Source organism: Cornus florida, unplaced genomic scaffold (assembly GCF_030987335.1).
Source record: "Cornus florida cultivar Cherokee Brave unplaced genomic scaffold, ASM3098733v1 CherokeeBrave_3.0.0_Hap2_Chr11, whole genome shotgun sequence".
Classification (NCBI taxonomy): Eukaryota; Viridiplantae; Streptophyta; class Magnoliopsida; order Cornales; family Cornaceae; genus Cornus; species Cornus florida.
Window position 1 is genome coordinate 54,604,201 of NW_026775581.1, and position 72,089 is coordinate 54,676,289.

At 36.2% G+C, this 72,089-nt stretch overlaps 4 protein-coding genes across 7 annotated transcripts; 2 read left to right on the forward strand and 2 right to left on the reverse strand.

Moving 5' to 3' along the window:
• Nucleotides 1–8,702: 8,702 nt before the first annotated feature.
• LOC132281094 (uncharacterized) lies at nucleotides 8,703–12,227 on the reverse strand. Its single transcript, XM_059782832.1, has 6 exons — nucleotides 11,804–12,227; nucleotides 11,305–11,575; nucleotides 10,418–11,199; nucleotides 9,990–10,297; nucleotides 9,650–9,754; nucleotides 8,703–9,509 (listed from the first exon to the last, which is right to left on the reverse strand). Exons 1-6 carry the CDS (start codon nucleotides 12,225–12,227, stop codon nucleotides 8,703–8,705), a joined length of 2,697 nt encoding a protein of 898 aa, XP_059638815.1.
• Nucleotides 12,228–15,135: 2,908 nt separating this feature from the next.
• LOC132285288 (uncharacterized) lies at nucleotides 15,136–20,372 on the reverse strand. Of its 4 annotated transcripts, none has more exons than XM_059787455.1 (6): nucleotides 20,209–20,372; nucleotides 20,066–20,124; nucleotides 17,832–18,658; nucleotides 17,214–17,372; nucleotides 15,532–15,766; nucleotides 15,136–15,402 (listed from the first exon to the last, which is right to left on the reverse strand). In XM_059787455.1, the coding sequence occupies exons 3-5, from the start codon at nucleotides 18,651–18,653 to the stop codon at nucleotides 15,533–15,535; spliced, it is 1,215 nt and encodes a 404-aa protein (XP_059643438.1). In that variant the 5' UTR covers nucleotides 18,654–18,658; nucleotides 20,066–20,124; nucleotides 20,209–20,372; the 3' UTR covers nucleotides 15,136–15,402; nucleotide 15,532. The 4 variants fall into 4 exon arrangements, with proteins under 4 accessions (XP_059643438.1, XP_059643439.1, XP_059643441.1 ...); XM_059787456.1 differs by lacking the exon at nucleotides 15,136–15,402 and adding an exon at nucleotides 16,222–16,480 and having other exon boundaries at nucleotides 15,627–15,766; nucleotides 20,209–20,371; XM_059787458.1 differs by lacking the exon at nucleotides 15,136–15,402 and adding an exon at nucleotides 16,240–16,480 and having other exon boundaries at nucleotides 15,643–15,766.
• Nucleotides 20,373–25,025: 4,653 nt separating this feature from the next.
• On the forward strand, nucleotides 25,026–27,500 carry LOC132281095 (uncharacterized). The gene is made up of 4 exons (XM_059782833.1): nucleotides 25,026–25,436; nucleotides 25,485–25,863; nucleotides 25,969–26,540; nucleotides 26,655–27,500. Exons 1-4 carry the CDS (start codon nucleotides 25,026–25,028, stop codon nucleotides 27,498–27,500), a joined length of 2,208 nt encoding a protein of 735 aa, XP_059638816.1.
• Nucleotides 27,501–27,695: 195 nt separating this feature from the next.
• LOC132281096 (glycine-rich protein 23-like) lies at nucleotides 27,696–28,058 on the forward strand. The gene has a single exon (XM_059782834.1). It carries the CDS (start codon nucleotides 27,696–27,698, stop codon nucleotides 28,056–28,058), a length of 363 nt encoding a protein of 120 aa, XP_059638817.1.
• Nucleotides 28,059–72,089: the final 44,031 nt, after the last annotated feature.

Here is a 72,089-nt window from a genome sequence, read left to right on the forward strand (position 1 = left end):
GTAGAATTAGGATTCTCCGTCGGCATTACTGTGGAAGATGTAGGGTTCCCAGACGGTGGTGGTGAGAAAGTTGCACGATTCCCAGTTGGCGATGCTATAGAAGATGTAGGATGCCCAGATTATAGCAGCTCTAGTCATCATAGCAGTGACCACATCTGAGTATGATAGGCCTTGAGAGTTAACGGTTCTTGAAGTGATTGAATGCTCCGAAGTCTGACGTGGTGACTCAGGGGGTGAACCAACACTAGAGCAAGCATCATGGATTGAATAAGGTGAATCTGGTAGCGGAATCTCCTCTGGAACAACGTCAGGGTTCTTGACATGTTGGGTTTTCATGTTTGTTGGCTTTATAGGAGTGGTTTTCACAAGTTTTGCTGATGTTTGGATGACACGATTGCCTGGGACTTGCTACGTGTCATAGGGCCCGCTAAGGTACTTCCATCACTTGCTTTGGCCTTCATGCCACTTTTCATGGTGGCTTTGGCGTCGACCTTTGCAGCAGCGATGTTCTTTAGGGCTTTTTTGTCTGTCTGAGCCTTAGGGGGAGCCATAGAATCTAACAAAGAAGAAATTTGATGGTAGGAGAAAGAGATGAGAGGTAAAGGAAGTCCCACTGGGCGTGCTAGAAATTTATACACACAAATTTTGTTCTCTGCAAAAAAAGACAAACTATGGGCAAAATAATAATTTATTAATTTAGAAGTATTTGGAGTACAATCCTTTGTAATATCTTTTACAAAAAAAGAATAGTCCTCTGATTCGATCTCCTTTTTTGTTGTTGGTTTGATCCGAGGGCTGCACAAGCTTGTTCTTGAATCACCGTGGAATTTGATGAAGAATGGCATGTTGTTGGATGTGCTTGTTGTTGATCACCATGGGATTTGATAAAGAACGGCACGTCATTGGATGTGCTTGATGTTCTTTGCTTTTGGGTTTGGATTTTGAATTTGTGTTTTTGATTTCTAAGTCTTTGGATTTCTGAGTCTCTAGACTTCTAGACTTCTGAATTCTGAATCTGTATCCTTTGTTTCTAGACTTCTGAATTCTGAATTTGTGTCTGAATTTCTGAACTTCTGAATTTGTGTCCTTTGTTGAATTTGAGGAAGAATAGCACGTCTTTGGATGTGCTTGTTATTCTTCGTCTTTAGAGAGGAGATAATTTGTTGAATTTGGTGAAGAACGGCATGCCTTTGGATGTGCTTGGTATTCTTCGCCTTTAGGTTTGCCCTCAGGATTTCTGGCCCTTTGGATTTTTGATTCTCTCAATTTCTGGACAAAACAAATTCAGAGTCCAGAAATCCAGAGACTCAGAAATTCAGAAGGTCCAGAAATTGAGAGAATAAAAAATCTAGAGGGCCAGAAATCCCGAGGGCAAACCTGAAGGCGAAGAATACCAAGCACATCCAAAGTCGTGCCGTTCTTCACCAAATTCAACAAATTCTCTCCTCTCTGAAGACGAAGAACAACAAGCACATCCAAAGACGTGCCGTTCTTCCTCAAATTCAACAAAGGACACAAATTCAGAAGTTTAGAAATTCAGACATAAATTCAGAATTCAAAAGTCCAGAAACAAAGGACACAGATTCAGAATTCAGAAGTCCAGAAGTCTAGAGACTTATAAATCCAAAGACTCAGAAGTCAGAGACACAAATTCAAAATCCAAACCCAAAAGCGAAGAACATCAAGCACATCGTTCTTTATCAAATCCCACGGTGATCAACAACAAGCATATCCAACAACGTGCCATTCTTCATCAAATTCCATGGTGATTTAAAAAAAACAAGCACGTGCAGCCCTCGGATCAATTCATTAACAAAAGAGGAGATCGAATCAGAGGACTATTCTTTTTTTGTAAAAGATATTACAAATGATTGTATTCCAAATACTTCTAAATTAATAAATTATTATTTTGCCCATATTTTGTCTTTATTTGCAAAGAACAAAATTTGTGTGTACAAATTTCTGGCCCTTTGGATTTTTGATTCTCTCAATTTCTGAAGATGAAGAACAACAAGTACATCCAAAGACGTGCCGTTCTTCCTCAAATTCAACAAAGTACACAAATTCAGAGTCCAGAAGTCCAGAGATTTAGAATTCAGAAGTCCAGAGACACAGAAGTCAGAGACACAAATTCAGAATCCAAACCCAAAAGTGAAGAACATCAAGCACATCCAACAATGTACCATTCTTCATCAAATCCCATGGTGATCAACAACAACCACATCCAACGACGTGCCGTTTTTCATCAAATTCCACGGTGATTCAAGAACAAGCTCGTACAGCCCTTGGATCCAACCAACAACAAAAAGGAGATCGAATCAGAGGACCATTCCTTTTGTAAAAGATATCACAAAGGATTGTATTCCAAATATTTCTGATTTAATATATTATTATTTTGCCCATATTTTGTCTTTATTTGCAGAGTACAAAATTTGTGTGTACAAATTTTTGGTATGCCCGGTGGGACCATAGAATCTGATAGAAAAGAAACTTGATGGTAGGAGAAAGAGATGAGTGGCAAAGGAGGTCCTACCGGGCGTGCCAGAAATTTGTACACACAAATTTTGTTCTCTACAAATAAAGAAAAAATATGGGCAAAATAATAATTTATTAAATTAGAAATATTTAGAGTACAATCCTTTGTAATATCTTTTACAAAAAGAATGGTCCTCTGATTCGATCTCCTTTTTGTTGTTGGTTGGATCCAAGGGCTGCACGAGCTTGTTCTTGAATCACTGTAGAATTTGATGAAGAACGGCACGTCGTTGGATGTGCTTGTTGTTGATCACCGTGGGATTTGATGAAGAACGACACGTTGTTGGATGTGCTTGACGTTCTTCGCTTTTGGGTTTGGATTCTGAATTTGTGTCTCTGACTTCTGAGTCTCTGGATTTCTGAGTCTTTGGACTTCTGAATTCTGAATCTCTAGACTTTTGGACTCTGAATTTGTGTACCTTTCCTCCTTCCTTCAGGCCTCTATTAATAGGCTTCTTGGATTAATAGGATGATGACACGTGTTATCTCTTGATAAGGATAAAATCATAACTGGGCCAGGCCGGTTATATTGTGATAATTATCCTTTGTTTTTTTCCTAAATGGAGGAAAATTTTTCATAGATATGAATAATAATGTACATAAAACTCATAGGGGCATACCTATATCCAAAACAACCCAAAGCAACAGCTAAACAATTCTGACTTCACCTATGCTAGGAAAACATCAAAATTGTATCATGTAAACTTAAGCCTAAAATATCTTGAACCTCCCAAATAATACTTTTAGCAGTCTCATTTGCATTGGAAAACTTATCAGAATGAAATCTTTCATTCCTCTCATTCCAAATGAAGTAAAGGGTAGATGTGAACAACTTGCAAAACTTAATCCTAACATTCTTCACACTAAATTTCTGAGTGAAATCTGTAGCCATCCCTTGAATTGTATTATATTTCTGGAACTGCCCTTAACATACAGCAGCAATCTCGATCCATACCTGTAAGGTGAAGTCACAACAACAAGAAAGATGATCCACATCTTCAATATGTCTATAACACAACCAGCATCTCGAAGCCATACCACCTTCCTCCTTTGGAGCAGATAATTTAGACCAATTTAGCCCATGCATCTTAATTCTATTTCCCTCATGGCCCTAAACAAAATTTCTCATCCTTTGCTCAATAAGATTGATAACAGCTGCAGGTAAAGTATATACTGAAGTCCAATACTGTATCATGGGAGCAACAACTGCCCTGCACAGCTCCACTCTATTTGCTAACAAAATGTTCAAGCCATTCCATTTAGTAGTAGAGGCATTAATCTTATCTAACAATCTGGTGCAATCTTTCCTTCTTAATAATTTGTCAGAGATAGGAAGCCCAAGATAAGTAAAAGGAAGAGAACCTGATTTACAACCAAGCAATCTAGAAATAGAGACCTTTCTTCTCACAAATCTGGTTAAGTAGATTTCAAATTTATCTTTGTTAACAACAAGACCTGACAAGTTTGAGAATTTCTCCATAATATTCTTGAGAGTTATCACAGTTCCCATATTGGCTCTAACCACAAAAAGCAAATCATTAGCAAAGAACTGATGAGTTACATCAACACCTGCCCTCTTTGCACTTTCACACTTCACAATCTTCCCTTCCCTTACACTGGCATCCACCATACCAGAAAAATAATTAGTGATGAGAGTAAACAGGAGAGGAGACAACGGACAACCTTGTCTCAAACCTTTTTCAGGCTTGAAATGACCATAAGGACTGCCATTAATCAAGATAGAAAACCAAACAGTGGTAATACACTCTTTTACCCAAGTAATCCATTTGGCCCCAAAACCATATAATTGTAACAATTCGAAAATAAAATTCCACTGAACAGAGTCATAAGCTTTCTGTAAATCCACTTTCCATGCCAAAATAGGCTTTGTATTTTTAGTACAAAAACCTCTCATCAATTCATGAGTAGTGATAATATTATCTTGGATCTTCTTACCTTTCAAAAACGCATTTTGTTCTTTCCCAACAACTTTCCCCAACACTCCAGCTAATCTATTTGCAATAATCTTAGAGATAATCTTGTAAAAAACATTGCATAAAGAAATAGGTCTGAAGTCTTCAACTCGTACTGCCTCCTCCTCCAGCTAATCTATTCACACCCTTTCCCAATGAAGGATTATCAAAGAAAAATAACACTGTATCAGTGAATTCAATACCTACAACAGACCAATACTGTTGAAAAAATCTCACAGTAAATCCATCAGGCCCTGGGGCCTTGTCTGGACTCATAGAAAAAATAGTAAACTTAACCTCCTCTCTAGTAATCATCCTTTCAAGATAAAAAACATCCTCCTATGAGATTCGCTTTCTGATGAATTCCATACTTGGAGTTAACTGGGCTAGTCTGTTATTTGTAAACCTTCTTTGAAAATGCTGAATAAACTGGTCTTGGATATGGACAGGATCTTGAATGAAATCTCCTGCAACATTTTGAATAACTGTGATATTATTTCCCACTCTATGTTCCTTAATTTTCTGATGAAAAAATTTGGAGCTTCGATCCTGACCCTTTAACCATCTGATTCTAGATTTTCGATGTAAAAGGGTAGATTCATTGGAAATAGCAACCTCAAGGTTTTGCCTACAACTTTTCTCTTGATTAATCAACTCTTCATTCATTTGATTGTCAACCAGCTGCACCTGAGCATCCTCCAGTCTCCTTCTACAATCAATGACCTTCTCATACACAGAACCTAACTTATCTTTATTCCAAACTTTGACTGCCGCTTTGACAAGCTTAAGTTTAAACATCAACCCCTGAATAGGATTGCCTCTGATATGTGCCTTCCATGTGTCAGTAATAAGCTTTGTGATAGTTGTTTGTTTATTTCATAAATACAGAAACCTAAAAGGTTTAGGACCCTCTGCTAATTGAACTGGAAATTTGATAAACAAACCCCAATGATCTGATATCAAATGAGGTGTGAGAAACACTTGAGAACTAGGAAAAGTATCAGTCCAATCTTCAGTCATAAGCCCTCTATCCAATCTCGCATAAATCCTTCTATGCTGAAACATGTTGTTACACCATGTATAAACCCCATTAACGGTAGGCCTATCCACTAATCCTAGCTGATCAATGATATAATTGAAATCATGCAGTATCCTAGGACTAAGATACCTTCCTCCTTTCTTCTCTGAATTATACCTGACAACATTCCAGTCCCCAATCAACAACCAAGGACCATTGAATAACTGAGCACATTCCATGAGATCAATCCACAACTGTTTTCTTTCATTGTTAGTATTCTCTGCATAAGTGAAAGTCACAAAAAACTTCATTGCAGTCCCTCTAATCTCTAACTAGAGAAGCATCATTTGATGTCTGGATTCAAGAACATGAACATCCAACCTCAAAGAATCCCAGCTGCACTAAATCCTCCCACCATCCACAGCATTATAGTTACCTGCCCATGTCTAATTAGATCTAATTCGAGTAGCAATCGTACTAAAATTGTGACTACCTGTTCTAGTTTCAACCAACCCACAAAGACTAATAGAAAACTTACTCAACCAGGCCCTAACTTCCACCTGCATACTTGGCTTGTTGAGTCCTCTCATATTCCATATCCCAATCATTGGATTACGGGAGGTGGGATACTCCCACCTGCTACCATACCTCTGGTAAACTCTTATCAAATTAAGATCAACTTCAACTTCTTTCTTCTTTGCTTTTTTCCTCTGTTTCTTAGAAGATCCCCTAGGAGAATTTTCGTCTAAAGAAATGACTTCAGATGATTGAATCGACTCCCCTGTATCATTGTTTGCCTCTTCTCTTACCGTATCTTTAACACTATTTATAATTTCTGTAAATTCCGGTTCTAGATCCCTTGTTTCCTCTCTCACAGTGACTTTTTCAAGCAGTTGGAATGCATTATTCGACACCACCTGAGTTTGTTCAACCAACACCTGGTTATCTTTAGCCTTTAATCTTGAAGTAGAAGTGACTTGTATAAACCCTTCCTCATCCTTTGAAGAACTTCCTTTCTCTTTTTGTGTTGAGATCACCTCCACTGAATCATGAACCTTTTCTTACCATCCCTTTGATCGACATTCTCCACGCTAGTGCTCTTTTTGATCACCCATTGTTCGACGATCTTCTTCGATTTATTGTTCTTTGGGCAAAGTTTATCACTGTGATCAATACTCTTACACATCTTACAAAATATTGGCTTCCAATCATACTCAACCTGAATCTTACATTTGCAATCATTTAGCTTAGTGTTTATAACATCTGGAAATCCTTCAGAAACCTCCATCTTTGCCAGTACTCTAACATACAAACCCCTTTCTCGACATAATTTAATATCATCCATATAAATCGGCTTGGCTATGTTTGAAACAACCTTTGAAATCGATGTACCACTTCTTGCATGCACGGGTAAATCATACAGATTCATCCATATTGGTACCGTTGCCAATATATCTCTCTCCAATAATATACTTTTATGCCACTTCTTGACAATCACAGCCCTTCTTTGAAATGTATGAAATCTGGACATAACCTGCATCACATCTTCTTCACTGGGCAATCGAATCTAAAAAAATCCATCTTTCAGTGAGACAACTATTGCATTCTCATTCCATCGCTTTTGAACGTAATTCTTGAAGTATGGAAAATAAGGCTTTTATCCAAGTACATAACAAACAATGGAATTCTCCCAAAATCGCATTTCATCTTCTATATCGGTATCATCAATAACCATACAATTAGTATTACGTATCTCACTATAATAGGTCAGCGGTGTGAAACCAGTTTTTGAGGAGCCCTAAAAAAGTGAAGTCCATGAAGACAATTGGGGGGTGGGGCGAGGGGAAGAAGGAGGGGTTGTTACTCTATCCCTAGGAGATGAGGAGGGTTGACCCTCCTCTATTGGAGACGTCTTCCCTGAAGAAAACCCTAGTCAAAATATCGCTCAGAATATCGCCCAAAAAATCGCCCAGAAATAAGTTAAAATCCTGTTGACTTTTCTCTTTTCAATTTTTCTGTCTACCCTGCAATAAACGAAAAATAATTATCCTTAAAAATAATTATTCCAAATATATTTTATTAAGAATTATTACTTTTATATTTAACCATCTGAGTTGACTAATTAAATAATTTAAGTGGACCAAACTTGGGCTAATAACTTAATTAGATATTAGGCCCATATTTAATCGGTCCATTTGTCAAAACCAAATCCCACTAAAATTTTAGTGTCTACACCCACACAAAATAAAATATCCCTTTTTATCACGCACACATATATATACACACACTAAACATATTACAACCACTCACTCAAACATGTATCCACATAAACATGCAATAATTAATAATGTATGAAATGGAACAGTTCTAAAAAATAATCCCTGTGCACCACAAAACCAATTGTGTGTCCCGGCCTGAAAAACTAAAAAATGCCAACGATGCATTTCTAAAAGTCCCGAACTCAAAAAAATGCCCCAATCAACTCTCGGAACTCAACCAGCACACTTCACGGTGTCTGGCACGCAAAACGAGGCAAAACTTTTTTCCTAAATGAAGAAAAATTTTATAAGATAAAACAATATAGTACAAGAATAAAGTGAAGACATTTCTTCACTAAGACACACAAGCACATCTAGGGAAGAGCAGACAAAACCTGCAACAACCTTAAACTCCTATGAACTTAAAAAATCTTGAAGACTAATTCTAGCAATATCAAGAGCATCCTAGACAATGCATTTGACTAGGAATGAGGGAGATCGAATAACATCAGTATGAAGTCTACCATTCTGTTCATTCCATAAATAATACATAGAAGCTGTAAACAACATCTTATGCACTTTGTTCCTGCAAGATTTAATGTAAAATTGAGCTTGCAGGTCAGCAGCGAAAGAGATAACAGAGTTCAGCTTTTGAACACTCCAATGAAATATACCAGCCAAGCCACACCAGACCTCCCAAGCATACACACATTTCACAAACATGTGATCAACATGTTCTTCATTGCAGCCACACAAGCCACATCTGGAAGCTAAAGAGATTCCTCTACGCTGCAAATTAGCACTTGTTAGGACAACATTTTGAATAATCAAAGCACTATACACAGACCATCGAGGTCTACCCCCATTCCAAACCAAACCAAACTAAGAAACTTTAGGTTTTGAATCCCTGCAAGAGTCTCAAGCAGCTTTGAATGTAAAAGATTTATTGTTCCACAATAACTGGTCCTCACCACCATGAATCCTGAATTGTTGGAAAAATTGTTGAACAACAAATGGAACATCATCGAACTGCCACTGATTTTGAACAATGAAACTGCTCAAATCAATCTGCTTATTAGAGGATACTTGTCTCAAGGTTCTATAACTGAAAACCTCTGATAAAAATTGACCCTCACACCATGGATCCATAAAATTTTTAATCTTATCACCATTGCCAATACGATAAGAACATTGTACCTTAAGAGTATCTCTAACTGATACAATGCTCTTCCAAATGGATGAATGATTAACCTTTGGAATAACAGACCAGTAGGAAGCATTAGTTAAATAGCGTTTGTTGAACCATGCTACCCACAACCTATCCTTCGAAAGAAGGAAGTCCCAAGCTAAAGAACACTTTGCAGCTTTATCAATGTCACTAATTTGCCTCAAACCAAAACCTCCTTCTGTTTTTGGAGAATTGACTCTTTTCCAACACATGCTATGCAACTTGAAGTTGATCTCATTATACCCCCAAGCAAAATTTCTCATCCTTCTTTCAATTAAGTTAATGACAGTAGCAAGAATACTGTAAACTGAAGACCAGTATAAAACCATAGGAGTAGCCACAGCCCTTAATAACTCAATGCGACCTGCCATTGAAAGGTTCATACCAGCCCATCTAGTAGTTGCAGCAACAACCTTATCCATCAAAGGTTTACAATCCAACCTCCTAATTCCTCTGTCAGAAATAGGAAGGCCTAAATAAGTAAAAAGGAGAGACCCCTGTCTGCATCCCAAAATTCTCAGCACAGTATTCTTCCTCTTAACAGACCTTGTAAAATATACTTCTGATTTTTTTTTTTATTAACTGCCAGGCCAAAGACTTCTTCAAAATGTTTCATCATCCTTCGCAAAGTGAATACTGAAGTTATATTAGCTCTCACAACCGCAAGTAAGTCATCAGCAAAAAATTGGTGAGTGGCCAAACAATTTGCCTTGACAGCAGCAGGAGAAGCAACTAAGTTCCCCTTTAGACACTCAAATTCAAACATGGAAGATAAATATTCAGTGACCAAAGTGAAGAGCAAAGGGGAAAGTGGACAACCTTGTCTAAGGCCTCTTGAAGGTTAAAAGAAACCATGTGGACTTCCATTCACCATGATAGAAAATCGAACAGTTGTCACTGCTACTTTAACCCAACCAAATCCATTTATTTTCAAAGCCATAGAGCTGTAGAAGACTAAACAGAAACTCCCATTGAACTGAGTCATAAGCCTTTCGAAGATCCACCTTCCAAGCTAAAGTAGGAGAAGTATGCTTAGCTCCAAAGCCTCTCAATAATTTAGAGGCAATGATGAGATTATCCTGAATTTTCCTACCATTGACAAAAGCATTTTGTTCCTTACCCACAATTTGATCAAGAACAACACTCAATCTATTAGCCAACAATTTGGTAATGATCTTATAGATGACATTGCAAAGAGCAATAGGCCTAAAGTCCCCAATCTTGTTTGCTACCTTTATCTTAGGAATAAGAGTAATGAAGGTGCTGTTAAGCCCTTTATCTATGACTGAGCATTGAAGAAAATGCAACACAGCAGAATTAATATCTTCACCAACAATGCCCTAGTACTCCCTGAAAAACCTCACAGTAAAACCATCAGGCCAAGGGGTTATATCCAATCCCATACTTTGAATTGACGCTTTAATTTTATCTCTAGAAATATTGACTTCCAAGTTGTCAACAACTTCCCCAAGAAGAGTTCTTCTAATGAAGGCAGCATCAGGAGAATTAACGTGCTCTCTAGAAGAGAACAGAGAAGTGTAATGTTGTAATAACAGATCTTTAATACCATTATCATCCTGCACTAAGGTTCCATCAGCTTGTGTAAGACCTGTAATATTATTGTTACCTCTGTGAGCCTTGATTTTCTGATAAAAAAATTTTGAGCTTCTATCAAGGTCCTTTTTCCATTTGATTCGAGCCTTTTGAGAAACCAAGATCTCTTCATTAGACAAAGCATGTTCATAATTCCTCCTAGCCTCTTCTTCACTATGGATTCTCTCTGCGCACATTGGTTCATTAGATAATGCAACTTGACATTCCTCCAGATTAGTCCTAGCTGAGATAAGATGCTCATTTACTGAACCAAATTTGGTTGTATTCCAAACTCTGACAGCTTTTTTAACTGCCCTTAGCTTTTGGACAACCTTAACAATAGGATCACCATTAACCCTTGTTGACCAAGCCTCTGCAATCACCTGTTTCAACACAGGTTGCGAATGCCACACCCTTAAAAACCTAAAAGGTTTAGGACCAGCAGCTACATTGATAGGAATCCTGACACATAAACCCCAATGATCCAAAAGAAGAGAAGATGTGAGATCAATTCTTGATGCAGGGATAGAATTAGACCAAGCTTCATTCATCAAGCCTCTATCCAGTTTAGAATAAATTCGTTTGGCAATTCGCCTATTATTACACCAAGTGTAAATGCCATTAGAGAAAGGAATATCAGTAAGAGTTAAAGAATCAATGACATCATTGAATTCTCTAAGAACTCTCTAAGGAACAGACTTCCCCCCAAGCTTTTCCCTATTACTCTGAATAACATTCCAATCACCAATGAGCAGCCAAGGACCAGAAACTATATTTGCCATATCAGTTAAACAATTCCACAGATCCCTCCTTTCGTCCACTGTATTTTCCCCATAGACACAACTTAACCAAAACTGAACACCACTACTTCTAATCCGTAGTTTGAGAAGGATAACTTGAGCTTTAACTTCCAAAATTTGCACATCAAACATGAGTGGATTCCACCCACACCAAATCCTACCTCCATACACTGCATCATAGTTATGACACCAAAGCCAATCAGCCCTTAAACGACTACTGATTCTAACAAATTTATGATTCTGTACTCTGGTCTCCACAAGGCAGACCAAAGACAGAGTTTTTACTGACCTAAGAGAGAATTTCTTGTTGCATTCCTCTCCTGTTGAGCCCCCTCACGTTCCACAAACCAATCGTCAAAGATTCAAGGATGGTGGAACCACACCACCAGCAACCATACCTCTAGTAATTATAGAACTAGCTTCAATTTCAGCAGCCTTTTTCCTTTGCCTTTTCCTTTGACTTTTAGTTAAGGTAGGAGTAAGAGATCTTTCAACTGGAACAATTTTATCTCCAGTAGAGGCCACAGGAGAATCAGATATGAAACCAAGCATTCCCAAAGGAATAGGAGACACGGGTAGAGTGACTAAAGGGGTAGCCACTACTGCAACATCACCAACAGAATTCTCAACATCATCACTTTTATTACCTGGACCATTCTCAACTTGATAAGGGATCAAAGCCCTCTTAGTATTTGCAATAGACTCTACAGGAGTCCCTTCAGTTAAAGGAGCATTCACTCTTGCCAGAATAGAATCCACATCCTTGCCAGTATTTCCCTCTGAATTCGCCGATGTCTCCTCCTCCAAGGGAATATGCACCATAGATGTTGATTTCACCTTGTGAATAATAGAAGTGTTCGTTTCAGCCTCAGAAATAGGCCCCCTAGTTATATCTTCTTCCAACTGAACCAATTTTCCCTTTTGCTTGACAATCCATTCAGTGACAGGTTTCTTCTTAGAGATTTACGTAGTGCAATTGGACTCCGAATGGTTGAAACCATTACACTTCCTACATAACTTAGGTTTCCATCATACTCGATGAATACCTCGCATTCAGTATCATGTATATCAATATGAACAACCTCCGGAAGATCGTCATGCACATCAACCTCTACCATAACCTTAACAAAACCTCCACGTTCACAGGCTAAAGTAGCCTCATCAGGATACAATGGTTTGGAAAATTGAGAGCAAACCCTAGCAATGGACATTTTACCTCTACAGTGCATAGGGAGATTAAACAAACGTACCCATATAGGAACCGAGCCAAGAACTTCTTTCTCAAGATTAACATTTTTATCCCATCGTTTCAGAATCATAAGACGACCCTGATAAGTATGAATACGCTGAAGAATAGAGTGCGCAACATTCTCATTACTAAACCGCACCATAAAGAACCCTTTTGGAAGGGAAATCAATTTAAAACTGCCTGCAGTTTTCCAAATCCTCTTAAGGAAATCATTAAAGTGTGGAAAGAAAGGGCGCTTCCCAACCAAATAACCTACCAGCAAGTTTTTCCAGTATTCAACTTCCTCTATCACATCTTCTTCCATGATCTTGATCACCTTCGCACCTCTGCACTCAGGTAAATATGGAAGCATCTCCATCTTCTTTTGTGATTCAGTATCAAAGAAACTTCGCCATTGGCATGGGGTAAAGTAGCCCCCATTGGCAATATAGAGGAGGAAGAGCCCTCCCCCATGGCTTCAACCCACCAGTGCTCGCCGCTGGCGGCCTTGTCGAAAGTGACAAGCAGACCTCAAGAACCCCAAAACCCTAAATCGTCAAAGTTAGAGAGAAAAAGGCCAAACATGTAAATAAATAATCCAGAAAAATCGAAAAAATACTCGAAAATGGAAAATAGGAAAAATAAAAAATATTACAAGATCACGGTGTAATCTTATGGGGAGATCATACGGTGATCCCAGGTAAATCCTGGTGAGATCCTTTAAAGATCCCAGAGATATATTCTGATCAAGAGAGGCTAGAGTCAAAATAAGTTATATTAGTTTTTTGTGTGGAGAAATCTTTTTGTGTGTACAATCTTCAAGAGAGATAATTGAAGTTTGTCTTTGGGTGAGTTTTCTTTTTTTATATAAAACCGTATAATTATTGGGGTATAGTGAGCGTTTGGTGAGCTTTTCTTGAGAGCATTTGGTGAGCTTTTCTTCGTTTGGTTGGTGACGTTTTGTTGTGAGGAGATATTATTGTCTGGAAAAACCAAAACGTTCTTCAAGTTGTAATTTTCTTCTAAATAGTGATACGCATCATCATCGTCTGTGGACGTAACCCTATTTGTGACAGTGAACCACGTATAAATATTATCTTGTGGTGTGTTTCTTTTCATCTTTATTCATATCTTTCTGTTATTATGATTTGTCTTCATTGTGAGTATATTTGTTTGGCTCACTTTTTACCTAACAAATTGGTATCAGAACTTTCGCTGTGCCCAACAATATGAACATACGTGGAGAGCTTATATGCTCTCAGGGTTGAGCTTGCGCTCGTGGCAGAGGGCCACAACTATGGGTGACTCAACAACTCCGACAGTGCCGCTGAGTGGAGAAGACGTGAACCTAGCAATAGTGGAATCATTGGCTATGACATGCCCACTATGGTGAGCATGGTAATGAAGTCTCGGATACCCAGCATTGGTCACCCTCACGAGCAAGTTCGATGGCAGCTTGACTCCAAGATGTGAATAAGCATCTTTAATCTATCATTGCTGCTTCGTAAGAAAATTTTTGTCCATACTGAAACAAAGAGAACATGCATCAATTATTTGACACAAAATCTTGTTTCCTAATTTTTGTTTTTGTTCTTTCTTTAGTGGTCATTGTTTTTTGTTTGATTCAATTCAGGCCTCCTTTCAATCGTCTGATCCATTCCATCTTCCATCTGGAATTTAGTTTGGATATTCACTTGGAACTTCCAAAGTTCATAGCATATCCATAGTTCCATAGGATCTAAGATTTTGTGGCCAGACAAAATCATATCTGATTTCTATATTCTTTTATTTTTTTGATTAGAATATCTCAACAATGTTTTAGGCTTGCCATAAATAAGATGACAGTTAATATAGAATAGAAACCTCGGTATGGAGTGGATTTTGATTTGGTTGAGGATGCTTATAAATTTTATAGTGAGTATGGACGTAGAATTAGATTTAGTATAAGAAAGTAGCATTGTAATATATATTTAACAACAGATGCCTCGATAGTCCAGTGAGTTAGCGTCTTCGGTAGACTTTGGAGTGTCAGAATTCGACTCTCTACATCTACAAATCTAACTTCTAACACTTCTTGCCTTGTAAAAAAATAAAAAATAAAAAATAAAAACACAACCGCCGGAGATGTATCAATTGTTTGTTCTTAACGATGATTTTGAGCTAAAGACAATTGGAATGGTATGAGAAAGAACCCTAGGGTTGAGATGAGGACCAATAATGGTGCCTTAATGCTTGATCAAATAGAGTTTGTGAAAATACACAATAATTCATTTGTTATGGCAGAATGTACATATGACGCCTTCACAAGGAGAAATTCTTCGGTTCAAGCTACTGAATTGGAATTGGTTAACAATTCTGGGATATCCCTAAGATCTGCGTATGAATTGTTAAGAAGACGAGGAGAAGGAAGGTAATCAATTGGCTTCACAAAGTAAGATATATATATATATATCTATATAAAAAAAAATAAAATAAAATAAAAAAAAAAGAAGAAAAAAAGAGTTAGGTATTAATCATGACAAGTTGATTTTATTATTTTGGAAGTCCACAAGAAAGTCAAGCAGCCTGATACATTAGAACTTGGATCAAGATCGACAAATCCCCACAACCCTTAGTCCCTATTAAGACTACCTGATTTAGATCCATTTCCAACTTGAACTGAAGAACCATGCAGCCACATAATGCAAATCAACTCAACCCACGCTTGTACCGTTCGAAGTAATCGATCGGTTTGATTCAATTATATGGTAATGTCATCTTTTCATGCTCCTGCAAGAACCAAGCAAAATAAGAGGCTAGGGTAATTTCATCTTTTCATGTTCAAATTTCATTGGATGGGATAAATTGAAACCAACTAAAATAATACAATTATAAATGAAGGCCAAATTAAAATCTTACATCAACCAAAATGTGGTAATGAGTCTGCAACCAAAATGTAGAAGAGCCCCATAACTCCTGTATGCCTTTTAGCACTGCTATAATTTGCTACCAGAACTAGAGTCTCCCCATGAGATATCTTGACAGAGCCGGGTTGAGGATAACAAGTGGACATTCCAACAATATAACCAGCCTCGTTTCCTGCTTTCTTTCCTTTTCCATAAGTCGGTGTTGAATGGCATATTATCCGTCCATCCTAATTCAATATTAGTCGATTGTCGATAATCACATCAAGGTAAAGATATCACAGAAGGACAATTAGTTGCATGCTTTAGCAAAGAAATTTACTAAAGGAATTTGTAATCTGTATCTCAGAAAGAAATGCAGTTCCATGAGGGGATAGCCACTTTTTCATTCTTACAATAATACTCTTTTGTGGTAAATTTTTATGGATAAATGATCGCCAAAGAAATGCAGTTCCATGAGGGGATAGCCACTTTTTCATTCTTACAATAATACTCTTTTGTGGTAAATTTTTATGGATAAATGATCGCCATTTTGTCATGATTTTATCCAAGATAATTAAGCATTCATGTTGTTGCTCACCATGTAAAGATAGAAAAGAAAAAGAAAAAAAGAAGAAGAAGCTAACAGCATGTTCCATCTTCTACAATTTATATTGAGAAATTAAAGAAATCATCAAATCCTCACGTGGGAATGGAAGATTACTCTAGCATCAACCAAAATGTGGTAATGAGTCTGCAACCAAAATGTAGAAGAGCCCCATTACTCCTGTATGCCTTTTAGCACTGCTATAATTTGATTCCAGAACTAGAGTCTCCCCATGAGATATCTTGACAGAGCCGGGTTGAGGATAACAAGTGGACATTCCTACAATATAACCAGCCTCATTTCCTGCTTTCTTTCCTTTTCCATAAGTCGGTGTTGAATGGCATATTACCCGTCCATCCTAATTCAATATTAGTCAATGTTCAATAATCACATCAAGGTAACGATATCAAACTCTTGGATCGGGGTGAAAGGCTGGAGGACAATTAGTTACATGCTATGGCAAAGAAATTTACTAAAGGAATTTGTAATCTGTGGTATAAAAAAAAAAACAAACTAGTATTCACAAACAAATTAGCTCATCTAAATCAAAGGTGTAAAGGAGCATCTTTCAAAGGAGAGAGAGAGAAACAAAAATCTCACAAAAAAATGCAGTTCCATGAGGGGATAGCCACTTTTTCATTCTTACAATAATACTCTTTTGTAGTAAATTTTTATGGATAAATGATCGCCATTTTGTCATGATTTTATCCAAGGTAATTAATCATTCATGTTGTTGCTCACCATGTAAAGATAGAAAATAAATAAATAACAGCATGTTCCATCTTCTACAATTTATATTGAGAAATTAATGAAGTCATCAAATCCTCATGTGGGAATGGAATATTACTCTTGCATCAAGCCTCAGAAGTTTCATCGTTACAGGAAAAAAAAAAATTCTAATTAGCGGTGAGACCTATCATTTGATGATACATCTCAGTAGAAAAAAACGACTAATATCATCGAAGAGGGCAGTTAAGGATGCTAAGTCTGATAACATACTATGAAAAAACAATATCAGATTGACCAATCTAGTTGATGAGAGTAAAAGAAGACATGGGACACAAACTGGAAATAAGGAGTTAGAAAATCACCTCTCCATAAAGAGTCGAACCAATTCCCCCTTTATGCTGGTGTGCAACACCGTAGATGACATTACCACCAGTTGGCATAGGGATGCTTACCCTTTTGGTGTCAATGCAAGCATCATGAGCCCCATCAGTGGCAGTGCAAGCAGCAACTTCATACTCCACCTAATATAAAAAGACAAAGAAACAAACAAGTTAAACATTAATTTCCCCTTTTTTTTTTTTTTTTTTTTTTTTTTTTTTTTTTTTTTTTTTTTTTTTTCTGCAAATGATGATAAATGGAGTTATCTCCCAAATCACTCTCTTACAAACTAATTTAACAAGTATCGTCACAGCTCTACAATCAACATAATCTCTATGTATGCAATCAAGACCTTAATTTGTAAAATCTACCTTTATACACTTATGTGGAGCATCTGCTCTGATAAGGATGCTAATTGTACTTGCACTTAAGGAAAAAGGGAATTCAGGGCTTGTAAATAGCTCTGATACGGGGACGATCTTTTAGTGTCAGAATTTCAAAAACTGATGTCAGCATAATTTTAGAAGCCTTTCTATTGATATATAGATGCATAATTTAGACCAAAGTTATGACTTCAAGCCGTAGAAGAAAAGTTCACTCACCCGGCAATGATGTTCTGTAACTCCATCATCTAACTTCTTCCACATGTCGGTTACATCAAATATATATATTTTAACAGGCAAAATGAACTTATTCCAATCAACCCACTTCACTGTATATCTCATGTATAGACCTCTCTTGGCACTTTCAAAGCCTCGTCTCACCCTGCATTGTGTCTGATCATAGCAACAACTCAAGCCTCCCATATAACCAGGCGTCAAAGGTTTACCATTTTCATCCTTTGTAACATTATAAAGATCACACCTGCATTCGGTGCATCCCAACCTATCTTCCACACCCCGCGTATCAATTGCATGGACATTAATCAACCATTTCTCCTCATATCCATTAGGAATTTTTGCTGGATTACCAACTTCTATTCCGTAGGGATCTGGCACATGTGTGGCTGTTCTTCGTGTTTCAGATCCAAGGCCAAAATACTGCCCAAGAGCACTACCACATACACCAGTGTTCATCACGAAAATAAAATCAGATTCGTTGTTTGGAACTTCTACACTTTTAGGCTGATAGTATCTCACAAGAAGCCAGTGATGGAGATAAGTTTCGTAAAGGGGAATGGGATTTCCTGCCTCATCAACTACTTCAGCATTGAAACTCTTGATGGCAATATGACCTCTTGGAAAGTCAATGTCATAGTAGTACTTGTTTACCACTGATCCTGGTTCCAGTACAAACTTAGGAGATAGGAAGACCGACGATTTTACGCCATTTTTAGTACTTATTGGAGCTTGTGAAGTTTGAACACTTAAACCCAATAGGAGAATTAGCAAGGAAAGCAACCAATCTCCAGAACAATGTGCCATATTTTCTGCGAATCTCAATAATCTCTGGTTAGACAATAAAATTGCTAAAACACAAATATAGCTCTAAAGGAGAGGAGTACTGAAATAAATACATATATAGAAATTTTCTTTCATAATGTAATATAAATACGTAGAAATGGCAAAATCTTGGCCGGGAAGAGTGAGAATGCTATGAGGGCAGTCACTTCGTACCAAAACTGCCAAAGGTAATAAACACCCTCAGTGGATAAATAGCAAAAGATGGCCAGTAAAAAAAGCCCATTTCCTCATAAACCAAGCAAATCTATAGGGGAGGAAGACTGCAATAAATAAATATATAGAATTCTTAAAGGAAAAAATGTTGCACATTTAATATATGTTCATAATGTTTCCAACATTGCCGTGCCATTTGTTTGTTTATATAAGATGGAAGAGTGTAGGAAGTGTTAGACGAGTGTCCGGAATGGGTTGACTAAGTATTTGAGATGTGTCAGCCAAGTGTCCGAAATAATAAAAATTATTTTTAGATTATAGACACGGCCATGAAATGTTGGACACATATCGGAATGTCCATGACACCTTCATAGAAGCATCCATGCTTCTTAGAAGATGGCAAAATCTTGGGCCGGAAAGGGAGATAATGCTATGACAGCGGCCACTTTGCACAAAAAGTGCCAAGGATAATACCTTTAGCAGGACCACAATGGATATGGCAAAAAAAAAAAAAAAAAAAAGGCCTATTTCCTCACAAACCAAATAAATCTACAGGGGATGACTAAACCAAAAGAAGGAAAAACAGAAAGGGAGACCTTTAAAGATTCAAAAATCCCCACCCCGCCCCATTTGGGGCGGTTATGGAGAACCGATTATGTTAATGGAGACGGGAATGGGGCTGTTTTAAAAACCCGGCGGGTTTTGGGGCGGTTGTGAGGGTGAAAAAATTAAACGGGGAAGGGAATGGGGAATGAGATCCCCCCAAACCGCCCCATTGCCATCCCTAATGATATTGTTTAACCTGAAGGAGATTTCTAACTAACAAGATCATCAACAGACAGCTACTAAAAGTTAATACATACAGATAACTCACCCTTTTCAAAGAACCTTATAATTGGTTCTGCAATTTTTCTATAGCTAAAATTTTTATAAAGCAAATAGATTATTTACAAAATCGTCAAAGCTAGAACCAAATTTCATAACAAATCATATCCATTTCTAGTTCTCTAATTCAAGCAATTCAATTGTAAAGCAAGGACAGTTATTATGGGGGTTTAGGGAATGTTGTCAAAAGAAAACACAGACAAAATGACATAATTATTTCATCACACATTGATAGCTTGAACTTGGTAGAATAATCTGTCTTTTATTTTTCTTTGAATTTAATGATTAAAACAAGAATTAAAAACAAGAAAAGAAGAAAGAAAACAAGAGCGTACCATGAAATAGATGAAACTCACGAGATGATGATTCAGAGTAGCTTGGAAAGTTGAAAGTCCTTACAAATCCGAAATAAGAGGGTCAGAACCCAAGTGAGGCAACTGACTGTTTTATGAAAACAAGAAAAAAAACAAGAGCGTACCATGAAATAGTTGAAACTCACGAGATGATGATTCAGAGTAGCTTGGAAAGTTGGAAGTCCTTACAAATCCGAAATAAAAGGGTCAGAACCCAAGTGAGGCAACTGACTGTTTTATTGTATAAATACAAACAAATCGAGTGGCCGAAATTTGAGACTCAGTGAAGATGATAAAAAGGTGAGCTGACTTTTAATGGGAAAATGAAATCACCGACAAAGATATATGAATTGAATGGAATTTGGGAAAAAAGAAGAAAAGAAAAATTGAATTGAAAGATAGGATTATAAGAAAAGGACAATTGAAATATTATTATAATGACTTGTTTTATTTCTTATATGGATGAGATCCAGGCACTCACATGTCAATTGAAATATTATTTTTTAGGGCGAATATAGCTCGTCGACGAGAGCAGAGGATTGATACTGATCTTCCAGACTCTTTGTTGATATCATGAGTGAATAGTTTGATAATGTATCTATGTTTGTCATTTAAGTCATATAAAATAAAGTCAGACAGTAATAGAATTAAGTTATAAGTAATGAGAATTTGAATAATAGAAGTGAGAATTTGAGTAAGAATTTGTGTAAAATATGAGAATTACAACATATTCGAAACGTAAAAACAACACTTATAAAAAAAAAAAAAAAAAATTATGTGACCTAGTTTGTGATTCTAATGTCGTAAATCATCTTTATTTTTTAGGATTTTTGATTTATGTAAACCTTTGTGTTTTTGCTTCATCAGATAGTCGTCTATGATGTGGTTGTCTTTATGCATTCAACACATAGATGAGAGGTTTAGCATGCCTGAACCTGAGGCTTTTTGTCCTTTTGCCTTGTGCTGGAATAAAAAGGAGTTTTTATAAATTTGTCTTCATGTGCAATAAGAAAATAAAAAGAAAGCAGGGTCAAACAAAGGCGGATACATAAAGTAGATATGTGAGAGAGTGGAACAAATAAGAAAGACAAAAAACAGAGAATATCGGCTTAAGTCCTAAAAAGTAAAATAAAAAAATTTGTTCTTGAGGCTGGCACTGGGCGCAATATTTCTCAACAGAAAGGGTATGGATATGAAAATTTAACTCGTTGTGGGGTACGAAATGGGCGTAGACTTGCCAATAATCAAATGGGATGGGAATAAATTTAGGTAAACTTGCTTCATTCTTGCCTGTTGCCATCCCTAAATTTGTGGGAGAGGGGGGAAGGGAGAGAAGAGGCTGAGAGTCTTGTTAAAAAAGGATTTTAAAATTTTTAAATAGAAAAAGAAAAAAAGAAAAAAGCAGAATAGAAGTTGAATAATAATAATTATTAAAAAATTTAAAAATTTAGACACGTGTTTAAATTTTATTGATCTACATCAGCTCGGAAGATCCAAGTATTACATAAGAAAATTTTTAAAACATAATTATGATACTCCGCCGGCTCGCCCAAAATAGAAGGATGGAGAAAAAATTCAAAAATTATAAGGCGAAGAGACTAAATAGACAATGGATTGGATGATCTAAGCCATGATGTATTGTCTCTTGGACTTATTACTTATTTCTTTCTCTTTGGGCAATTGTTTTGAATTAAAACTATTTTATTATTTGTACGTAACTGAATGCTTATCTGATTTTATTTGTTCAGATATTTTTGGTCTAGTTTTTTGTTTTTTATTCATCTGGATAGGTTTTGTTTATGTTTTTATGTAGAAGAAAATGAGAAATGAAAGCTCCGTTATCTATAGTTTTTTAAAACTATATTTTGGAAGGACTTTTAATAATAAAAGAATTTTTTTTTATCTGGACAAAATATTTTTGTGGAAACTGTTCTACCATTAAAATAACTTATTTGTCCTCAATTTGAAATAGTAGCTGCCTGTTATATATTATAGTGGGCTCACAACTATAATATTATATAATCAAATTGTAGGCACGCGATTCGTAATAAAAATGATGACACCAAAATTATATTTACGAAAGAATCAAGTCTGATTAGTGTGGTGATGTAAGTAATAGATTGCTATTAGCTTGTTAATGTGTAGCCATGACGTATAGTCTCTTGGACTTATTACTTATTTCTTTCTTTTTGGGCAAGTATTTTGAATTAAAACACTTATCTGATTTTATTTGTTCAGATATTTTTGGTCTAGTTTTTTTTTTTCTTTTTTTCACTTGGATAGTTTTTGTTTTTATTTTTATGTAGAAGAAAATGAGAAATGAAAGCTTAGTTATCTATAATTTTTGAAAACTATATTTTGGAAGGACTTTTAATAATAAAAGAATTTTTTTATCTGGACAAAACATTTTCGTGGAAACTGTTCTACCATTAAAATAACTTTTTTGTCCTCAAATTGAAATAACTATATTGTCTAGTAGCTGCCTGTTCTATATTATAGTAGGCCCACAATTTTAATATTATATAATCATTTTTTTTTTTTTTCTCTAGTTAATACTTGCACACACATCTTTATTAGGACTTGAACCTCTGACCTCCATTTAAAAAGTAAAAGATCGATATTACTAAGTCACTGACCCGTTAATTATAATCAAATTGTAAGCATGTAATTTGTAATAATAATAATAACACCAAAATTGTATCCACCAAAGAATCAAGTCTAATCGATTTGGTGATGCAAGTAATAAATTGCCATTGGCTTGTTGATGTGCACCATTCAACTAATGTAAATAATGGGTTCCAATATATATATAGAATCCTTAACTGTTTCACCTCCTTTAAATTAGAATCCTTAACTGTTTCACCTCCTTTAAATTTTGGAGCCCATTATTTACATTAGTTGAATGGTGCACATCAACAAGCCAATGGCAATTTATTACTTATATCACCAAAAATATATATATCTATTTATATAAAATTTGTACATGATTTTGTATTAGAAAATCAATAGCATTCTCCCTCTATCACTGTTCTCATCTTTCATTTATAATACTGCCAATCTTTTCTTACTTGTCCCAAAGATTTTTCTGTTCCTCTGTCGGCTCTCTTTTCTTACCTTGTCCCAATCAATTGTCAATTCCTCGTCCTTGATAGAGTGATCAAGCCCATAATCCAAACCAAAATTAGAGGATAATAAGGGCAAAAAAATCCAATAACAGCACTACTAAATATATCAAGTAGCACTACACTTCATTTTCACACACACACACACACACATATATATATATGCACACGCAGAGTTATGGGTTCTTTGGATTTATGCATTCAATCTAACCAAAGGAATAAATTGACATAATCACTGTAACCAACTGCACAGCTAACCAAAATAATTAAATCAAGGGTGAAGTGCAGAAAACTCCCTCTGATATTGATATAGTGCATATCAATCCATGTGTGGTAAAAAAAACCCCATATATTATCGATTTGGTGCAAACAGGTCCCTTAGTGGTGTAAAATGTCGATAATACCCTCACTTCAGTTGAATAAATTAATGATTATAAATACAGGCCATGTAAAATGACCTTTTTGTCCAAATTTGTGTAAAATGGTGTTTGTTTGGCAGAAGGATAAAATAAACCTCAAATTGTATAAAACAGGGATAACATAAACCTGAATATATTTAAATGTAAAACCAAACATGCCCCAACTATATAAAACATACTTAACCATTTCAACCCTAAGTGTGCATCGTATACGAAAGAGGCTGAGTCTAAATTCCTTAGTGTTATGAAACCCTAACCCGTTTTCATGTGTATTTGTTCTCCAAATTGATTCAATCTGTGTATTTGTTTGTTGATCGGTTGAAGATAACTTGCAAGAGCTGTAAAGTCGGTGAAAGATCGATTGTGCTGTTATGCTGTGAAGACTCTTTCGTGTCGTAAGTGTTCTTAAATCAAAATTTTGTTCTTAAATCGTGTTATTTGTGTTAGATTTGTGTAAAATCTTGTGCGGTAAAGACTTGTAAACTCGCTGAGTGTTAGATTTGGTTCGATTTTGTTTCAACATTTATTAGGGTTTTCTGATTTGTCTTGTAAATTGTTTGTGTTTGTTATGATTTTGTTCTTAAATCGTGTATGCATGCATGGTCGATTTTGTTTCAATATTTGTTAGGGTTTTCTAATTTTTTCCGTATCTCTTTCTTAACAGTTAAGGTTTTTGTCATGTCATATAGTGGGTTTGTAAACAATAGTGGGTTTATCATTTTTTCTTGCAATTTTGGCATTTATATATGTTTGTGTCATGTATGTACGATTCAGTGGTGTTAGGGGTTTGTCAGTAGGTTGGTCCATTTGTGCTTTTTGCCTATAGATTCAGTATATATATATGTTTGTGTGACCCAATGCATGATTGTGACCCATATATGCCAAATATGATCATCTGGTGTCCATTAAATTGGGGTTTTATACTATAAAGTTTGAATTTTTATATGCACATATGCTTTGTTCAATGTATTATTGTGGGTTGATTGACTTTATTAATTTATTGTTAGGGTTTTGTAAACAATAGTGGTCCCTTGCCTTTATGGTTTGTCCAATGCATTATTGTGGGTTAATTGACTTGTTAGGGTTTTGTAAACTATTGTGTCCCATGTGTATAGAAAATGCTAAGTTTTATGTTGGCTCCAAGTGCTATAAACAGTACCTCGGAATAATTTTGTTTTTTTTTTTGTTTATACTTTTGATAGAATGTTTCTATATGTGATGTTGGGTCCATGTTTTTTTATTATTTATATATTATTTATACACTAACATTGTTTTTTAGTGCATGACATGCATATTGCATGACGGATCACTAGATCCTGCTCTGATATGCATGCATGCTTGTGACAGAAGCATATATAGTTGTGGTTTGTGACAGCTTATATTTGTATGGTTGTTTAGTAAATGAGGAAGACATACATACTTCAGTTCCATCATTCGGGAAAGTTGAATCAACGTAACAACTATGTTGGTGGTAGCATAGAGCTGGTTGACAATGTGGACCCTAACATGATGTCTTACTTTGAATTGGAAGACATGGTGGATATGTTGCAGTTGGGTGAGAATAAAATGTTCTACAGAGATCCTATTGGTGGGCAGTTGATACAGATAATTAATGATGGGACTGTTATGCAGATGTTTATGGCCTACAACAGGTCATCTTTGATTAAGATTTATGTCACTAATACTGAGAATGAGGATTATAGTTTAAGTGCACAAGTTCTGCATAAGTGGACAGAATACTTAACCCAATCAATGGATGACAGTGACCCTATGCAGCCTAACAGTGACTATGTGCAACCTAACAGTGATCATGTGCAGCCTAACAGTGACCATGTGTAGCTTTACAGTGATCATGTGCAGCCTAACAATGATCATGTGCAGCCTAACAGTGACCATGTGCAGGCTGCAAGTGTTGAAGAGAATGTGCACAATGATGTCTCAGTTAATGAAGAGGATGAAATATATGATGGGGAAAATACTGAAGAGTTAGATGATGTCTCAGTTTATGCACTAAGTGATGAGCTAAGAAGTATCCATAGTGACTCAGATGATGAGATACATGTTCCTTGCAAAAAATCAGAATTCATTGCTAGGAGGGAAATGGGAGAGAAGGAAAAAATATTAATGGTGGGAATGGAGTTTGCTACATTTGCAGAATTCAAAGATATGTTGAGAGAGCACGCTATAAAGAACAAATATGACATCAAGTTTGTTAAAAATGATGGACAAAGGGTCACATGTAAATGTAGAAATGACTGTGGGTAGAGGATACATGCTTCAAAGAGAAAGTCAAATGGTGCCATTGTGATTAGTACATTCAATGATGAACACAACTACTCTGAAGTTCAAACAAGCAAACTAGGAACATCTTCTTATCTTGCCAATAAGTATGTGCATAAGTTTAGGAGGGACCCTGAGTGGAAAAATTCTGGTTTTATGGGTCAGATTACTGATGATTTGAACCTGGTAGTTAGTAGGTTCAAAATTTATAGGGCAAAGAGGAAATGTCAACTGATGATTGATGGCACACATGAAGATCAATTCTCAAAAATCAGAGAGTATTGTCAGTTAGTATTGGAGACAAATCCTGGAAGTGTTGCTAGGGTTGATGCATGTTTGGAGCCAGATGGGAAGTCTATAAGGTTTGAAAGGCAGTTTTTTTCATTGGATGCAATGTGGAAAGGCTTTAAAGAGGGTTGTAGGCCATTCATTGGCTTAGATGGCTGCTTTCTAAAAACTCATTACAATCAACATTTACTAAGTGCTATTGGTAAAGATGGGGACAATAGCTTCTATCCCATTGCATTTGGTATTGTGGAAGCAGAGACAAAGGAGACTTGGGATTGGTTTCTGGCTAACCTCATGGATTTGCTCAGCCCCTACAAACCAATAACATTCATTTCAGACAGACAAAAGGTATGTTAGCAAAGTATTTTAGTTTATGTTAGCAAAGTATTTTAGTTTTAAAACTGCATTTACTGATAGTATAAAACTGCATTTACTGATAGTAATATTATGATTTTATTATAGGGTTTGGTTAACACACTTGAGAAGCTTGGGTCAGATCACAGATTTTGTGTAAGGCACATGTATGACAACTTCAAAAAGAAGTTCCCAAGGTTAGAGTTGAAGCAAGAGTTATGGGATGTAGCAAATTCTTTCACAGTGGTAGACTTTGAGGGACACATGCAGAGAATCAGGGAAGTTAACACAGATGCATATGATTGGTTAGCCAAGATACCCCCTCATCTGTGGGCTAAGTGTAAGTACACAGAATGGTCAAAGTGTGACCTTAACAACAATAGTATGTGTGAATCATGGAATTCATACACACTAAAGGCTAGAGATAAGCCCATTATCACCATGCTTGAAATGATCAGAAAGTCCTTGTTGAGGAGGTATCCAGAGAAAAAAGAGTACATGGAGGGGAAAAATGGGTTGTTGTGTCCATCTCCAGCAGCTCAGCTAAAACTGAACAAGAGGAACTCAATGAGTTGTCCTGCTCACCTCTCTGAAAAAGCCATTTATGAGGTTGAAGATGGAGGAATGAATGAAATTGTTGACTCACATGAAAAAAGCTGTAGTTGTAGGGTATGGGATATCAAAGGTATCCCATGCAAGCATGCATGCGTAGCTATACAAAAGAGAAGATGGGCAGTTCTTGAAGAGTCTGTTAACCCATACTTTTACAGAGAAACATTTTTGAAGTCATATGCAGGGATGATATATCCAATGACATTGAGAAATATGAGAGAAGTAACTGGGGTGGTTCCAATAATTCCTCCTATAGCTAGGAAACCCCCAGGCAGGCCAAAGAAAGTGAGGAAGAAAGCTCATGATGAAGGTACATCAAGTGGAAAACATGTGTACAAATAAAGGGCTCACCTTATTTGTGGAAAATGTCAATTAACTGGTCACAACTCAAGGACTTGCAAAAATGAACAAGTGTAGAGAGGACCACCTAAAAGCAAATGAGGTAGACCTAAAAACCCTCAACTTGGAGTATTGCATGTTCAAAAGGCTACTGAAACTGTTTTTAATGGGAGTGGTAGAGGTATTGATGGCACTACTATGGGGATGAATATGACTGGCAGTGGTGGTGTTGGGAGTAAAAATGCTATGGGCAGTACTTCAGTGAGAGGTAGTACTTTAGTGAGAGGCAATGGTGTTGGGAGTAGGATTGGCATTGGTAGAAGTGTTGGGAGTAACAATGTGTTGGGAAATACTTCACTAAGAGGTGTGGGTGGCACTACTATGGGGACTGGTAGTGGTGGTGTTGGGACTAACCATGCTATGGGAAGGACTTTAGTAAGAGGCAATGGTGTTGGGAGTAGGAATGGCATAGGTAGAGGTGGTGTGAGAGGCAGGGATGGTGGCAGTCATAGGGCTGTAAATGTTGACATTGGTGCAGGCAACTTGACTGAGTCCCAGTGATAGCCACAGGGATCAACAGTGAGGTATATGCATTGATTTATATTAGTTTTTGTTTTTGTTTTACAAGTGTTGTCAACTCAACTTTAACTTTAACTTTACCTTCTTTATAGGTTATCAATGTTTCTTAGTCTCAGAATGTTGACATGCCACATACACTAGGGAATGGTACCCAAGAAAGCCAAGATTGGTGGTTTTAGGTAAATGAATTTTTAATTTTACTTCTTTTCCATTCAAAACACATACTTTCTTAGGGCAGTTTTAATTATTTTGTACCACTTATTTGTTGCAGATTCCACTCTCTAAAACTGTTGCCTTTGTTTCATCCAAGTTTCAATTTACTTCAGTCCAAGGTGTTACCTTTTGCTAGTGGATAGTTACTGGACAACATATGACTTGTATGGTAAATCTGAAGTAATTTTTTGTGTATTTCATTCATGGATTAACAAATAGACAACTATTTTTTTTGTTTTTAATATCTGGTTGACTGGATATGGACAGTAATATGTATGTATGTATGTGCTGTGTTGTTGGGGAACTATGGAGCTACAATATTTATGTATGTATTGTATGTGTCTGTGTTGTTGGGGAACTATGGAGCTACAATATTTATGTATTGTATGTGTCTATGTTGTTGGGGAACTGTGGAGCAATATCTAGGTATGTATGTTGTTTGGGAACTATGGGGCAATATATGTGTGTTTTTTTTTTTTTTTTTTTTTTTTTTTTTTTTTTTTGCGTAAATTATGAATGTCTATGTTGTTGGTGGTTGTGATTATTTAACTTATTGAATGATGTCATTGAATGTGTGGTGCAGGCTATAGTTGGTCATTTATTGAATGGTTGGTCACCATTGAATGGGTGGTGCAGTAGGTCTGTATATGTGAGTGTTGTTGGGTACAATATTTGCATTAAAACAGGATGTAGTTACATTTAAAAAATTAAAATCAAACAGGTTGCAGTTGCTTTCAAACAGGTTATACTTGCATTCAAACATGTTATACTTGCATTCGAATAGGTAACACAAGTAAAGAACCAGAAAACATGTTTTTGTTTACAAGGTTTCACATTACTAGCTTGAACAATACAACACAAGTAAAGAACCCAAAAAGAAAATTGAGAATGGAACCATTAAACTGAGGTAAGCATCTTCTTTTAGGTTGGGTATATCCTGTATGCTTCATTTGTCTTAATTCTACTATCATGTTTTCCATCTCCAAAAGCCTGCCATCATTCACATTCATGGTTGGAGCTTGACCAACTAATGGAGAATCAGCTCTTTGTAAGTCCCGCAACTCTCGTATCTTTGTTATAAGATCCCAAATCAATTTACGGTAATAATCAGCCAATTCTTCATCCTCCCACCTCAAAAAACCACATAAACCAGTCCTGTAGTTGGCGCACCCGTAAAACCTTCTACCAAGATTTCTTTGGGTAGATGACACCTTCAAAGGACTTTTAACTCCACATTTACAATAATATTCTTTCACTGACCTCCCATATGGGTAACAATGGCTTCTTGAGCTTGAAGATGATGGCATGTTTTGGAGTAAATGAAATTTTTTTTTTTTTGAGACAATTAATAATACAAAGAAAGAAATGAAGAAATGGAGAAGAGAGAGAGAGTTGCTGCTTTATTGCAAGAGTACATGCATGGGGAGAGAGAGGGAGAGAGTGCAGACATACATGGAAAGAGAGAGAGAGAGAGACACACACACACACACACACAAACGAATTGGGTTTAGGGGTGGGGGGCCTTTTATGCACAATGTTGAGGGTCTTTTCTGCACAAAAAGTGAGGGGCAAAATGGGAAACAAAAGGGTAAAATGGGGTTTTAAGTTTTAAAAGTGGTCAGAGGGACTAGTTATGCACATTTTCTGAATTTTGTGGACTTGTATGCACTTTTTCAAAAAGTAGGGACTAGTTCTACACAACGTCTATATATCAGGGGGGTTTTCTGCACTTTACCCTTAAATCAAAAGGGTTAATTTTACCAAATAAAATAAAGCAACTGATAATATGTATGAATGTATTTTGATAATCAAGCTATAAGCAATAGATTAGCAAATTTATATGAAACTGAAGTAGTTTTCTTAAACAGGGCATTTTAAATTGCAATTCAGATTAGAAATTTAGAAACAATGGTATGTGAGAAAATGAATTTTATTGTTAAACAAAGAATCCACTTGTAGATGTTGAGATTTATAAAGTTCACAGAAGACTCAACCAAAAGTTTTTGGGAATTAATTTTTTTTTTTTTAAAAAAAAAAAAAACACCAAAATCCTAGAAAAAGAGGGTAAATAATGAGAAGAAAAGAGAAGATTGAAATAGAGAGAGAGTTATATTGTAGCTGGAGAAGGATATGCTTTTATTGAATATATAGTTACAAATATATCAATGCCCAACTAATGATAAGGAGGTCTCTCATCTTAGGGAGATTCCCCTTTGCATAGGGGGTTCTTCTTTTCTTAAGAGGTTCTCTGCTTGTCGGTGTGTTGTCTCTAGATTTCCTCTTGGTCTGTTTTTCTTTCTCCTTTCCTTCTCTTTCCTTGTCTCTATTACGCTTGTAGATCGTTTCATTTGGTGTGCTTCTGTCATAGTTCTTTTGTTTCTGATGGTTTCCTTTTTGGTGATCTTGGCTTTTCCTTTCTCTCTTTGCCGGAACGGCAAAAGTGCACAGCGAGATGTAACGCCGGGGGTTCGACGTTTTGGATGACTTGAAGACCAATCAGTGCAAACTTTTCCTTTCGACCCGGGTATCGCTATGAGTTTTTGTGTTTTTATGTTGGTGTTAATTTTATCTTCGTGTGATTTGCCTTCCAGATTTCTTAGTTTGTCTCACTTCTCTTTCCGGGTGAACACTTCACCGTTTCGGGCTTGGTCGGTGACATCAATTTCTCTTACTTTTCGGTTGCGGTTGCCAGCAACTTTGGGTTCTCCTCGTGGGATGATCAGATCTTTGATTTTGTAATGTTTATTAATTTTGCAAAAGTATAAAAGTGATATTTGTTTTTTTGAGTGGTCCCCACAAAGCACTAAACACATTTTATATCACCATACATAATTTTTTTTAGCCATTTCTCTCTTCAGACTCGGGACAGAGCTCTCTCTCTCCTTGCTTTCTTCTTTTCTTATTTTTTACCATTTCAAATTTTGATTCCTCTCAATTCTTGGTGTTTTTAAGTGCCGTTTGAAGCAAATTGAAACCCGTGACGAGGTCTACGAGTTGATTAGGGCCAATCTTCATTTGGCCATCATTTGAAGGATCTCTAAATCCTAGGGTTTGAGGTGAAAATTGGGGCTTTTGGCTTAGATTGAGGTAGGGGTCTCTAATTCGCATTTTTCTTGTTCCTTTGTGAGTTAATTTCTGTTAATTGTTATTAGCATGATTAATTGATGTTATTAGCATGATTAATTGATATTAATTACCCTAGAATGATTTTATGGTGGTATATAAATTTCATGATTATATATAAATGTTGATTTGTACGAAAAGCATGTTTAAGTATTAATTTCCTATATTTATTGTGTTGTTAAATTGCTAGAAGTGTTGTATGCAAACATGTATGATCATCCTAGAAATTATGATAAATAATGTTTTATTGTATTATATGAAAATCTTTTATTCTATAATGTTGTAGGCATGAGACATACATGCATGTCATTGGGCAATGAAGGAAGGGAAATGTTTTGAAATGAATAATTAAAAGGGGTTTTGGGAAACCTATTTGAGAAAAGGATTTTAGTGAAAAACCCGGAAGCCAAGGGGGTACCAAGGGTCCGTGGCGTTAATGTAGCCTAGAGAGAACTAGGGAGATCGCCCTAGCGTGGTTGAGCCAACTGGGCCCCAAATAACGCTGCGGAGTTACCAAGGGTCAGGGACAGTGGCTAATCCTTCTCTCGTGTCGCTAAGGGGGTACCGAGGGACGGGTTAACGGTTTGAAAAGTTAAGTTTTTGAAGTGAATTTGAAAATGGGGAGTGACATGCATAGCATTGCATTCATGGCATGGAAATTTGTTAGTCTTGGACTTGAGAAATTTATGTCGTGTTTTTCCCGGTTTAGAATGATCCCTATTCTTTATCCCTATTCAATATTTGAATTCATGGGGCTACAAGATTTATGTCTTAGGCACCGCCTACTGAGCAAATTGCTCACCCTATTATTTAATAGTTTTCAGGACACGGAAAAGAAATGGCGGATGACGTTCCACCACAGGCCTAGCTTGGATTAGATGATCATTTTGTTATTTTTGTATCTAAGTCTCACTATTTTTTTGTAAAACTTAACATAATGTATTTTGTACGAAAACTTATGGACTCTTATTATTGTAATTATATGTATGGGCTGTAATTTTATATAAGTTGTCTAAATGTTGTAAAGCATGGACATTTGATCTTAACCTTGTATTTTGGGACTGTAATTATGATCATTGGATTAAATGGTATGTGGATGTTCTACTATGAGATGAATTATGTTGAGGTTTAATGAATGAATGAAATGGATGCTTGAATGTATTATTTTATTTATTATTATTATTATTTTTGTATTGTGTGTTGGGACAGCTTAGATAAGTCTTGAAGGGCCAGGAAGGGCCATTGCATTTTTTTATTTATTTAAGTAGGTGGTTGTAGGCTCCTTTTTAGCAGAGGTCATGCCAAATTTTTAATTTTTTTTGATAATTGGTATTTAGTTTTGGGTCGTTACAGATTTCTTGGCCTGTGGTGAAGAAATTTGGGGTACACCTTTTCTGTTGGGTATTCAATCGTCGATGTTGTTGCTGGTGTTTTCTCGTTATGGGGTTCAGTTTAAGTAGTTCGTGGCATGGTCGGTGGTTAGGCTTCATTCGCCGGCGGCGTGATCATGGTGTTTGCTGGTTTGTGATTGTTGGTGGCTCGGCGACGGGGTCGGCTTATGCTTCTTCGGCTGGGAAAGCCATGACGTCATGGAAGATTACTCTGAAAGCTTTCTTCTACCTTTTGGTGGGCCATGGCCATGCGTGTTTTGGGAATTTGTGTGAGGCAGTGTCATTTGATATGAGATCTGTATGTGCTTTGGTAGGTCCAACTTTTGACTATTCTGGCATGTTGATTGCGATGTTGGTTGGTGCTGGACGCTCTTCTACTATAGAAACTATTTAAGCTTTGGTTCTCATGACGGTGGTCATGTCTTAGCTTAACATTAGGTTTCTTTGGAGTTGTCTAGTTTTCTTTTTCTGTGGTTCTTTTATGTTCATGCTATTTGGTTGTTTGTTGTTCTTGTAATGGTCTGTTGGCTTCTTGTTTGCCAGGACCCAAAAAAAAAAAAAAAAAAAAAACTATACCTTATCATTACATGCGCATTGATATATTTAATTATAAAAGGAGATACAGAGAAAGAAGTTAGTCAAGATGAAAGGAACCAAATTTTTAACAGGTCAATGACCTAACTATATTAGGCTTTTTACTTTTTAAAGGAAGATTAGAGGTTTGAGCCTCAGTAGAAGTATATGTGTATGAGTACCAACCAAGAAAAAAAAACAGAAATGAACCAAGTTTGAGCGAGATGCATGTTTGGAGCAATATGGTTTGGAGTAGAACAATGATGTTGTAGGGTACAACTGGAACTTAATTCTTTTACTTTGAATTAGACGTATGAGGGGTATGCTTGGTAATATAAAAAGTTTATTAAAACCCTAAAACAGCTTCCTGCATCATTTCCTACAGAAGCTGGTCCTCCTGGTTTCTTGTAAAAGCTCTTTTAGGCCGAAGCTCTTCTTCCAAAATCATTCAAACACTAAAAAAAATTGAATTCTTTGGCACTAAAAGCCAAAAGCGCCTTTCAAAAGTTAATTCAAACAGGGCCTTTTTATTTTTTTTTCAGTCACTGATATATTATTTTAACCAAGTAATTATATTAATTTATCATATAATGTTTAAGGTGTATTAGTTATGTCTCATGAGATATAGAACTATTAACTTTCTTATTAATTGAGGGATTGAGTGCAAAAAAACCCTCAAGATGTGCAAGAACTTTGAGTTTTCATTGATAAGATTTGATCTTAAAGAAAGGAGAGAGTAACCCTTAAATGAGATTGCCTAAAATGGAAAATGAAGGACTGGAAATGAGATTAAAGGGACAAATTAGTCATTACTTAATTATCTTTGTTTTGTAGATTTTATTTTTTTTTTATTTTTAGAACTATTAAAATAAATGGGTTGAGAGTTTTGAGCAAGGGGATGTCATGCATTTATATATATTTTATTATAGGTTTGTTTAATACACATGCCATATCAATTGCATTTTATGAATTTAGACTTTTAAGCTATAAACTTCATCATTCAACTATTCAATTGTTTTCTACGTATGAAATCCAGCGCATCTCTCGGATTTCTGTAAGTCTTGGGCCATTGGAGGATATCCAAATATGGGACATTGAGGCTTCAGGACGGTTCAGTGTTAAGTCAACATACAACTTGGCAGTGTCTCTATATCCTAATCCGAATTTGCGGACCTAGAGAAGGGAGGATGGTCTAAGGGTGTCTAGTCAGTTATGGGGTAAGCTATGGAGTTTTTCTATACCTTCCAAAGTCAAGCATTTTCTTTGGAAGTGCTATTATGGTGTGATCCGAATAAGGTCTGTGTTGGTTCGACGAGGATGCTTAGAGGATCCGGTGTGCCAACGGTGTGGGTTGGAGGTCGAGGATATTAATCATCTTTTTTTTTTTTTTTTTTTTTTTTTTTCCACTGTTCTCACTCTATTCAGGTATGGAAGTTAACCCCTCTTTGCTGGGAATTTTTTTCACAATCCTCCTTTATCTTTTGTTGAATGGTGGGATAGACTTTCGAGTGTAGCAGTCCCTTCTAAGGAAAATAAGTGTTTAATGGTGGGTTTGACTGCCTTTTGTGTGTGGACGATTTGGAAGGCTAGAAACAAAATGGTTTTTGAGAAGGTTTTGTGGAATCCTTCCCTGGTGGCTACTCTAGCTACAACCCGTTTCTGGGAATTTATGAATGTGCAGAAAAAATGTCAACAACTTGGCTCTCCTTTGCACTAGATTGTTTCTTTTTCCTGTTGGATTCGTCCGTTGCATGATTTTGTTAAATGTAATATGGACGCTAGTTTTTCAAGGCATTTTTTGTTGGGGGGTGGAGGTGTGGTCTTTTGGCAATCAGATGGATCTGTTATTCAAGTAGTGATTTTTAAGCCGTTTTTCGCCTCGTCGGTGCTTTAGGCTAAGCTTTTGCTTTTCGTCATGCTATTTATTGGCCAAAAGTTTTTAATTTTTAGGTTGTCTACTTTGAGTCATATGCTAATATAATGATCCTGATTTTTTTTCCATTTTTCATTTTTTGGGATTTTTTTGATTTTTCGGGGTTCTTTTCATTCCTTCTCGTTTTGCGTGCTGAACATCATTGGGTGTACTGGGTGAGTTGCAGGAGTTGGTTGGAGTATTTCTTTGAGTTCAGGACTCTTGAAAATGCATTAGTTGTCATTTCGGCATTTTTTTAGCTTTTCGGGTTGAGAGGTCCAGGTAGGACCCACTACCGGTATTATTATACATGGGGATTGTGTTTTGGGTCCATTGTATTTTGCACATCATTATTTTGATCATATTTATTTCATTGAATAATTATTGTGTGGTGGCAAATTGATTGGTATTTATATATTGTGGGACCCGCCATGATATTTATTTTAAAGTTATTAAATGAGATTTTTTAAATTAATTGTGGGACCCGCCATGATATTTATTTTAAATGGCCTTGAGGCCATTTGGTTGATCAGACTTCTCATTCTCTCTCATGCTGTAATCTCTCTCTCTCCCTTTTACTTTATTTTTTCTTTTTCTTTTATGCCTCATTTTTCTCCTCCATTTTTTGGCCAATCGGTCAGGTTTCCAGTCTTGATTTCTTGATGGAAAACGTTCATTTCATCATTCTTTATCGCATAGTCAAAGGATTTAATTTTTGGAGGAGTGGTGATTATTTTACGAAATTTTGAAGTTTTTGGATATAAGGCTTCGGAGGTGGTTTTGGGCCACTTGGAGTCGGATTCCGGAGCCAAGCCTTTGAAACAGTAGAATTTCCTCGTCGTCGGCTATGTTTCCACTAAATAGTTTTCCATTCCGACGCCGTTGATTGGCGTTGACTTTTATTGACCGGCATTGACTGCGTTGACTTTTCTGGTTAGGGATGCATTTTCGCTACTTTTGAGGTAGGAATGTCTAAACCATTAAGTTTTTACTTTAGTTGAGTTGTTTACTTGATTTCTTGTTAAGCATGATTAAATTAATAAATTTAAAATTTAAAATTTAAAATGTTAATTATGTGTTAATGTGTTTATGTGGCAAAGCATGCTCTAGATGATGTTGATTTGGTTGCAAAGGTGTTTAAAGAGCATGCCTTACGTTGAAATATTTTCTTGAGGTTATATGTATATACATGATAACGATGATGAGTATTTATGGCTAAATTGATAAAATGCAAGCATATGTGTGTCAATTTCGTTATTACTTGATTCCATTCATGGCATGGGCATGGTTTGAGAAAAGTGAGGTTGAAATGATTTTTTATTTTTTATTTTAAAGAAATGTGTTTGGAAAGGATTTAGAAATGAACCGCATTTCACGAGTCCGGGGCTAGCTTGACCGAGAGGGAGCACGGCCAGGTGTAGGGCGTGAAAAAGTTGATACTAGGCTCTTTAACGGTTGCCAGGCTTTGCCAGAATTGGAACTAGGGATAGTTATCAATCTCGTCTCGGTAACGTCAGTCAGCGGGTTTTCAAAAAGTGAGTGTTGGGTCGGTATAAACCAGGTTTGGGATGGGATGCATCACATTTCATATCATGTACATGATTTTGAAGAATTGTGATATGTGACTGCTTATATTGATTGTTATGTTATAAATGTTGTACGGACTCCAATTGCATGACCCCAACTTTTTTTCTATTCCGGTTCTTTGGTTGTTGGCTCAAGGGAGTCCAAGATCGGTGTTGTAGGCATTACCAATTGAGCTGTTGAGCTCACCCCTTATCTTAACATTTCCAGGAAACCAGAGCAGTATGAACGTATGACTTGCATCCATGACTTAGACACCACTGCCATTCTACTTGCATCTATGAGTTTTCTGTGATGTTAGTGATATGATGTACTATGAGTCTTGGGATAATGTATATATATTTTATGCATTGACATAGGAAAGGACGGTAATGCCTTAGATGACCTCGGGTTCGGGTAAGGACCCGGTAAACGATTCGGACCCCTAGGTTCAGGTCGTTACAGCTAAAGTGGTGGTGGAAGCCATAGCGGGATTTCGATGTGGATGGTGTTTATAATTCTATGTTGTCTGATATCCGAAGGGAGCTTCAAGCTTTTTCTCAATTTTCAATTTCACATGTTAGGCAGGATGGTAATCGGGTGGCGCATGCTCTAGTATGCCTATCGCGTGATGATTTGGAAGAAGATTTGGTGTTTCAATCGCTGCCCTCACCCATTGTTCGTCTTCTGGATGCTGATGTTGCTATTTTTGTGTGATGGTTTGGCTCCTTTTTATGTGTTGTTGTTGCCAGGAAAAAAAAAAAAAAAAAAACTATTCTCTTAGATTTTATTTAATTTGTATGACTTGACAAAAATTAATCTAAAACGGGGCACACATTTCAAAAACAAGTTTAATAATTTAATTTTATTATATTATTGCTTCAAAATGATCGAAGTGTTTAAATTGAATGTTATAGTAAGTATGATATTATTTTATTCTAAAAATAAGATAAAATGTTAAATAATATGAATATTTAGCAATATTATTGTATGTTTGTTTGAAAATTGTTGTCCAAAATATATGGTCTAAGTATACCATATACTATAGTATTATTTATTTAGATGTTATGCAAAAATATAATGTGTGTATATATATATAATAATTATTATTAAACAATAATCTATATATATATCTATACATATATAATTTCTTATAAAATATAGTTATATATAAGAAATAAAATAAAACTATAAAAATAAAAGAACCTGATTATAAGTCGAGACTAGAATTTGATTATATTCTTAAGACAGATTCGCCCCACTATGGTGCTAACGGACTTAGTGCCGTCTATCTTCCATGATACAACGACTTTTTTTTCCTTCGGTAGTAGTATTGCAAATCAAAGAAATGGGCGAATCAGCTCGGTATAGTACTTTCTTTCTGAAGTAGACTCGAAATTGGACTCGAACTCATAGATTAAGACTTGAACCCATGGACTAAAGTCTATGTATGCAATAAGAGAGAAGAAAGAAGAGAATTCAGAAATGGAGAAGAAGATTTCTGAATGGTGTGTTTTGTAAATGAACCCAAGGGGGGTTTATATGGGCAGCAAGGTGCCTTTTCGGGTAGGTGCAACCATGGGTCATGATGGCTCAGAACTAGGTGCAACCCTTTGGAAAAAAATAAAAAAAGTGGTTTTTAATTTAAATTCAAATACTAGAAATTGGTTTTTAATTTAAATTTAATTGCACTGGTTTAAAACCAGGTGCACTGGTTCGGACCACCCATTTATGAAACCTATAAGCCCAGCCAAAAAAAATAAAATAAATAAATTAAATCCAACAACACAAGCGCAATTCCGTTTAATAAAAAATTAACCGGACTTTACAATCAAGCCCAAGCCTGGATCGGGTCGGGCTGGGCACGAGTGTGTGGTGGATGGTTTGGACCCAAGCTTGCCTAGGTCCTCCCCTCTTAAAAAACTTGGTTGCCCTTGAGCCCAAACCCAAATCCCAAACTTGGGCTTATTTAAACTTCAAATGGTTTTAACATTTTTTTTCATGTGGGACAAGCACTTCCCACATTTTGCATACCCATGTAGGCTTATCAAACACCTCGATCACTTTGGAGCTAATTTCTTATTCACCCGGAAACGGATTTGAGAAAGTAAATATACCATGTTCATCTCCTTACGGAGAAGAACATGTTTGTCCATAGATCCGCAAAAAATTTGTAAGAAAATCTACTTCAAATTTCATCCAAAGTTTCTGTTTTATATGCCCCATTTCCAACAATCCCCCGCATGAATGAAAATTTGCGTCAAATGCAAATGATGAAAATGCAGAGAGATAGTACTATTAAAAAGTTACTGCATCTGGATAGATAGTTTTTGGCCTTGATTTTAATTGATGAACTACTTTATTTTGTTTTATCAATTATTGGATTTTGTGGATTTTATGCACCGGTATGGGGTGGTGGTATATTAGGGATGGATTAGTTCAAAACGCTAAGTTCTACCTATTCTGGTATAAGGGAATTGATTAACTATAAAAGTGAAGTCCTACTTATATTTGTGTTAGGTCAATGAACAGTTAAATGACATACCTTAGTCTTGGATGGATTTATATATATATATATGTTATTATGGTGCTATGATATGAGCTTGAGTCTTAGGATTATGGTTAGGGTGCGTTATTGCCTAGGATGGATAACTGGATATAGTTGACATCTGGGTGCCCTGGTAGGTACACATGTCCACTTTATGTGCGATTTGCATGGTGCCTTCTATTCAGGTTGATACAGACCTATGGTCTAGTGAGCGACCTATAGTGTGTGTATGTGTGTGTGTGTGTGTGTGTGTGTGTGTGTATATATATATATATATATATATGGACTATTTAGCTATTGTTGAGTTGTTTAGGATGTATCTGCATATCGGGTCTTTGTTTGGATTGTAGTAGAGTAGAACGTGTTCGTGGGCTTGACCCACTATTATTTTTCAGGTGTTCTATAGTTCCAGTTTTTGAGCTTGTTCGTACTGAGCAGAGACAGTCACTCACTCTTCTGACTACGTAGGACTTTTCTTCATGTTTTAGTTTTGGTTTTCCTTTCGGTTCAGTTATTTTTATTTTCCAGTTGGGATATTATTAGGGGTCCACTAGATGGATTCCCGAGTTCTAATAATATTGGAGGTTTTGGAAATATTGGATGATTTAATTTTAAGGATTATATTTAGATTTCTTTTAGCTTATTTATTCTTTATTTATTTTGTAATCAATGTTTGTTTATATACTTAATTGTTTGGTATCCCTCGGATCTGTGCTCGGACTTGATCACCCGTGGCTCTAAAATCGATAGGTATCACACTTCACCTAAAGCTCCTTTATCGAAAGAAGTCATTAATAGTGAAATTGAATCCATCATTCAAAATCATACTTGGGAGCTGGTGGATCTTCCTCCCGGTACTAAACCTTTAGGGTATAAATGGATTTTCAAGAGGAAGATGAAGCTTGATGGTTCAATTGATAAATATAAAGCCAGGATTGTAGCTAAGGGATACAGGCAAAAGGAAGGCTTAGATTATTTTGATACATATTCACCAGTAACACGAATAGCGTCCATTATATTATTACTTGCTATTGTAGCGTTGCAAAATTTAGAAATACATTAAATGGATGTTAAGACTGCATTCTTGAATGGTGAATTAGACGAGGAAATTTATATGGAACAACTTGAAGGTTTTATAGTTCCAGGGAAAGAAAAGAAGGTGTGCAAGCTTGTAAAATCCTTATATGGATTAAAACAAGCACCTAAACAATGACATGAAAAATTTGACAAAGTGATATTGTTAAATAGTTTAAAAATCAATGAGTATGATAAATGTGTTTATGTAAAAAAAAAAACACTCAAAATGGATATGTCATTATGTGCCTATATGTGGATGATATACTAATAATGGGAAGTGATGATGTTATAATCAAAATTACTAAAAAGATGTTGACCAAAAATTTTGCTATGAAAGATTTAGGCATAGCTGATGTCATACTAAGAATCAAGATTTCTAGAATATCAGATGGTCTAATATTATCTCAATCTCACTATATTGAGAAAATATTAGAAAAGTTTAATAAATAAGATTGTAGTCTTGTAAAAACTCTTGTTGATGTAAATTTTCATTTATCTAAAAACACTGGTCCTAGCATATCACAACTTGAGTATTCTCGCATTATAGAAAGCTTAATGTATTTACACACGACTAGACATAACATACTCAATTAATAACTTGAGTATCTATAAGTAATCCAGGAAAGATCCATTGGATTGCAATAAACAGGGTTCTTGTAATACCTCTAACTTTAAAAGGATAGTCTCGATATTTTCTTTTATGGTTTTCTTGCAATTTTAAATTCATTATGTGTTTATTTGGCTATTTGTTTGATTGGTTAATTGTTTAACTGCTTTATTTGTTTTAATTGAATTATATGATTATATGGATTTGCGTTATAGGTTTAAATTGAATTATTTGTTTAGTTGTCATCATGTACTTATGTGGAGTTCACTTGAATGTTAATTGCATGTTAAATTAAATGTATTATTTTTATTTTAATAAGGAGTTGGGCTTGGGTAGGGGATTGAATGGGTACAGTTATTACCCATGGATGGATATACATATATATATGGGTATATATGTATATAGGGTTAGTTTAATTATTAGTAATTATTAATAATTAAATTAGTATTATGATGAGCGCTGAAAAGTGCGCAATTAAACCCCTTACGGTTAGGTATTCTAGGACTTTTATCTATCTTATTTTTCCATCTTAGACTAATTTCATGTTATTGCCGTTTTTAGGTACTTATCCCAAAAATAAGTTAATTCAGCCAAATAAGAGCTTAAAAGAAGCAATCCCAAGCTGAAAAGAAGAAAGGAGCAAAGTGGAAACAAAATGAAGCAAAGTGTGGAAAAAACAGCAAGTTCGATCGATCTCAACATTCGTTCGATCGATCAGAGCAACATCGATCTGGACACTTCAAGATGGATCCAAGCCTTTGTCCTTATCCAAAAGATTCCACCATGTTCGATTGATCCAACTTATCTTCAATCGATCGAAAATATTCGATCTTATCCACACCTACCACCACACCTACCACTCTTGTCTCTTTCCCAAAATATCCCAAAATATCTCAGGGATTTGTCTTTATTCAAAAAGGTGCCGCCAAGTATGATCGATCTCTGCAGCATTTGATGGATCTCACTAATGTTCGATCGATCTCAACATAGTTCGATCGATTGAATCTCTTTAAGTCCAAATTAAAATAAGTTCCAGCTTATTAAAAGTTGGCTCATGGTGCAAGCATTGCAAGGACCCTAGTGCATGAATACAAACCATTGGGTATGACACTTGAGCCTCCTATATAAGGATTTTGAGCCATTCATAGTTTTGGAAGATTGAACATATCTTCAATACACATATCATATCTCATATCTTAGAGAGGAGGCTAGAGACTAGAGAGCTTTTACACATCTTTGGGAGTTCTTCCATTCTTCTAGGGTTTCCATCAAGAAGGAGGTCATGCCTACCACGGAGATAGCCCTTGAAGGTTGGATGATTACTTCAATGAGTGGTTAGACATCTATTTGGGGATAGAGTAGCCCCTAAGTTTGCTTCCTAGACCTAGTGCTTTGCATATTTTTGGGGATTTGCTTGTAATAAATGTTTTGATCTTGGATTTATATATATATCTTGTGGTTTCTACTTGATGTGTATGGATTAATGCTTTCAATTGATTATCAACTTCTAACCATATGTCTATGTATGCTAGAATGGATGATTCATGTGCTTTTCTCTAGATTTAGTGGAGTTTATGCATGTTTATGTGTATGGATGAAGTTAATCTAGAGATAGTCAAAACATAGTGCTTAATTGAACTCTCTTGTAATTTATTTGATGGTTCACACTTGTTTTTGATGGATTGTGTCACACCTTTAGCTTACTTAGTTTAATTTCCATGTCTTTAGTGTAGATGTAGTGTAGTTGCCTTAGATTCATAGATAGGTGGACAATCTCTTTTTGTTCCTTGGTGTTTCATACTTATGAATGCAAATGGTGTATGCTCCTAGATAGTTGTGTGTGCATAAATTGTAGTTTCATTGAATGAATTTTGGTCTTATTTGATAGGTTGTGCTTTCCATTTAAATTGGCTAAACAATCTATACTTATTTGCCATCCATGTCTAGTTTCAATTAATGTCACACACACATATAAGTTACAATTCAATTTCCCCCATTGATATACAATTGCTAGTGTCTAGTGAAATCAAACTTAGTGGTGAGCTCTAGTACCCCAAGTTCTCTCCTTTATATCTTTTACCTACATTCTAAATTGTTACCTTTTACTTGCTTTAATTTCAATTGCATTGTAGTTTAATTACCCAAACAAACCATCTTTTACTCATTCGACCTACTAACCCTATACATTGTTTCCATTGCAAGCACGCCTATAATCCCTTGGGACGATCCCTACTCACTCTAGATATATTTTTAGTTAGAGGTAGTAGTGGCTTTTATAAATTTAAAACTTGGCCACATTGCACACTCACACTCTTTTGCACATTTTTAGACGTTGGTGCGGCGCTACACCAAGTTTTTGGCGACGTTGCCAGGGATTTGAATTGGCAACGCTGTGTTTTGGAAACAAATAGGAATTAGTACTCTTTTAATCGTGTCTTTACTTTATTTTCTTTTTTTAATTACTTATTGTGTTTGTTCTTGATTGGCTAGGTGCATTAAGCTAAGAGAGTCAAGCAGAGGGAATTAAAGAGCAAAGGAAGCAAGGAAGCCAAGTGAAGCTAAGCAAAAGCACAAAAAGGAGCTAAAATCTAAAAATTTGCAAAGCATAGCAAGGCTTGAAACTTGAAAGGTTAATTGAAGTTACTTAAGGACCCTTTGTGAGATCTTTCTAACTTAATCTCTAGTTAAATCGTCGGTCCGCGTGGTGGCAAGTTTTTCATTTCATAGATAAATCGTGAGCCCGCATGGAGGCAATTTACTTTTACTTTGCTTATTGTTCAAACATAAGAGTATGGGATCAATGTATATGGATAATGTCTGTCGATTGATTTGTTGTGGGGACGAAGTGATTGTTACTTGCTTATTATTTGTTTTGCTAGTGCGTACATGGTCATAGGTCATTAAATCCTACTCTTGTCTTTCCTAATTTGCATCTTGAATCGGTTGTTCGTAATCCTAGGAGAAGAGGTACTTCTCATCACTCCATTTTACCAATGGAAGAATTGAATAACAACCATGTGGAGGACCTTGGTCACATAGACCAACAAGGCATCCTCCACCCTAATGTGCATCATGAAAATATTTAATTACCATTAGGCATGCTTAGACCATTCATTCCATCACAACAACAAAGCCAAATTCCATTGGGAATGCCTCGGCCAATTTTTGCTCCACAACCTCCCATTATGCAAGGCAATCAAGGTGTTCGAGTAGCACCGCCGGTTGTGAATCCTCCTATTGCTTTAAAAGACCATTATATGCCTAATGAATACAATGCACCTACTTGCATTCAATTGCCCCTATTTAGATCATATCACTATGAGATTAAACCACAAACCATTCAAATGATTCCCAACTACCATGGACTTCCAAGTGAAGAACCTTATAAGCATTTGGATGAGTTTCTTGAAGTGTGTTCGATCGTGAAATACACGGACATGCCAGAAGAAGTGTTAAGACTCAAACTTTTTCCTTTTACCCTTAAGGACAAGGCAAAATATTGGTTCAACAATCTTAGACCTTTTTCGATAACTTCTTGGGTAGAAATGCAACAAGAGTTCTTGAAGAAGTACTACCTGGTATTAAAGACCAATGCTATGAGAACTTCCATTCGTGAATTTTCTTAAGGTGATGGGGAAATGTTTCATGAGGCATGGGAAATGTTTAATGACTTGCTTAAGAAGTGCCCACATCATGACATACCTAAGTGACAACTAGTTCAATATTTCTTTAAAAGTTTACCGGATAGTCACAAGGGTATGGTTAATACATCTATGGGTGGTTCTCATCTTAACAAGCATAGGATGATGTGTGGCAATTGTATGAAAGTATGAGTGAGAATTCAATGCATAGATCTTTATCCTTTAAAAATGGTAGAAATTTAGGTGGAAGGAAGAATGTTGGTTTATATCAAGTTGACAACTCCAATGACATAGCCGCTGAGATGAAATCCTTATCTTAAAGGTTTGATTAATTCTTGATCAACCAAACTTTGGTGAATCAAGTATCTTCCTTCCCTAATCATGTTTATCATCATGCATCTAATGAATCTTGTATGACTTGATCAAGTATTTTACATTCTACTTCCAATTGTCCTCATGGACATGTGCCAAGTGAAAACCATGAGCAAGTCAATGCTACATTTGTCAACCAAGGGAATAATCCCTATGGCACTCATTACAATTCAAGTTGGAGGAACCATCCAAACTTCTCTTGGAAATGCCAAAGGGAAGATTCAAACCCTCCCCAAGGTGGTATTCAAAACAAGTATATTCCACCTCCAATGCAAAGCCAAGGTTCCCAAGGTTTTAGATCTTCTTTTCAATCATCACATGGAAATCAATTCTTTAATTCTCATTTCCTTAACTAATCATCGTATTCCCAAGGAAATTCTAGGAGTCCCGCTTTTGAGGAGAAAGTGTTGACCGCTCTAGGTACTCTAGAGGCGAACACTTAATTGCTTCATTCCCATTCCCAATCCATTGCTAAGCTGGAAACCCAAGTCGGGCAAATAGCCAGTACTTTGAATGCTAGAGAGAAAGGGAAGATGCCTTTGAATGCACCACCAAAGCAACAATGTGTTGTGGAGACTCATCCCTCGTCGGAAGGTCACACAATCGAACATGTTAATACGGTGACAACCTTAAGAAGTGGAAGAATTATGGACAACCAAGTGAGTATGTCCAATGAAGAGAGTGAACCGGTGCAACTAAAAGTTGACACCCATTCCGTTTCACATCCTATTCCTCATTCATTGCGTGTGCATGACCCTTTTATTGAAAAAGTAATGGAAAATGATTTGAACAAAGTTTTGGAAGATGATTTGAAAAATTCTTGTGACAGTTCGAAAAATTCTTGTGTTGAAGATTATTCAAAGAAAAATTCTGAAAAAGCTTTTGAGCCTATAGCTCCATTTCCGGATGCCTTGAAAGGATCCATTTCTCTTGACAAACGAAAGACCAAGACTAATGAAATCATTGATGTGTTTAGGTAAGTGAAGATCAATCTTCTGCTTTTGGATGCAATTAAGCAAATTCCGGCTTATGCCAAATTTTTGAAAGATCTTTGTACCCAAAAGAGGAAAAACAAAAGCCAAGCACCAAGGAAAGTGGTCTTGACTGAGCAAGTGAGCTCCATTTTGCAACATAACACACTCCCAAAGTTTAAGGACCCCGGTTCACCTACTACATCTTGCATCATTGGTGACCATGTCATTAATCAGGTTCTCTTAGATTTAGGAGCAAGTGTCAACCTTCTTCCATATTCGGTGTATGTCAAATTTGGCTTGGGAGACTTAAAACCGACGTCGGTGGTTTTACAACTTACCGACCGATCCATCAAAAAGCCCCGGGGTATCATTGAGGATGTTTTGATTAAGATTGATAAGTTCTTCTTCCCCGTTGATTTCGTTGTCATAGACACAGAACCGGTTCCGAATCCCAAGAGCCAAATTCCCGTTATCCTTGGCCGTCCCTTCTTGGCAACCGCAAATGCCAACATCAATTGTAGGACAGGGATAATGAAAATCTCATCTGGTCACATGAAGGTGAAGTTGAACATTTTTAATACAACCCCGAATTCAATAGACAAGCATGAAGAAGTGTGTGTTGTAGAAAGATGTCTTGAAAATGAACTTGGTAAAATTGAGTCTTTGCTTGGAAGTGGAAGTTCTAAGAGTTCATCTTCAAACAAGAATTCAAGGAAAGTTGTTGTGAAACCAAGTGTTCCAAGGGCATGGAAGCCCAAGACTTGCATAGACCAAGGACCATCAATGTTTTTTGAATCAAATCTAACAAGTTCTCTAGAGAACTATTTGTTGGGTGGGATTCAAAAATATATTCACCCCATCAAGGAGGGGATGCATAACAAGATATTTGATCCGGGCTAAAAGAGCCTAACGTCTTGCTAGAAACGTTAAAGACTAGCAATGCTTCGTAGGGTTTACAACCCTATTCCTCCCTCATTTCTATTTTACCTTTCATTTATTGCGTCGTCTAGATATATTCTAGGTTTATACACATTGCTAGGAACTATGATTGAGAATGCATGCACTTCCATTCTAAAAATAGGCATTTTGCACTTGTTCAATCGATCTCAAAAGAGGTTCGATCGATCGAACATCCATTCCAGCATCCAATTATCTTTCAGTCCCATCGATTAAAAATTTCCTGTATATTTTAGCTCTTTGTTTATCGAGCGAACTTCAGTTCAGATCAATCTGAGTGCTCCAAGATCGATCGAAATTTTCCTCAGATTGATCTTCATTCTATACTTAGAAAAATTTCTAAAACCCATGAAAAAGGCCTCTTTGTGTATCGATCAAACTTGTCTGCAAGTTTTCACCTATTCGATCAATCGAAGTATCTTCCAGATCGATCTTGGAATGATCGATCTGTATCCATTTATTGACTTTGACTGCCCTTTTTGAATTTTGATTTATTGATAAAATATATATATGTATATATATAAAATACAAAAATATTTTTCCTTTATTTTTATTTTAAAATTATAAAATAAATTATTTTCAAAAATATGCATACTTCGATCGATCATTCCAAGATCGATCTAGAAGATACTTTAATCGATCTTGGAGCACTCAGATTGAAATTAAAAAATAAAATAAACTAAAAAAAAAATCCAAAAGCATTTTCATTTTCATTTTATTTTTTATTTTTATTTTCTAAAATCCAAAAATATATTTTTTTAAAAAATTAAAAGAAAAAAAAAATTTCAAAAATACTGTGTTGTTTTGAGCTTAGATCGATTTATATTCTTAAAGATCGATCTATGTTCGATTGATTTGAGATTTTTCATAATTGATTGAACATATCTGGAATCGTTTTTAAAAATAGAAACCCTAGGGTCATTTGATCGATTTACACATCAATCTCAACCCTCATCGCCTCCCACCACTGCAACCCATCTTCCTAACCTCCGGCGAGTTTCCCGAGCTTCGAAATCTCATCTCCACCTCTCGATTTTATCTCATCTCCTTCGTCTCCACTTCTCTCATTCGGCTTGGTGAGTTTTAAAATTTAATTCCATTTTTGAGCTTTTACCTATATGTTTTTTATATTTCCATGATTAGATATAAGTTTCCATGATGAATTCTTTCCATTTTTGATCTTTGAAGCATATGTCTATATATGTATATATATATATATATATATATATATATATATATATATTTGTATATATTTTCATTTTGAATCCGATTTTGGGGGTCACGTGCCTATTTAAGTGACCATTTTTGTGTTATTGAGGTGTAAGGGGACCCATAAGCTTGCTTGGGTACCCCCCGTGTCATCCACGTCACAGATCTATGACTTTTCAAATTTCTTACAACAGTTCGATCGATTAAAGTTTTCTCAGATCGATCATAGAAAGATCGATCGAACTTAGTCCTGATTGATCTGAGAAAGATCGATCTCATATTTTCCTGATCGATCGAACTTCACAGATTTGCATATGCACACTCTACACACCATCCATAGTGTTCATGCTAGTTTCTTGATGCCCAATGCCTATGTTTTCCACATTGGAGGCATTCCATACTTATACTATTTAGCATGCTTCACTTAGTCACTGTTTACTAGGCTGCGTCATCACTTGTATAGATTCATGTCAATTACTCTGAGTTGTCTATCTTATTTGACATAAATGTTTCTATATAATGTGCTTCAATTCTCTATTATCTGTTACTAACTTATTTTGCAAGTGTTTCTTTTCTATTTTGCAGGCCATGGCACGAGTTAAGACAGTCGCCCGTCGACAGTATCCGAGGAGGGTACGACAATGTGTAGAGGAGCCCACAGAGCCTTCTCATGCCCAGGATCTAGAGTAGGCTGAGCAGCATAAGTAGCTGCAGGAGTATGAGAAGCCAGTTCTGGCTCAATCTGACCGCTCTGCCTCTACCGCTTCTGCATATTCATCCCATTCTGATGAGGATGAGCATATATTTTCTGCTTCTCCACCACCGGCACATCCTGGCTAGGTTTGAGACTAACTTGTCTGGAAGTTCAGACATCTTTTAGTGTCCCATGAGTCCGTATTTGATATAGCTTTCTTTTCCCGGTCAGTCTTGACCCGGACAGCTTTTGACGATATTGAGCGGCACGGCATTTTAGCCATTCTGGTGCCAGTTACTTATCCAGTTTTCCCGCGGCTTGTTCGGGTGTTCTTCTAGAACCTCCGACCGGCCCGGGTAATCTGTCAAAGCTACGAACTACTATTGATGGCCACCCTATCATCATCACAGTTGACACTTTGTCCACATCTTCTCAGTGCCCCCATGTTTACCCTCCTGGTCTTGATTATCCTATCCTGTGGAGGCCTTCTAATGCAGACATAGCCGTTGCCCTTACTGGCCACTATGCAGCTGGCGAGACTTTCGCCACTCGGACTTATTTACCCGACGACTTATGGCTTTTCGATTCGGTTTTGCCCCGAAATGTGTTTATGACGGGGCATAAGATCTAGAGGCGTTCTGATTTTCTGGCAGCCCTTTATGCATTCTACACCGGGCACTGGTTCTCCATTTTAGCACTCTACTGGAGTGTCACGATGAAGCTATACATAGATTATATGATCAAAGCCAAGCCCAAGCGGGCTAATTATCTCCCCTTTGCTCATCTTATTACTCAGATCCTTCGGGACCAACGCTACCCATTCCATCCATAGGAGTATTCTGAGTCAGGGCTTGCTACTATGATAAGAAGAACTAAAACAAGAGCTACAATGCTTTTATCAAGAGCTTGGAGGAGGATGCTATCTGTGACACCCCCAACATTTTCCACGCATAAGTTGATCAGGCTTATACACGAAAAACGAGGGATATCAAAAATAATTGGCAATATACAAGCATGGAATACAAAATGATGATAATAAAAGAATTTAGACAGGAAAGGAACACTAAATAATACAACATCCATCCATCCTTTATTTAATACAGTACTCCATTACAACTTGGAAATCCTATGTCAAGGATCCCTAAATATAAACCTGAGAGTTCAACGTCAAAAGTAAATAAAAACTAAAACTGAAGTAATACATAAAACTTCTACCCTGAACTGGATCGTAAGAGTAGATGAGTTCGGATGGTGGTCCCTCACTGCTAACCTCAACCTTGGAACGGGTACTGACCGTATCCTGAAATAACAACAATGGTGGGTCAACCCCACGAGCAAGTCCTCTCTACTATGACCCAAATCAGAGAATCAAATAAATTAATCATTATGAATCGGACGAGTACTATATTTGCATACATCCTAAGGGAACTATCCAATGTATAACATGACCTCAACCAGAATAGACGGTGATCACTTAGACTCACACTAGGTGGTTAAGTGTCGCCTTTCCCTACCCGGGAAATCAGCTATTATACATGGTGCACGATACTGACAACACAAACTATAACGAACTACACAGTGATAACACCTCTCAATGTACTGATGAATATACTGAGCATATCAATTAGGCAACACATGCCAACAATATTAATAAATATACCGAGTATGTCAATTAGGCAACACATGCCAATAATATTAAACCACATACCCCGACAGCCACACATCTATCTATCGCAACGAATGCATAAGGTATAAATGAGTCTAAACTTATTAGCCAACTCACATGGTTCTATATGGCAACACATCCATATAATATAAATGCGACATAATTTAAACAGTCCATTTATTCTCTGAAATGCACACAGCATAATAATCATGGTTGATATATGATTAATAATATAACTATCCCATAATATCTAGTGGATAATTTATATGACGATAACCGTGACATTATTAACAGTACTAATGAATACCATTTAATAAAATAATAACACCACCTATAGTAATGTTGTTAAATGAATCACATTCATATCCGTACGGTAAATGAGCCAATAAATGCTTAGAAAAGATTAATCGGCCATAAGAATAATTAACGGGTAATAAAATAATAATTTCGTGGCCTGTTAAACCCGTAACTACCAACACAGGCCCTAAAACTCCAAGTTTAAGGTTCTGGAATTTACAAAACAGGCCCTAGGGGTATTCTGGTAAGTTCCAGCAGCTGACAGGGCCCCTCACGCGCCCCCACGCGCCGCCCTAAGCTCCCCCACGCGTAGCCCAACCTTCCCCACTCTCCCACGCGCCTCCACGCGCGTCTGGCATCAGCCACGCGCGCGCACGCGCTCCAACGCGCGCACCATGGCTTCCTGCAGACGTGTCACTTCCTGGTTGGTTGGCTGCATCCGGACTCTGTACTCGCGTCACACCGGATCAATCTTAATGAGCCTAATTAATCCTACGGCCAATGATTCGCGCGCACCATCATATGGTGTTCCGCGCTACGCCGTATTAATCTAAGGATCCACAACCCATCTAACGGCTGCTGATCCATGCGCATGCTTGTTACAATACGCCGCAACACACCAGATAACTCCGGTCACCTCCCCCACATCCGGTGGCCGGAAAACTCGCCGGAGTCTCGCTGGAAATTGCAGAAAAGCCCCGGAAAAATCTAAAAAATTCTAGAAAAATCCCTAAAGCCTTATTTAATTATTTTCAGCCATTATTAATTTCATAGGATATTAAATAAATATATACCGTCCTATCTAATTAAAATTTCATTAATTTAATAAACTAAAATTAATAAGTTATTAACCTCCTAACCTGGTCTCTATGCATAAAAATAAACTAAACAATTAATTTATTAATTCAAAGGGGAAAAGTAGATAATAACTTGCCTTTAGGATTTAAAATAAATCCGCCGGTTGCGCGTAGTCGGGTAAAATCGCCTACACCGGTACAGGCTCCCTTCTTTCTCTCTCTTCCTTTCACTCTTCAACAATTGCTCACTGTAATTCTTTCTTTTCTACTTAGGTGAGTTGCCTTCAGGGTAAGTTGGCTAACTAATATATATATACTAACTTATATAATATATATAATACAAATATCTAAATTTACATTTAATTCTCATCCATTCCTCACATTCCTACCTATAAGGCTTAATGGTCATGCCTCCTAAGTCCACCCAAAACTCAAATGTCTACTATAGGAATTAAATCCCAATCCAAATGTCATTGTTTTCATCATGACATTTAATTAATAATAATATAATTACATTATTATCTTATTATCATTATTCTTATTTTATTAATCTTATTATTATTATTATTATATTATAATTTAATACAACAATATCCATACAATATAGCTACTAACATTAGAATATGTAGAGCACATACTAAACATATTATATTAGGCACATTAAAATATTATTTTATTATTTATTAATCTTACTTTCTATTATTATAAAACACAAATAACTAAAATATAAAAAAAAAAAAATTAGCATTATTATACGTAGTGCACATAATCAATATTTCACGCACAAATAATTAATTTAATAATCTAACATTAAAAGATGAATAAACCTACACATTATAACATTAATTTAAATAATCACTTCCAAAAATACGGGGTATTACACTATCTTAGCAGCAGAGGAGGCTGTAGATGCTGAGGAGGTGGAGATGGCAGTAGCAGTAGTAGCGGATGATCTAGCAGACGCACCGGTGGCTATAGTACATATGGAGATAGACCTGGAGCAGCAGCCTCCAGCAGAGGAGCTACCACATCACTCTCCAGTTGGGTTGCCACTTCATTCCTAGGAGCAGACTCAGGATGTACCACAGTTTCATGATCCAGTCATACTTGAGGCTCCAGTTCCAACACCTGGCCTAGGAGAGCATGTCTAGGTATTGGAGGATGCAGTAGTTTCCCTCAGAGCAAATATTTTTACTCTCCGTATAGATGTCTTAGCTGCGCTGCGTGATATATCCAGAGATATTCGGGGATCACGCCCCACTCGCCCTACCTCCTCTGCCTGATCTTTTTATCTCTCTTTTATCTGATATATATCTGTGATATTTGACTGTTCTTTCTGATACTGATATGATATTTTTGCGGCCAGTCTGTCGGCCCAGACACTGTGATGTACCATATACTGTTTATAATTTTCTTTCTATATATGTTATCTTTTGGATGTCATATCTTTATATTGATATATTTGTCTGTGATTGATTCCATTATTAGGTGTATCCCAGTGACTTTAGTGAGCGAGAGTGCTGCCCAAATTTTTCTAGGACTATCATTTCTCCTCTCTCCTTAGTTCATTTCTTATCTCATTTACACTTGCATGTCCACTGTGCACTATTATTATCCCTTTTTGTTATCTGATGAGTTTTATCCAAGTGCCATCTTTTCAGGATCGCAGTTAATTCCAAGTTTGGGGGGGTTATACCACCCACTTTGGATATTTGTATCCCAACCATTCTTTGCCTTAGTTGTATTGGTATACTCTTTCCTTTTGTTCTCTTTGCACATTAAGGACACTGTGCCATTTAAGTTTGGGGGTAATGGGTGTTAATTGTAGTGTTTGCTTTCAATTCATTTTTTTTTTTTTTTTTTTTTTTTTTTTTTTTTTTTTTTTAAGCATGACTTGTGTATTTGAGGATTTTCTATGATTAGTTCATAACTAGCTATGATTTTGATCTTTTGAGGACTATATTGCTTAACTTGAGAGTCCAATACTCCATGTATGCCTTGTGGATGCCATTTAGGAGTAAATTTTTGAAAGGTTGATATCTTGCTTGCACTTGTGGTCCACATCATCCTGATTTTGTGATTTTTTTTAGATTCACTCTAGGATTCTACACTAGTACAGACGCACACTAGCATACATTTGTGTTGTACATACTTTGTTGATTATTGAATTGGTTATATCCCAATTGGGCTAGTAGTGCATTGAAAGCTTTCATTTTTTATAAAGATGGATAACAAACCCTTTTCATTGAGTAGCCGGGATTCTAGCTTCATCAAGCACTGAATTTCTCGCGCCGAAAGGTGGAGGGCCCAAACTCTAGGTTAATAATTGAACTTTTTACTAAAAAAAAAGAAAAAAGAAAAAAAGAAAAGTTGTAAAAATAATAAAAAAAAGTGAGGACTTTTCCCAAAAGGTGAGAAGTGGGAAATGATTAGATGGAGGTTAGTTTGATTTGTAGCCTAGTTGATTTGAGCTTGTAAGTCCTTAGGGGTGTTTGAACACCTAGTGGCCTATAGCCGTCCGGTTTGGGAGTCATTAACCTAACGTTCGACCTCATGGATCTCTAGAAAGCTTAATAGATCAACACATTGTACTATGCTTCCATCTTTGATCCTCAGGGATAGAAAAAAAAATAAATAAAAATTGAGTGAAAAGAATAAGCGCACCTAGATCAATAAAGTTTTAATAAAAGGTCCACTCCTTGTCTTGTTGATCGGTACTAGATTTGTATGCTAGCTTGAGGGTAAGGATGTGATCATTTCTTTAGTTAGCTTAGATAACAACATATTTGATGCCGGTCCACTCAAAAAGGATTTTAGAGTTGTTTTGATTTGCATGATCATTTTCTTGATGTGTGGATGATCATATTTGTTTGCTTGGTGTTGAAATTTTTGGGAGATTGCTTGGAAATGGTTGAAAATTTGCATACTTGAGGTAGTTTTCTCCTAATGCTTGTTTACAATATTGGTGCCTCTTTTGTGGGAATGAACTTAATGCTTGTGGGTATCATTTCTGTAAACCCTCACGAGACTTCACTCGTCCACTAGGGGCTTAAAAGGCTTTTTGCATATGCTAAATGCAATCGTGTTCCCTATGAAAGTGGCGTTATCCATTTATTGCTTTCTAGTTCATAGTTGTATAGTCGCTCATTTCATTCATTTACTTCGTAGTTCATTGCTAGGGACTAGCAATATTTAAGTTTGGAAGTGTGATGAGTGCTGAAAAGTGCGTAATTAAACCCCTTAAGCTTAAGTATTCTAGGACCTTTATCTATCTTATTTTTCTGTCTTAGACTAATTTCATGTTATTGCCCTTTTTAGGTACTTATCCCAAAAATAAGTTAATTCAGCCAAATAAGAGCTTAAAAGAAGCAATCTTAAGCTGAATGGAAGAAAGGAGCAAAGTGGATGCAAAATGAAGCAAAGTGTGGAAAAAACAACAAGTTCAATCAAACTCAACATTTCTTCGATCGATCAGAGCAACATTGATCTGGACACTTCAAGATGGATCCAAGCCTTTGTCTTTATACAAAAGATTCCACCATGTTCGATCTATCCAACTTATCATCGGTCGATCGAAAATATTCAATCTAATCCACACCTACCACTCTTGTCTCTTTCCCAAAATATCCTAAAATATCTCAGAGATTTGTCTTTATTCAAAAAGGCGCCGCCAAGGATGATTGATCTCTGCAGCGTTCAATGGATCTCACCAATGTTCGATTGATCTCAACATAGTTCGATTGATCGAACCTCCTCAAGTCCGAATTAAAATAAGTTCCAGCTCATTAAAAGTTGGCTCATGGTGTAATGATTGCAAGGACCCTAGTGCACGAATCTAGACCATTAGGTGTGACACTTGAGCCTCTTATATAAGGATTTTGAGCCATTTTTACACATAGTTTTGGAAGATTGAACATATTTTCAATACACATATCATATCTCATATCTTGGAGATGAGGCTAGAGACTAGAGAGCTTTTACACATCTTTGGGAGTTCTTCCATTCTTCTAGGGTTTCCATCAAGAAGGAGGTCATGCTACCATTGAGATAGCCCTTGAGGGTTGGATGACTACTTCAATGAGTGGCTAGACATCTACTTGGGGCTAGAGTAACCCTTATTTTTGCTTCTTAGACCTAGTGTTTTGTATATTTTTGGGGATTTGCTTGTAATAAATGTTTTGATCTTGGATTTATATATATATATATTTATGATTTCTACTTGATTTGTATGGATTAATGCTTTTAATTGATTATCAACTTCTAACCATATGTTTATGTATGCTAGAATGGATGATTCATGTGCTTTTCTCTAGATTTAGTGGAGTTTATGTATGTCTATGTGTATGGATGAAGTTAATCTAAAGATGGTCAAAACATAGTAGCTTAATTGAACACTCTTGTAATTTATTTGATGGTTCACACTTGTTTCTTGATGGATTGTGCCACACCTTTAGCTTACTTAGTTTAATTTCCATGTCTTTAGTATAGATGTAGTGTAGTTGCCTTAGATTCATAGATAGGTGGACAATATCTTCTTGTTCCTTGGTGTTTCATACTTATGAATGCAAATGGTGTATGCTTCTAGATAGTTGTGTGTGTATAAATTGTGGTTTCATTCAATGGATTTTGGTCTTATTTGATAGGTTATGCTTTTCATTTAAATTAGCTAAACAATCTATACTTATTTGCCATCCATGCCTAGTTTCAATTAATGTCACACACATACAAAAGTTACAATTCAATTTCCTCTATTGATATACAATTGCTAGTGTCTAGTGAAGTCAAGCTTAATGGTAAGCTCTAGTACCCTAAGTCCACTCCTCTATATCTTTTACCTACATTCTAAATTGTTACATTTTACTTGCTTTAATTTCAATTGCATTGTGGTTTAATCAACTAAACAAACCATCTTTTACTCATTCGACCTACTAACCCTATACATTGTTTCCATTGTAAGCACGCCTATAATCCCTTGGGACAATCCCTATTCACCCTAGCTATATTTTTAGTTAGAGGTAGTAGTGACTTTTATAAATTTAAAACTTAGCCACGTTGCACACTCACACTCTTTTGGATAGTTTTAGACGTTGGTGCGGCGACACACCATATTATTATTCATTTTATAATGTATAATACAATATTAGGGTTTTATATTTTCACGGGATAGCCGACTTAGTTATTTTTATTGTATTTTCTTTTCTTTTCCTTCTTGAAGTATAATTAAAATTAGGGTTATGTACGCCTATATCTATATAACATAGTACGTCTGCTTAGGGTTTTAAAAATAACAAAAACCCTATTCACGAACAGAGAGGGATTTGAGAGAAAAACAGAGTGAACTAGTTTGGGTTTCAGCTATAATTAAAGGTCGGACCAAGGAGGAAGGAAGGGATTGCTTGTCGGTTTGATCTAAAGTAGTAGGAGATTTGACGGTGGTGGGCAGTCGTCGGAAAACTCAGAGACGACGGTGTAAGGTTTCAAACTGAAACCTAAAGGCAAGTTTTATATCTAACTCTCTCCCTTTGACTCATGTTCTTTACATGCCTATTCAATTCTAGGAGTAAATAATTATTAAACTGAACTTTTATGCGTGTTGGATTCGATTAAAACAGTAGGTTTGTTAATGAAATTATTGTTGCTTGATCTTGAATTTGCTTGTACGTCTATTAGTTTTAATTGATGGTAATCCTGGATAATGGATTTAAATATGTTTCTGGAATACTCTGGGACCTAGTTCAGACACCTAGGAACCTTAGTAATGGAGGACAGAGGAACCGAAAGTCGCCGGAGAAGACGAAGTGGATGAAAATAGGAGGAGAGCTGGCTCCCTTTTGAAGGGAGGCAGCTCCCCTCTCAAAGAAGTGGCTCCCCGTAAGGGGGAGCCGGCTCTAACAAGTAAGGAGGTGGCTCCCCTAAGGGGGGAGGTGGCTCTCTTCAAAGGGGAGGCGGCTCCCCTAGTGGGGGAGGCGACTCTTCCCCCTTTTGTTGATTTTTAGCAAAGTATTGGCTACTAAGTTATGGTTTTGACGCTCCAGGGTGAATTAAGAGCTGTAATGGGGGGTCTAAATGATGTCTAAGGTCATATTAAAATTCCAGAGGGCTTGATAATGCATAATAAACCACCTAGGGTTTATAGCTTGAACAATATATTTTTTTAAATAAATTTTGCATATTGTTTTGGACATGGATGAATTAAATTGCTTGATTTTATTTTTAGCAATTTTTCTGTGAATCGTTATACATTTTAATCATATATCAGGGGTATCAAATAAGTATGTTAGTTTACATATTGTTATTATACTTATGATGGATCAATTGATGTTTACATTAATTATCTGTATTGTCAATTGTTTGGATTTAATTGATGTTTAGAGTTATTATTTAATTCATCAATTTATTAGATATACATATAATCACACTACGGGACTCTCACTAAGCTATGCTCAGGGGCTCAACTTGAATAGAAGGCAATATGCAAAAACGCACCTGAGTAGGCATGACTACCTAAGCCTAACAGGGTATACCTCAACCAACATAGCTAGCTACGCATCCTACTGCATATACGCTCCCTAACCGTCGACTTTGAGACTCAAGCTCAAATCGCGGTATCATAATTTATATATATAAATTCCCATCCAAACTAATGTAGTGCCGCTCAACAGTTCGTTGCCATGACACGATATAAAATTAGGATTTAAATACTTTAATTAAATCCCTATCCTTCCTATTAATAGAAAATATAAACAACCATCCAATATGTCGTTCAACTGTTTTAGTTGATAGGACATGAAACCATGTGGGATTTAATTATTTTAGTTAATCCATTCCGTATGTATGAATGGGTAGGAATTAGCATTGTGACCTAATCCATCCCTTCGTATGACACCGTCCCATACCGGTGCATACATGCAAATGATCCGTAAATGATGCAACATTATAAGCAGTACATCAAATAAAGTCCACATTATCCATATAGTTGATAAACACAGAATTTAAACAAGCCATCAACTAAAAATCTAGAATCCATCCATGTAATTAAATGAGACAAAGTTTACTATTTCGTCAAGTTAAATTCCAGCATCCATCCAAGTAATTGACAGAAAATATGCAATTAATTCTTCAATTAAGTCCAGGTTAACTCCCACGTAAATTACAAAACCTATATTTAGTTCAACAATTTAAGTCCAAAACCATCATCCAGTTGAAAACCATTATCCAATTAATTTCAACATAATGTATCTAATAATTCAGCAATTTAACGCAAATCCTTTACTCATGTAATTGCAGGAAAAATTAATGTTTCAGCAATATAAAAATCCAGAGCATGCACAGGTCCAATCTGTTAAATAAAGGACTCTACTATGCATCTAAAACAAGAATTAGAAACATGTTATAACTTATTAAATTGCCGTATTAGAACAAATAAGTAATTTTCGATCCTTAACCTATGTAATTGCAGAAACAAGTGTAATCTTTCGGCACTTATCTTCCAGGAAATACCTAGCCAAATCTGACAAATAAATAGCTCTACTTTTTATCTAAGTCTAGATTTATAATCATGTTATAATATGCTAAGTTGCTAAAATCAAGTCACACAATTGATTTTCTTCCATTTGTTAAACACATACAAAGCTGCTCATTTTCCTACCAATTTAAACCTATTAGCTTGGAAGCATAATTTAGACCATACAAGATGTTAAACCCACATAAACCAGTATTTATGAACACCCAGTGGACTCCCAAACATTCCAGACTACTCAATTCATCCAAACAGCACCCAAGAAAAACCCAGACTTCGTAAAATTAAACAAAATAGGAGAGAGCCTGCTCTTAGAATGCAAGAGCAGGCTCTTGCAAGTATAGAGCCGGCTCCATGCCTTCTTAGAGCCGGCTCTTGAATGATGGGAGCCGGCTCTTCAATTCCAAGAGCCGGCTCTTCATTCCTCTGAGCCTCTGATCTCCTCTAGCCCCGTTTTTCTACCATCTGCTTCAACACCGGCCACTTCCACTCCTTCTATGTGTTTTTAAAACTGTTCCTAGGAGTCCTAAGTGTGTCCAGAATCATCCCATACACTTACTTAAGTCAGTTTACATTAAATAAGACCTTAGAACACTCACCGAGCAAACATGCTTAGGAAGAGCAAACACTGTAATCAAACCAAACCAAACTTGCATGAACTGTAACGAAGTAAATTCACGCATACATAAAATTGATATAGCATATAATAGGCATCTAAGATTCAATTTAATAACCAATTAAAACCCTAGAGACAGTCTAAGGATGCACAGAACACAGGCAATGGGAGAGAGAAAGGAAAGAACTTGCCTTGAGTTTCAGATTTGAAACTCTAATTCCACCATCTCTGAATGTGCCGTTACTATTTTAAAGTATAGTTCCACCTTTGTTGCTCTTGATTTCACCTATGAGCAACTTCTCCTTCCTCCTCCATGGTCTAACCTAGCTTTCCCCTCCTTGACAGACCTTTACCATGCTCTGGTTTTCCAACCCCTAACCAACGTGATCACTGTATTTATAGACGTAACACACTAAACCCTAATCCTTGTTTAATTAGAGCCACATCCCTTACATGAACCCTAGTCGGCCCATATAATAACCTAGGTTATAATATACATGGTTGCCTATTCATGAATAGTATTACAAAGCTATAACTGTAACTTAAATATACTACCTTAATTTTAACCTTACAGGAATCCTATTAAAACAGTGAATTAAATTACAACAGTGAATTAAATTAAAACAAATAAACAAGTAAACCAATGAATTAAATAAAATAAAATACTATTAAATTAAAACAATTAAACAAGAAATCCAATTAATTAAATAATACAAAACACTAATACAAAACACTGCGTTTAAACAATTAATAAAAAAACACTTAAGCACACACTAACAGCTAAAATACAATAAAATAAAATAATTAATTGCCAATTATATCCTTTTGAAACTAGGGGTATTACAGACGGTGGCATACTAGGGACGGATTAGTTCAAAATACTAAATCCTACGTACTCTAGAATAATTATATGAATTTTGTGGATTGTATGCACTGGTATGGGATGGTGGCATACTAGGGACAGATTAGTTAAAAAAACTAAATCCTACCTATTTTGGAATGAGTGAATGGATTAATTATAGTATTAAATCCTACTTATATATGTCATATCAAGGCAACGAACAGTTGAGCGGCACTACTTTTGGTTAGATGGATTTTAAATATAAAATTATGATACCTCGATATGAGCTTGAGTCTCAGGATAGACGGTTAGGGAGTGTATATGCAGGGGGATGTATAACTGGCTATGACAGTTATGGTGTACCATGTTAGGTCTAGGTACTTATACCCACCTCAGGTGCGTTTTGCATGATGCCTACTAGTCAATTTGAGACTGCCTAGTAGTTCAGTGAGAGTCCCTTAGTGTAGATATATATATTTATGGGCTATATAGTGATTGTTGAGTTGTTTAGGATGTACATGCGTATCGAGTGTCTGTTTGGATTGTAGTAGAGCAGAACTTGCTCGTGGGCCTGACCCACTCTTATTTTTCAGGTGTTCGACAGTTTTAGTCCTCAAGATTGTTTGTGCTAAGCAGAGACAGTCACTCACTCCTCCGACTACGTAGGACTATTACTTATGTTTTCGTTTTGGCTTTATTAGAGTTCAGTTGTTTATTTTCCAACTGGATTATTATTAGGGGTCCACTAGATGGATTCCTTAGTTGTAATAATATTGAAGGTTTTCAAAGTTTTGGATTATATAATTTTTAAGGATTTTTATTTGGAATTCTTTTAGCTTTTATTATTTATTTCATAATTCCTTTTGTAATCTTGCTTGTTTAAATATTAATTGTTTGGTATCTCTCGGATCTGTACTCAGACTTGATCACCCATGACTCTAAAATCGAGAGGTATCACAGTTCTAAGGTATGTAAGATATACCATAAGTTATGGATTGCATTATTCAAGATATCTAGTGGTACTTGAAGGATACAGTGATGTTAATTGGATATCATACGAAGGATTCTAAATCCATAACTAGCTATGTCTTTACTATTGGAGGAGGTGTCATATCGTAAAAATCTTTTAAACAAACTTGTATTGCTAGATCCACTATGGAATTTGAATTTATTGCTTTGGATAAAGCTAGAAAAAAAGTTGAGTGGCTTCGTAATTTCTTAGAAGATATTCCAAATTTGGCTTAAACCTGTGCTCGTTGTGATAGTCAATCAGCAATTGGAAGGGCACAAAGTAATATGTATAACGATAAGCCTCGACATATACGTCGAAGACAGAATACTGTTATATAATTGCTCTCAAGTGGGATAATCTCAATAGATTATATTAGGTCAAAAGATAATTTAGCGGATCCATTTACAAAAGGTTTGAGAAGAGAGTAAGTGTATAGTTCATCGAGGGGAATGGGATTAAAGCCATCTTAATGGAAATCCAGCCTAGTTGACTGGAGATCCCAAGATCTAGGTTTAAAGGGGCAACAAAAATTCTGAATGACCCATCAGAAGCACTAGAAAGATTTAATCTTTTACCCATTTCTATGATGAGACAGTGCTACCTACATCGAGGATTAGGATAAGCTATACTTTTAATGACTCTTATATCCTGAAAATTCAATTGGAGTATGGTAAGATACTCTTAATAAGAGGTCACCTATATGAATGTGAAATGGGGCCGCTTCTATGAGAACTTCAAAGGCTAAGTTTTCATGAGCACTCATGAAATACTAGGAGTGGTTTAGGGCCATATGAATACAACCGTGAGAACTGACTTTGTGTGGGAAGACAATAGCAAACACACAGTACCAAGAGAATAGCAAACACACAGTTCCTTCTCGCACAAAGTCGGTTCTCACGGTTATGTTCATATGGCCCTGAACCACTCCTGGTATTTCATGAGTGCTCCAGAAAACTTTGCCTTCGAAGTTCTCAGAGAGGTGGCCCCACTTCACATTCATATAGGTGACTTTTTATTAAAAGTATATTACCATACCCCACTTAAATTTTCAAGATATAAGAGTCATTACCAAGACAATTACGAACACACAGTTCCTTTTCACATAAAGTCGGTTCTCACTATTGTGTTTATATAGCCCTGAACCACTCCTAGTATTTCATGAGTGCTCCAGAAAACTTAGCCTTCAAAGTGCTCAAAGAAGCAGCCCCACTTCACATTTATATAGGTGACCTCTTATTAAGAGTATCTTACCATACCCCACTTGAATTTTCAAGATATAAGAGTCATTAAAAGCATAGCTTATCCTAATCATCGTTATAGGTAGCACTATCTCATTATAGAAATGGGTAAAATATTAAATCTGCCCAGTGCTTCTGATGGGTCATTCAGGATTTCTGTTGTCCCTTTAAACCTAGATCTTGGGATCTCCAGTCAACTAGGTTGGATTTCCATTAAGATGACTCATTAGTTTTTGGCTTTAATCCCATTCCCCTTGATGAACTATACACTTACTCTCTTGTTAAACCTTTTGTAAACGGATCCGCTAAATTAGCTTTTGACCTGATATAATCTATTGAGATTATCCCACTTGAGAGCAATTGTATAACGGTATTATATCTTCGACGTATTTTTCGAGGCTTATTGTTATACATATTACTTTGTGCACTTCCAATTGCTGATTGACTTTCACAATATATACATATAACAGGCACATGTTTAAGCCAATTTGAAATATCTTCTAAGAAATTACGAAGCCAGTCAGCTTCTTTTCCAGCTTTATCCAAAGTAATAAATTCAGATTCCATAGTGAATCTAGCAATACAAGTTTGTTTTGAAGATTTTTAAGATATGATACCTCCTCCAATAGTAAAGACATAGCCAGTTGTGGATTTAGAATCCTTCGTATGATATCCAATTAGCATCACTGTATCCTTCAAGTACCACTGGATATCTTGAATAATGCAATCCATAACTTTTGGTATATCTTACATACCTTAGAACCCTATTTATTGGAATCCAATGGTTCTTTCCTGGATTGCTTATAGATCTACTCAAGTTATTAATTGAGTATGTTGTGTCTGGTTGTGTGCAATTCATCAAATATATTAAGCTTTCTATAATGTTAGAATACTCAAGTTGTGATATGCTAGGACCAGTGTTTTTCGATAAATGAATATTTACATGAACAAGAGTCTTTACAAGACTACTATCTTATTTATTAAACTTTTCTAATATTTTCTCAATATAGTGAGATTGAGATAATACTAGACCATCTGATGTTCTAGAAACCTTGATTCCTAGTATGACATTAGCTATTCTTAAATCTTTCATATCAAAATTTTTGGTCAACATCTTTTTAGTAGTTTTAATTATAACATCATTATTACCCATTATCAGCATATCATCCATATATAGGCACACAATGACATATCCATTTTGAGTGTTTTTTTTACAAGAACACAGTTATCATACTTATTGATTTTTAAACTATTTGACAATATCACTTTGTCAAATTTTTCATGCCATTGTTTAGGTGCTTGTTTTAATCCATATAAGGATTTCACAAGCTTACATACATTCTTTTCTTTCCCTGGAACTATAAAACCTTCAAGTTGTTCCATATAAATTTCCTCCTCTAATTCACCATTCAAGAATACAGTCTTAACATCCATTTGATGTATTTCTAAATTTTGTAACGCTACAATAACAAGTAATAATATAATAGACGTTATTCGTGTTACTGGTGAATATGTATCAAAATAATCTGAGCCTTCATTTTGCCTGTATCCCTTAGCAATGGTGCTGCTGTCACACCAACGTTTGAAGATGTGCAAAAGAGTATGAGTGTGCAATGTGGCCATGTTTTAAATTTGTAAAAGCCCCTACTACCTCTAACTAAAAATATATCTAGTGTGAGTAGGGATCGTCCCAAGGGATTTTTGGGCATACTTGCAATGGAAACAATGTATAGGGTTAGTAGGTCGAGTGATCAAAAGATGGTGTGTTTGGTTGATTAAACTACAAATTAAACTAAACAAGTTCAATGTAGAATAATCAAATTAAATGAGATTTAAAGAAAACAAGAGAGTGAGGTCTTTGGGTCTAGAGGTCACCACTAAATATCACTATTCTAGACATTCAATGTATAATTAATGAGGGGAAACATGTGTTGCAATTTAAGAGTGTGTAATTGATTGTTTCAACAAGCATGGATAACCAATTAAACATATATTATCTAAGCAACTTAGTGAATAGCACAGTACATCAAACTAAGCCATTAATCCTTCCTTTAAGCTCACAATCCAAACACATCACATGGTTAGAGAATAATACTACTTGCATTCATAAGAATGGAACATTAAACAACAAGCATGGATTGTCCTCCTATCTAACAACTAAGGAAACTACACCACAACTAAGCTAAGGGAATGAAAATTAACTAAAGAAACTAAGGGAGAGGCACAATCCATCAAGACATGAGTATGAACCATCAAATAAACCACAATAGTATTCTATTAAGCACTATGCCTTGACAATCTCTAGATCCATAGCATCAACACACATAGACTTGCATCAATAACACAAAAACTAGAGATAAACACAAGAACATCTATTATAGCATACATAGACATATGGATAGAATGAAATGATCAATTGGAAGTATTAAACCACACAAATCATTGAATAAACAAGATTCATATATAAAATAAGTGTCAAGACAAGATTACAACACAAATCCCCTAAAAAATACAAAGCATTAGAGTCTAGAAGGCATGGTTAGGGCTAACTCTAGCCCTAAGAAGATGTTTAGCCGTTTATTGAAGTAGTCATCCAACCCTCAAGGGCTATCTCCATGGTAGAAATGTTCTCCTTCTTGATGAAAACCCTAGAAGAATGGAAGAACTCCAAAAAATATGTCTCTAGCCTCTCCTCTTCTCTTTTCTTCGTCTCTAAGAATGTTTCTAAGTATATGATATGATATATGAGATCCTCCAAGCTATGTGTAAAAATGGCTCAAAATCCTTATATAAGAGGCTCAAGTGTCACACCGAATGGTCTGGACTCGTGCACAAGGACTCTTCCAATAATTCCCCCATGAGACAACTTTTAATGAGCTGGAACTTATTTTTTTTCACACTTGAGAGGGTTCGATCGATTGAACTATATAGAGATGAATCGAACTGAGGTGAAATCTATCGAATACTGCAGAGATTGATCCATCCTTGGCGGCGCCTTTCTGAATAAAGACAAATCTCTGAGATATTTTGGGAAAAAGACGAAAGTGATTGGTGGGGTGGTAGGTGTCGATAAGATCGAATATTTTCGATCGATCGAAGAGAAGTTAGATCGATCGAACTTGGTAGATTCTTTTGGATAAGAACAAAGGCTGGGGATCCATCTTAATATGTCCAAATCGATGTTGCTTTGATCGATCGAAGGATTTTTGAGATCGATCAGACATGCTAATTTCCACACTTTGCTTCATTCTGCTTCCACTTTGCTCCTTTCTTCCATCTAGCCTGGGTTAGCTTCTTCAATGTTCTTATTTGGCTGAATTAACTTATTTTTGGGATAAGTACCTGAAAAGGGCAATAACATGAAATTAGTCTAAAATGGGAAAGTAAGATAGATAAAGGTCATAGAATACCTAAGCTTAAGGGCTTTAATTGCGCACTTTTCAGTGCTCATCAAGTAAAAAGCCTGGCTTTATATTTATCAATTGAACCATCAGGCTTCATCTTCCTCTTGAAAATCCACTTATACCCTAAAGGTTTAGTACTGGGAGGAAGATCCACCTACTCCCAAGTATGATTTTGAATGATGGATTCAATTTCACTATTAATGGCTTCTTTCCATAAAGGAGCTTTTAGAGAAGTGTGATACCCCTCGATTTTAGAGCCACGAATGATCAAGTCGGAGCATAGATCCAAGGGATACAAAATAATTAAGTATATAAACAAGCATTGAGTGCAAAAGAAATAAAGAATAAAGAATAAACAAGTTGAAAGAAATCTAAATATAATCCTTAAAATTAAATAATCCAATATTTCCAAAACCTCTAATATTATTACAACTCGGGAATTCATCTTGTGGACCCTTAATAATATCCCAACTGGAAAATAAAAATAACTGAACTGAAAGGAAAACCAAAACTAAAACATGAAGAGAAACCCTACTTAGTCGGAAAAGTGAGTGACTGTCTCTGCTTAGCACGAACAAGCTCTAAGACTGGAACTGTTGAACACCTGAAAAATAATAATGGGTCAGGCTCACGAACACGTTCTACTCTACTACAATCCAAACAGAGACCCGATACGCAGATACATCCTAAACAACTCAACAAAAGCTAAATAGTCCATATATATATATACACACACACACTATGGGACGCTCACTGGACTATAAGTCTGTCTTAACCTAAATAGAAGGCAACATGCAAATCGCACATAAAGTGGGCATGTGTACCTAGATCTACCAGGGCACCTAGATATCTACTATATCCAGTTATCCATCCTAGGCAATATACGCACCCTAACCATGATCCTAAGACTTAAGCTCATATCATGGCGCCATAATCACACACATATATAAATCCATCCAAGACTAAGGTATGTCATTCAACTGTTCATTGACCTGACATAAATATAAGTAGGACTTCACTTTTATAGTTAATCAATTCCCTTATACCAAAATAGGTAGGACTTAACGTTTTGAACTAATCCATCCCTAATATGCCACCGTCATATATCGGTGCATATAATCCACAAAATCTAATAATTGATAAAACAAAATAAAGTAGTTCATCAATTAAAATCCAGAGAATGATATAATGAAAATCAGATACATAATTGAGCACATTATATTGAAATATTCAAGAATATTTTCATATTAATCCATTTAACTTGCTAGAATAACAACCAGCAATTAAATCTTCTATAATCATTGACAGCATGCAATTCAGTATTTAAATTTCATGATGTCCAATATCTTATCATAATAGCATAGATTAATCTTCCTGGAATTTTAACATGCTCATTTAAATCACTTAAAATCCCCAAGAAAGTCTAAATTAACAATCCAGCCCCTTAAAACTCAAAAACTAAAAAAAAATACACCATTAGGTGCACCGCCAGCAAGGGAGTTGCCTCGCCCAAAGAGGGAGGCAGCTCTCCCCCTCATAGAGCCGGCTTTCCCTCATGGACAGCCAGCTTTCTCTCTTAGGGAGCCGGCTCCCTCATTTAGAGAGTCGGCTCTCTCTTTCCCAGAGAGCCGTATGCTGAAAAATTAAGGAGCCAGCTCCATCCCTTTGGGAGCCAGCTCTGCTCCTACTTACGATCATCTTCTTTATCTCTGACGATGTAAAAATCCATTGTAATCCTTTATTAAGGTTCCTAGGGGTACAATCTATGTCCCAAATTAACCTAGAAACTCATATAAACCCAATAGGCATCATTAACAACAGTTAATACACTTATAATGAAACAATTAATATGATAAATCAATTCCAATTAAAAACACAAAATAAAGTTTAAACTTTGAATTAACATTCATACAAAACCAATTTTAATGTCCGAATAATTCTTGGAGATTACCGAGGCATGAACAGAACACAAGTCTAAAGGAAGGAGTAAGAGAAAGAACTTGCCTTAGGTTTCAGTTTGAAACCTTAAACCTTCTTCTCTAAATATTCTGACGACTCCTAACCTGCCGTTAAACTCCTCTGCTGCTCCCAGTTCAACCCATAAGCAAACCTTCTTCCTTCCTCCTTGGTCCGACCTTCAATCTCTGGCCAAAACCCTAACTTGTTCTCTCAGTTTTCTCTCAAACATCTCTGTATACCTCTCCGCCTCTATGTGTACGTGAATAGGGTTTCTAAACCCTTGGCAGACATACAACATATATATATAGGCTTATAAAACCTAATTCTAATTATATGAGAAAAGGAAAAGGAAAATATAATATAAAATAAATAAATATAAATATAAGTCTGCTATCCCACAACGTGATATCATATATATATATATAACCCTAAAACTATATAATATATATATATATATATATTGAAAATTACTACTCATTTAACCTTTAATTATAATTAATAATTAAACTAACCTTATATACATATATACCCATATATATATGTATAACTATCCATGGATAAAAATTGCACCCATTAAAAATCCTATTCAAGTAGTCTATGCAATCCATTAGTGTGGTCCATTACTACTAGAAACAGCCTAACTCATTTAAATAAAAATAAAAAAAAATAGTTAAATCCTAACAATTACGTGACACATAAAACACATAAGCAGATACAAATAATTTAATTAAAACATTTAAATTCAAATAAGCAAACAAATTACATTTAACCACTTAATTAAATGAAACACATAAACAACAATCAACTAATCAATTAAAAATAAATAAAATATGCAAATAAAAGAATTAAAAAATATACCGAGACTATCCTTTTAAAATTAGGGATATTACATTATTTCCTCCTAACAAAAGGAATTCCGTCCTCGGAATTCGCTTTTACCTTCTTTCATTATTTCAGGAAACTGCGAGCGAATGACATCCTCCCTTTCCCAAGTAGACTCAACCTCATTATGGTGACTCCATTGAATACGTATTAAAGGTATAACCTTGTTGCGAAGAATCTGATCTCGATGGCTCCATATATGTTGCATTCGGGTCCAACTCAATCTCACCAACATTGATATGCTGATACCGATCCTCATCTCGTAGAAATTTCCACAATATGGAAACATGAAACACATTGTGCACACGCTCTAAATGGTCCAGAAGTGCTAACCGATAAGCTAGAGCTCCAACTCGATCCGTAATCATGAATGGACCTACAAACCACAGTGACAATTTCCCTTTCTTCCCAAGACGCATTACTCCTTTCATAGGAGACACTTTGAGTAGAACCTGATCTCCAACTTGAAAGTTCAATGCACGAGTACGACGATCGGCATAACTCTTCTGCCTATTCTAGGCAGTGCGCATGCGATCCCTAATAAGAGCAATCTTCTCAGTGGTATCCTTAATGAACTCAGGACTAAAAAATTTGCTCCATCCAACCTCCATCCAACAAATAAGAGATCGACCGGCCGTACAATGCCTCAAATGGTGCCATACCAATAGTCTTCTGGAAGCTATTATTATACGCGAACTCCACAAGTGACAAATAATTCTCCCAGTGGCTCTTAAAGTCAAGAACACAAGAACAAAGCATATCTTCTATGATCTGATTAACACTCTCAATTTGTCCATCTGTTTGAGGATGATAAGCAGTGCAAAGATGTAACTCTGTACCCAAAGCCTGTTGAAAACTTTTCCAAAATCCTGACACAAAGCTCGAATCCCTGTCCGATATAATAGATAACGGAATGCCATGTACCTTCATAACCTCTGTAATGTAAAGTCGCGCCAACTGCTCCAAAGTGAAGTCAGTGCGAATAGGCTAGAAATGAGTTGATTTAGTTAATCTATCAATGATGACCCAAATGGAATTGTTATCCTTGAATGAATTAGGCAATCCCTCCACAAAATCCATAGAAATGCTCTCCCATTTCTATTCTAGTATAGGTAATGGCTGTAGAGATCCTAGGGGCCACTGATGATCGATCTTAACCATCTGACAAGTATTACACTGAGAGATAAAAATAGCAATGTCCTTCTTCATACCTGCCCACCAAAACTGACGCTTCATAGCCTGATACATTTTGTCTCCTTTTGGATGACTAAAAAACTCAGAATGATGAGTCTCCGTCATCACATCCTTCCTCAAATCGTCAGCAGAAGATACCACTAAACGCCCTTTATACCTCAAACCTCCATCAACCCCAACATAATAAAATGGAACTTCTCCAAAAACTATATTTGCAGCCTTATCAATGCACTGCTGATCGTTGAGTTGTGCCTTCATAACCTTGTGAATTATAGAAGGTGTAACTACCATGAAAGCCATAAAAGCATCAGACGACTAGTCAACGGTCTTCAAAGCATTCCACTTAGTGGTGAATAAAGCAGAAAGACTCGCATAGAGTCGGCGACTTAGTGTATCTGCCACCACGTTCGCTTTCCCTAGATGATACTGTATAGAGAAATGATAGTCTTTCACAAATTCTAACCATCTGCATTGTCTCATATTCAGCTCCCGCTGAATGAACAAATATTATAGATTCTTATGATCACTAAATTATCTGAAGGACTCTCCCAACAGATAATGCCTCCAAATGCGTATGGCAAAGACCACAGTTGCCAACTCCAAATCATGTGTTGGATAATTAAGCTCATGAGGCTTAAGTTTACGAGATCCATACAAAATTGGTCGTTCTTCTTGCATCAAAACACACTCAAAACCTTGCAAAGAAGCATCTGTGTAGACCAGATATTCTATCATGCTCTGTGGAGTAGACAAAACTGGTGCAGAAGTCAACCTATTCTTTAGCTCATCAAAAGCTTTCTGACAGTGTTCATCCTATACGAACCGTACACCCTTTTTAGTCAAATGAGTGAGTGGTCCCGCTATCTTTGAGAACCCCTGAATGAACCTACGATAATATCTTGCCAATCTAAGGAAACTCCGAATCTTGGTAGGTGACATAGGCTATCCCCACTCTACCACTGCTGAAACCTTGGTTGGAGCTACTGCGATTCCTCTTTCTGACACTACGTGATCCAAAAACTTCACTTCCCGCTACCAAAATTCACACTTCTCGAACTTGGCGTATAATTAGTGTTCACGAAACATCTGTAATACTGTGTAAAGATGTTTAACATGACTGTCCTCTATCTTAGAATAGATCAAAATATCATCAATGAAGACAATGACAAATTGATCCAAGTAAGCCCTGAAGACACTGTTCATTAAATCCATGAAGACAACTGGTGCTTTAGTCAAACCGAAAAGCATGACATGAAACTCATAAGAACCATATCTAGTGAGAAATGTTGTTCTAGGAACATCCTGCTCCCTAACTAGAAGTTAATGATATCCAAAACGCAAATCAATTTTAGAGAAGTATGTAGCTCCCTTTAACTGACCAAAAAGATCATCAATCCTAGGCAAAGGGTACTTATTACGAATAGTAATCTTGTTCAACTCTTTGTAATCTATACATAGGCGAAGTGAACCATGCATTTTCTTCACAAACAAAACTGGTGCTCCCCAAGGTGAAGTACTCCTACGAATAAAACCTTGATTGAGCAATTGTTGAATCTGATCCCTCAGCTCTCGCAACTCCACTGGTGCCATCCTGCATGGTGCTCTAGCAATAGGCGTAGTACCTGAAGCTAAGTCAATCACAAAGTCTATCTCTCAACTAGGTGGCAACCCTGGAATTTCTTGAAAAACTTCCAGAAATTCCTGTACAATTGGTATGCTATCCAGTGATACAGT

Excerpts from the sequence above, each read along its gene's own strand:
- LOC132281094 (XM_059782832.1), bottom strand. The coding sequence starts at position 12,227 with ATGGTGCATATTCCCTTGGAGGAGGAGACATCGGCGAATTCAGAGGGA. Across the intron at positions 11,576-11,803 it reads TAGTTCTATAATTACTAGAG|TGTATGGAGGTAGGATTTGG; the intron begins GTATGGTTGCTG and ends ACTATGATGCAG. Across the intron at positions 10,298-10,417 it reads AATTAAAGCGTCAATTCAAA|TCATAGATAAAGGGCTTAAC; the intron begins GTATGGGATTGG and ends TTCAATGCTCAG.
- LOC132285288 (XM_059787455.1), bottom strand. The coding sequence starts at position 18,653 with ATGGCACATTGTTCTGGAGATTGGTTGCTTTCCTTGCTAATTCTCCTA. Across the intron at positions 17,373-17,831 it reads TTACAGAACATCATTGCCGG|GTGGAGTATGAAGTTGCTGC; the intron begins GTGAGTGAACTT and ends TTTTTATATTAG. Across the intron at positions 15,767-17,213 it reads GTTCGACTCTTTATGGAGAG|GATGGACGGATAATATGCCA; the intron begins GTGATTTTCTAA and ends ATATTGAATTAG.
- LOC132281095 (XM_059782833.1), top strand. The coding sequence starts at position 25,026 with ATGAGGAAGACATACATACTTCAGTTCCATCATTCGGGAAAGTTGAAT. Across the intron at positions 25,864-25,968 it reads TGATGGACAAAGGGTCACAT|TTCAAACAAGCAAACTAGGA; the intron begins GTAAATGTAGAA and ends ACTACTCTGAAG. Across the intron at positions 26,541-26,654 it reads TCATTTCAGACAGACAAAAG|GGTTTGGTTAACACACTTGA; the intron begins GTATGTTAGCAA and ends ATTTTATTATAG.
- LOC132281096 (XM_059782834.1), top strand. The coding sequence starts at position 27,696 with ATGGGGATGAATATGACTGGCAGTGGTGGTGTTGGGAGTAAAAATGCT.